The 60,948-nt window shown below is 39.3% G+C and overlaps 1 protein-coding gene and 1 non-coding gene across 2 annotated transcripts; both read left to right on the forward strand.

The window, feature by feature from the left end:
- The first annotated feature begins 34,894 nt into the window (after window positions 1-34,894).
- Window positions 34,895-34,976, forward strand: trnas-aga (transfer RNA serine (anticodon AGA)). The gene has a single exon. It is a non-coding gene; the product is annotated as a tRNA-Ser (tRNA).
- Window positions 34,977-35,317: 341 nt separating this feature from the next.
- On the forward strand, window positions 35,318-60,644 carry cfap418 (cilia and flagella associated protein 418). Its single transcript, XM_028817249.2, has 6 exons — window positions 35,318-35,555; window positions 39,872-39,953; window positions 53,638-53,696; window positions 56,746-56,811; window positions 58,849-58,944; window positions 60,103-60,644. The coding sequence occupies exons 1-6, from the start codon at window positions 35,404-35,406 to the stop codon at window positions 60,260-60,262; spliced, it is 615 nt and encodes a 204-aa protein (XP_028673082.1). The 5' UTR covers window positions 35,318-35,403; the 3' UTR covers window positions 60,263-60,644.
- The last annotated feature ends 304 nt before the right edge of the window (window positions 60,645-60,948 follow it).

The raw sequence follows: 60,948 nt of genomic DNA on the forward strand, positions 1-60,948 counted from the left end.
GAGTAAGGCGTGGAGGGCACATGGTTTCAAACCGTGCCTTAACGTGCTCAGTTGTACGGCAGTACTGTGGGTTTAGACCAGGGGTCCTCAATCACAGTCCTGGAGGGCTGCAGTGGCTGCAGGTTTTTGTTCTAACCCGGTTGCTTACTTAGAAAGCAATTCTTGCCAATAATTTAATTTCATGGCTTGTTGGTGCTTTAACTCTGCTATGTCAGGTTATTCTCATTTCCTAGATTTTGTTCCCCTTCCTAATGATTTGAAGGCTAAAATGGAGGAGTAATTCTCAGTCCTTCACTTTTTTCTCTTCACTTTCCTTCCAAGTATTTAATTAAACTCAGTAGTGCATGATAAATACACACTGAGGTGTAAATGGTAACAAGCTAAATGGAGAAATGCTGGTCTCTTTTGTCATTTGCATGTTATTGCTAATTAGGAGCAGTTAAAAACCAAGAATACAGCTGTTTAAGAATGAAATAAGCACTAAGGGTTCAAAATCTTATGAAGCAGAAGTGTTACTTGAGCAGTAAGTGCTTCTTATGAAGCAATTGGGTTGGTGCAAAAACCTGCAGCCACTGCGGCCCTCCAGGACTGTGATTGAAGACCCCTGGTTTAGAATGTTCTGATCTTTAAGTATGGAAAATAACTGAAGTTTAAGGAGAAAAAGAAGAAACATGTTTCCTCTTTTGCCTTTTATTCTACACTAGACAGCCCATTTCGACAGCGTAAGATGAAACAGGCACGAGTTTGTGTCAGTAGTGTATGAAGAACAAATGATAAGTAAGAAATAAATAAAAAAGTGATGTAAGTAATGATAATTAACTAAGAGGTTTGGGATATGTATGACTTTATCACGGAAAAAAATAATGTACACTTAAAAAAGACATGCTATCTATGACAACGTTTTTTGTTTGTATACTGGAGGCCTGTCAGTATACAACTAAAGTTGTAAAATCTCTCTGTAGACTACATTTTTTGTGAAGACACTCTCACTGTTTGGTAGTAATTTCCCTTGATGTGACCCATCTTTAACTTGCACCTTCACATCACTCGCCCGCTGAAAGTACTTAATAATAATATGTTCTTACGTATTATTCTGAGTGTGAGGGTTGGCTGTGATCGGGGCTAATATCCTACGCCTGGGTGGAATGATTTGGGATTTCAGAATAATAATCCCGAAATGCGTAGGCTAAATCCGCCGCCTGCCGCGATGAAGCAAATTTTCTCTTTAGAGGCATTTGTATAAGTTGGAAGTGAGAAAAACTTTGAAATGTTTAAGTCATGAATGTACCTGTTGAAGACAGTTGTATAATGCGTAGGCTAAATCCGCCGCCTGCTGCGATGTTGGGGCTGGATGCGCAGAAGGCGACTGCGCATTTGGCTTCGGACGAATGTTTGTTGGATAAACAAATTTTCTCTTTGGAGGCATTTGTATAAGTTGGAAGTGAGACGAACTTTTAAATGTTTAAGTCATGAATGTACCTGTTGAAGACAGTTGTATAATGCGTAGGCTAAATCCGCCGCCTGCCGCGATGTTGGGGTTGGATTTCGGTCTCGTAAGGTTTTTTGGGCAGCGGCGCAGAAGAAGGCTTCGGACTGACGTTAGTGAGTGCGCAGAAGGCGACTGCGCATTCGGCTTCGGACGGACATGAGTGAGTGAGTGCGTGAGTGAGGAGGCATGCGAATTATGTATTAAAATGTGTAACAACTTTACTTTATTCTTGTGTGGACTGTTTGCTTCAAAATTTCGCTAAACCTTTTGACACATTTGACTCTTGCTTGATCCTTCTTTACCTACCAGCAGCTACAATTTATATAATAATTAATACATTCCTAGACCACTGTGGCAGACAGCTGGTGCCCGTACCAGGCTGGGACACCATGAGTATGGAAGGACCGGGGGAGAGAGTATCTTCAAGACTATGTCTCCCCCAGACGGATTGAGGGCAGCCCCCTTGGCTTGAAGCGGGGCCACGGGTTATGAGCATGGAACTTGCTGGGACCCGTGGCCACCGCCAGGGGGCGCCTGGACATTTACAGAGCCCTATTTGGCAGCACTTCCACCACACCTAGAAAGTGCTTCCGGAAGTAGCTCTTTGGGCACCTGGACTCCTTCTGGTGCCAGCCACCACCACTCAATGGCCAGAGGGAGGAGAAAGCGGACAAAGCTCTTGACTGGCGGCAAAAGGGACTGTGTTGTGCTCTGTGAGCATTGTGTGTTGAACTGTGTAAGTAAACCGTGTGCTGTGCGGACTAAAACCAGTTTTCTGCCTGTCTGTGTTGGGGTTAGGATTTTATTTTTTTCTCCAGCCGTCTGGAGTTTTCTTTGTGTTTTCTGTCCTCTCAGGCCATCGGACCTTACTTTTATTTTATGTTAATTAGTGTTCCCTAATTTTAATTCTTATTTATTTTGTCTTTTTTCTCTTTCTTCATCATGTAAAGCACTTTGAGCTACATTTTTTGTATGTAAATGTGCTAAAGAAATAAATGTTGTTGTTGTTAGGGCGGCCGTACGAGTCCGGGCTTTCACAACACATGAAGACCTGCCATAAAGCTTGTTATTTAAGCTAATTTCACATATTAACACGTCCACGTTAACGTTTTTCAACACACACTTGCATGTGCAACTTTTTCATCCATACTTGCAAGCCACTGAAAGCATCATTTTTACACTTCTTGACTGGTAGTTTGGCCCACTGTTGATCAGTTCTCTCAGGTTTGATGGACGACTCTTTTAGTTCTTTCTTGGATTCCGATCAGGACTCTTCAAAATGGTTCAAGGGTTTCTTCTTCATTCTAAGGTATGTTTGGGGTCATTATAAAGCTGGAGGACCCATGACATGTAACTAAGTGTAGGCAAAGGTTTTAAGTGTATGAGATTTATTACAAACACATTATTTTATAAAAGATTATTCTTTTATTCCAAAGAATAGACACACAAAGCAGCTGACAGGGTGAAACTGGTTAGGAATATGGATAGAAACATGTGAAACACAATCCAGCTGACGTTTGCTGAAACAATATATGGCCCAAGTGACCAACGGCTACTGTCCTTAGAAGCCTTGAGAACAGGGGAAGGTGTTGCTTGGGCACAGTCCAAAAAATAACATGGACGGCTCTGCTGGCAGTTGCCCATACCTGACAAGAATTCTATGCATATGTAGATATGTGAGTGGTTATAATAAAGTGGGTCCATCACGAAGCCAGAAGTCAACCAATGCTGCCCCCCACCTTGCTGGACCGATACTGTCAGTGTCCCCTGCTGAAGACTAACTGTATGTTTTATTGGCTTCTCTCCAGCCTGGATATGTATGTATGAATGAATTATGCATTGTATTCTTTGGGGCAGAAAAGTACGTAAGAGTTGTACAGGATATGTACGAGGGAAGTGTGACAGTGGTGAGGTCTGCGGTAGGAGTGATGGATGCATTCAAGGTGGAGGTGGGATTACATCAGGGATCGGCTCTGAGCCCTTTCTTATTTGAAATGGTGATGGACAGGTTGACAGACGAGATTAGACAAGAGTCCCCGTGGACTATGATGTTTGCTGATGACATTGTGATCTGTAGCGATAGTAGGGAGCAGGTTGAGGAGACCCTGGAGAGGTGGAGATATGCTCTAGAGAGGAGAGGAATGAAGGTCAGTAGGAACAAGAGAGAATATATGTGTGTAAATGAGAGGGAGGTCAGTGGAATGGTGAGGATGAGGGAGTAGAGTTGGTGAAGATGGATGAATTTAAATACTTGGGATCAACAGTACAGAGTAATGGGGAGTGTGGAAGAAAAGTGAAAAAGAGAGTGCAGGCAGAGTGGAATGGGTGGAGAAGAGTGTCAGGAGTGATTTGTGACAAACGGATATCAGCAAGAGTGAAAGGGAAGGTCTACAGGACGGTAGTGAGACCAGCTATGTTATATGGGTTGGAGACGGTGGCACTGACCAGAAAGCAGGAGACAGAGCTGGAGGTGGCAGAGTTAAAGATGCTAAGATTTGCACTGGGTGTGACGAGGATGGACAGGATTAGAAGCGAGGACGTTAGAGAGTTAGAGAGTCATAAAGTCAGAGAGTCGAGATTGTATTGGTTTGGACATGTGCAGAGGAGAGATTCTGGGTATATTGGGAGAAGAATGCTAAGGATAGAGCTGCCAGGCAAGACGAAAAGAGGAAGGCCTAAGAGGAGGTTTATGGATGTGGTGAGAGAGGACATGCAGGTGATGGGTGTAACAGAACAAGATGACGAGGACAGAAAGATATGGAAGAAGATGATCCGCAGTGGCAACCCCTAACGGGAGCAGCCAGAAGAAGAAGAAGATTCTTTGGGGCAGAAATTACATTTTAAAGCGAGTTAAATACATATATCTCTTTTTGTGCTTTATTTCTCTCTTCCGATTATTTCCGCCATGGTTACAACAGGGATGGGTATTGGCTCTAGTCTGTTCTGCATCAAGAAAGGACACAATCCAGGGGGTGAACTAGAACCCCCTGCTGGATACACTAAGACACAGCTTTTATGACACCGGGCTGTACATTTCACCCGTGATGGCGTGATGGTCTTCTGATGTTATTGTGTCCCGCACAGATTCAAACAGACAGTAGAGTAACCTCAAAACATCCCTTAGTCTCCTCCATGTTTGTGCTCTTTTCTTTGAAAGCTTTATTTCTTTCACTGTGATCACAGAATTGGCGGGACTTACCAAAAAGCTCTCGGTTTGTTTCATCCAACCAAAGGAAATTGTCTCAGAAAGGCCATGGCTTATCAATGTGTCAACTGCAGAGCTTGTTTGCATTTCTGCCTCAGATGTGGGGTCTTCTACCATGGAGGTGCTTTCATCCAGAAACCAGCGGATGTTGCGACTTGATCCTGATGCACCTTAAGGTAGAAAGACAGCTTGGACCTGTTTTGAAGTTTTCCTTGGTTCTTTCTCCACCTTTCAAACAGTCTTCCTCTTCAATCTTGAGTGGACTTTCCATGTGCAGTCAAGTCCACGGATGTTGGCCATAGTTGCATGGGCATAAAACTTCTTGACAATACTGACAACTGTGGTCACAGGCAGAAGTTCTTGATGCCTTTAAGTTGACCATGCTTGGCAGTGCCACCTGCCTTGCCACTGCCTATCCTTCTCTTTTCCTAGGTTTGACTCTTTTAGGGCGGATATCAACTTTTGTCAGAAGGAGGGGTTGACAGTGGTAATCAACTGTAAACAGTGACAAAACCCGCTATTATGTTTTAGTTGGACTTTCTTTGCGAGGAGGAAAGTTAGCTTCACTGGTTTGACCCAGATTCCCTGTGCTTGCGTGAGTAGCGAGGAGCAAACAACAGCAAAAACAGCATCAACATCTGACGAGAGATCAACGCAAATGCGCAAAGCAAAATACTCTGTGGAAGGCGTTTTGCATTTTATGGACTCTGACTTGTTTGACTCTGATTTTGATACAAGTGATTGGAAACAAGAAGTACCAGTATCATCTGATGGGTCCCTGGCTGATCGTGGTGCTGAACAGGTTTGTGTAGCTCACGCGCCTACAGCAGCATTCGTCTGGGAGGACTGGCACTTATGAAGACAAGACGTACAAATCAGATTGTGATGCACGGCGACCACGACCACTACTACTGCTGCCCCCTGCCACGTGAAGACAAGCCTGGCAGTCAGCCTGCCGCACATTCCTAGCAAACAGCGTGCAGCAATAGATGTTTTATGTTGAATTCATTACTTTGTGTGCTTTTCAGAAAACCATGTTTAATGTAACCCAAACGAGTTGAGGGAGTTCCTTTCTCCATTTAAACTAGATAACTGTGTGATTGCAAGATCGAAGACACCTCTGGAGATCATTAAAACACATTGGTCTGCTTGAGGGATCACTACAAGGCAGGTATGTCTTCTAACTCCTACAGGGTTCCAATAATTTTGTGTTGGCCATTTTGGAATGTCTTTGTAGAATGAGAGGAGTTGACTTCTTCTCACGGCTTTTTTGTTTTGTTGCACTGCAAACCAAAGAAATGCATGTATGGAGGACAGATGATCTTTTTTAGGAAGAAGGGTGGATTATTTGAATGAGATATTATTTGGCCACATCTCTGTCATGATATTCTATATAATACACTAAAGTCAAAAGTAACCAGTAGTGGTTGGAGAGGCCAGCACCTTACGACAGGGTAACATGGAGGAGTTACATCTATGCATCGTCCATATCCATTTTTCCTGTGAAGAACTACATGGAGCCAGATATTAATAAGATTATAGCATATTACAATAAATTTTGCCTAAAACGTACATTCTTCTTTCCAATTGTATCTTTCTGACACCGTCAGATTTGTGCAAACTAAACAAGAATAATGTGAAATCATGCTCTATGAAATTTTATACACATTTGCTGGTTATTGCTTAAGATGGCTTTGTGTTAACTTTGGCAGACCTGGGCTTGGCTCTGAAATTAAAAGGCATGATGTATTTCCTCTTATTTATTATTTGCACTGGGCTACTGAAGAAAAAAAAATGGAGCTGTGAATATATGAGTGAATTGTTAATGCCAGGAATAACAGTGCAGAACTTGCTCTGGTACCTCATTAGCTTATGGAAAACAGTCCCCCAGGGACGGTGCAGGGCATAAATAAATGTAAAACATTTCAGACCTGCGGCCTGCATATGTGCCAAATTTGTAAGGTAATAAAGGCCAACAGTAGAGCTCAATAATGCTGTAACCTCATGTTGCACGTCTCATAAATTTGGAGAAAGAATTCAAAGTGATTTTCACAGCTTCACGAAAAACATCTATGATCACCTTAAAGAGTACCAAACCACAAATACCGTACCCAGAGTTATAGTGCTGACTTATTCGGATCTAGCATTGTGTCCGTTTCCTGACCCTGCTTATTCAATAATGGATTAGAAGGGGGTCAGAGTCTACTGTATATATACCAGAGCAGCACTGGGCCTAAGTTAGGGTCTTAGATGGGACGCAAGTCTATTGCCGGGCATCCGCACTCTCCATAACACCTACTTTAGAATCAACAATTCTCAAATTTTATGTATGTCGGTATGTGGGAGAAATGTGAATTTACAAGAGGAAACTCGTATGAACAAGGAGGGAAGGTACCCACAAAATGAACTTCACAGCTTCGCAAAAACTTCTACAAAATGTTAAAGGGTCAATAAACAACAAAACAACCCCCTTCCCCAAATGACTTTTCTTCAGGAGTCTTTCATGGATGTTTTCTGCTCCATCCATCCATCTCTTGATCTTACTTGTTCCAAACCAGAACACGAGGAGTCTATACCAGCAGAATTGGGCTTAAGGTAGGGACCAATCTTGGATGGGATGTCAGTCCATCAAGAGGCACATATACCTTGTGACCAGAGAGCCCCACAGCACAGACACAGTAAAAAGCCACACTTAAAATGAATAAAATAAAGGATTTTTATACTTAACAAACCCCTCTTCACTACTCTCCCAGTAATAAGTCACAATTACACAATTAATGATTAATAAACCAACGAATCTTTCCTCCTTCTGTCCTTCAGCTGAGTGTTGCCCACCTCCTCCCATCTCTGACTCCAAGAGCTATGAAAGCACCGGTGTACTTCTGGTGACATTATGTGGCCAAGTGTAAGCACTTCCAGGCTACAAGAAAGCCATGGAGACCCGCAGGCAGCACCATCTTCTGTCCTCCCAGGAAACCTACAGGACTGTATTACTTCAGGACTCCAACTCCCATGCAGCTCTGCAGGTATCCAGACTGGGACTCTACATGAGGGACAGTGCCACCTAGATTGGTGGAGGATGAATTGCTCCCCTGCTGGCTCCTGACATCTTTGGGCATCCCAATCAGGACGGAAATCATAAGGCATCCTGGCCGGGTATTGCCCCCACTTATTCCCTCCTTCAAGTTATGGCATCCCGGCTGGGTAAGGAATTCGCCTCCATCCTGTATGGGATGCCCATTTGTTCTCTGGGGGATCTACAACCTAAACTCCCACTTTGATTCAAAAGGGTAGTTTAGGTGGCCAATTCACCTACTTAACATGATTTTAAAATGTGAATATAAGAAATTTGACAAACATGAGGTCACCATTCAGTCCTTCAAGCCCGTTTCTTTAGCTAATCGCTAAGCTGTCCCAATGTCTCAAACCAGATTCTTCATAAAGGTTGTCAAGGTTTCTCCTTGAATGCCATGTCCTGGTGGTTTGTTTCAGATTCCCACAACTCTTTGAGTGAAAAAGTTCTTCCTGCCTTCAGTCCTGAATGCACTTACCCTTAATTTCCACTGGGGTCCTTGAGTACACGGTTCACCATAATGTTGAAAGAATTCTGTTGGATCTCCTTTATCAATGTCTTTGATGATTTTGAAGACCTGGATGAGGTCCCCACACAGTCTCCTCTGCTCGAGACTAAACAGGTTTAATTCTCTGATTCTGTCAGAGTAGGACATGTCCTTAAATCCTGCAATGGACCTTCAAGTGTTGCTAAGTCAACTGCTGCTAAGTCACTATGAATTACTGTGAGAAAAAGGAAAGAAATAAAAATGTGTAGAAAAAAGAGGAATGAACAACCAAAACCAAAGGACTGACCAACAACGGTAGCTCAAATGGGAGTTTAAAAACCTGATGATGGGGCCTACTTGCAAATAAACGAATTATCGCTAACAGAGATTGTATGTGCATCCACCGAGGGATAGTGATTGATGTGACAGCCGCCATATTTAAATAGTCATTTCAGAAGTGCGACAGAATTAGGAACTTGAGCTCTGGCTCACTTCTTAGATGAGATATTGTCTTTGTGTGACCTGAATCTGCAATAAACTGATGCTAGAGTTTGTTGGCTGGGCTATTTCTTTTTCTATTACTAAGGGGCTCTGCCTCCTGCTCACTTCACTCGCAGACCCCCGGGTGGGCGCCACGCGCTAGCTACTCTGTGGCTCTGCCGCTTGCATAAGGGGAAGAGTACGTACAATTTAAACAGATTGTTATTTTCATGGGAATTGTTACATATGCGTAATAGACCTAACTATTTTACATTACAGCGAGTAATTAACCATAGTAAAAAATAGTAAAACGTAATACATTGAAAGAAAACTATGTTTCATTTTGCGTTAGAGGTTTTTGTTGTGTTATACGATTTCGTTCTGTTTGGCTTTGAAATTAACACGCAAATACTTTTTAAACTTTCACTTTACTACAAACAATATTTGGAATTAAGTTTTCGTCAGTATTGCATTGAATTTTGTTTGGACTTACCTCGTGACAATGCAACATATACAGTTAGGTCCATAAATATTTGGACAGAGACACCCATCCATCCATCCACCCATCCATTTTCCAACCCGCTGAATCCGAACACAGGGTCACGGGGGTCTGCTGGACACCTTTTTTCTAATTTTGGTTCTGTACATTACCACAATGAATTTTAAATGAAACAACTCAGATGTAGCTGAAATGCAGACTTTCAGCTTTAATTCAGTGGGGTGAACAAAACGATTGCATAAAAATGTGAGGCAACTAAAGCATTTTTTGAACACAATCCCTTCATTTCAGGGGCTCAAAAGTAATTGGACAATTGACTCAAAGGCTATTTCATGGGCAGGTGTGGTCAAGTCTGTCGTTAAGTCATTATCAATTAGGCAGATAAAAGGCCTGGAGTTGATTTGAGGTGTGCTGCTTGCATGTGGAAGATTGTGCTGTGAACAGACAACATGCGGTCAAAGGAGCTCTCCATGCAGGTGAAAGAAGCCATCCTTAAGCTGCGAAAACAGAAAAAACCCATCTGAGAAATTGCTCCAATATTACGTGTGGCAAAATCTACAGTTTGGTACATTCTGAGAAAGAAAGCAAGCACTGGTGAACTCAGCAACGCAAAAAGACCTGGACGTCCATGGAAGACAACAGTGGTGGATGATCGCAGAATCATTTCCAAGGTGAAGAGAAACCCCTTCACAACAGCCAACCAAGTGAACAACACTCTCCAGGGGGCAGGCGTATCGATATCCAAGTCTACCATAAAGAGAAGACTGCATGAAAGTAAATACAGAGGGTGCACTGCAAGGTGCAAGCCACTCATAAGCCTCAAGAATAGAAAGGCTAGATTGGACTTTGCTAAAGAACATCTAAAAAAGCCAGCACAGTTCTGGAAAAACATTCTTTGGACAGATGAAACCAAGATCAACCTCTACCAGAATGATGGCAAGAAAAAAGTATGGAGAAGGCGTGGAACAGTTCATTATCCAAAGCATACCACATCATCTGTAAAACACGGTGGAGGCAGTGTGATGGCTTGGGCATGCATGGCTGCCAGTGGCACTGGGACACTAGTGTTTATTGATGATATGACACAGGACAGAAGCAGCCGAATGAATTCTGAGGTGTTCAGAGACATACTGTCTGCTCAAATCCAGCTAAATACATCAGTCAAATTGATTGGGCAGCGTTTCATGATACAGATGGACAATGACCCAAAACATACAGCCAAAGCAACCCAGGAGTTTATTAAAGCAAAGAAGTGGAAAATTCTTGAATGGCCAAGTCAGTCACCTGATCTTAACCCAACTGAGCAGGCATTTCACTTGTTGAAGACTAAACTTCAGACAGAAAGGCCCACAAACAAACAGCAACTGAAAGCCGCTGCAGTAAAGGCCTGGCAGAGCATTAAAAGGAGGAAACCCAGCATCTGGTGATGTCCAGGAGTTCAAGACTTCAGGCTGTCATTGCCAGCAAAGGGTTTTCAACCAAGTATTAGAAATGAACATTTCATTTCCAGTTATTTAATTTGTCCAATTACTTTTGAGCCCCTGAAATGAAGGGATTGTGTTCAAAAAATGCTTTAGTTGCCTCACATTTTTATGCAATCGTTTTGTTCACCCCACTGAATTAAAGCTGAAAGTCTGCACTTCAACTGCATCTGAGTTGTTTCATTTAAAATTCATTGTGGTAATGTACAGAACCAAAATTAGAAAAACGTTGTCTCTGTCCAAATATTTATGGACCTAACTGTAGCTGCCCGTGAGTGAATATCGTTTCTTTCTCTCTAATAAAAGACTTTTTCGAATGTTTGTCCCTGTGATTTGTTAATTGTCATAGCAAAAGCTATTCAAACAGGAAACTGTAAACGTTTTAATATGAATGGCATATCAAGATCTCCTTCGGTGTCTAATGTTAGCCACGGAAGATGTACCACATTACCTTTCTTGTTGCCTGTTAAAATTTTACGTCAGAATTGTGCAACCAATTTTGAATACAACTAATCTTGTCCTATTGCATAGCCCATCACTCATACATAAATTACACAAAAACATTACGATACATCCTTCTTTCAACAGTAATTGTAAATGGTTGTAGATATTCTTCAGGATATTGTAAGTTGATGTTTTCATCTTCCGCAACATCACCACCAACTGTTTCAGCAGAGTCTATTGATACACATTCAACCAATTTGCCATGTAACCGATCGACAATTTTCACGTAAATTCATTTGAATTCATTCGTTTCTCAGTGCTAGGATTGCCCGTGTACTCATTTCTTCTGTTGATAACCCTTCAAGATGAAATTCTTCAATAAGATTTGGACATAATAAGTCTTCTTTTATTGGGAACTTAAAGTTAAGAAAACGTAAACATTTCTAAAAGTTAAGAGCTCAGGAACTGTGTCTGACAAAAGCATTCACACGAATGAGAGGTGAGAGGGCCGTGGGTGTGGGCTGTTATCCGGAAATGGTGGAGAGGAGGGCGGGACTTGAAAAAATCTCTTGGCAATAGTCTCGTCTCGTCTCAAGATTTTCTTTTATAATAGAGAGATCTTTATTTTAGCTAATTACATCAAGCAATCAAAACAACTCCATCACAGAATGTTTAACAAAACATACAAGTATACAGGGCTGGAATAGTCTAAGTAGGCACCAGCCTAGCGGCGCCATACCAAAGGGGGTGCCAAAAACTCATTTAATATTGGATCGCAATGGCGGCAACCTCCCCCCACTCGTTGTTATTATATGCGATTGCAAGTGCATTGATTTCCCAGAAGGATTCCCCCCTTGTTCTTCGGCGATTTCGGTTACAGATCCGACCACATGAATCTAAAATAGGGACACTATTTTGGATGTCTCTTTCTGGGCAAACTTCCCCAAGTCCGTCTAGGGGCACAATGTTCCCTTAAGCCGACTCATAACATGTCTCTTGTAAGTTTGGGAGTAGATGGACTGACATCCCTACTGGGACTGAGGAGAATTCCTTGCCTCCTGTAGCTGTAATGTAAGACCAACAAGCCTCATGCTGCAGCCTTGTTCTTCTTTCTTCTTCCGACTCGTTAATTTGGGGCCACCTTGCCGGGTCTTTGAGCTTCATGCTGTAGCCTCGCACTTCCGGGCCGGACAGACAGACACACACACACTTCCACGCATAGACATTTATTTATAAAATAAACGTTATTTTAAGTTGTGTTGTGTCTGGTGATTGGGGCTCCTGGGCGCCCCCTACAGTCCACAATCTATTACTATTTTTTAAGTAAAAAAGTCAAGTCTTTTTTTCAAAGCTCAAAAATCAAGGATATGGTCCAACCTCATATTTCCCCTCATTGCTAACTTGTGGCTTCTTTTAATCATAAAGGTAATCTGCCAAAACTGAAGCGAGTTTTCCAAGGAACGTGCATGTCTCATTCCTGCAAGTAATTAAATCGATGTCTCTTTATGAAGCCAGGCTTGCGGCAGCTGCAGAGCTTCATCCTCTTTTAACCTATCATTTCATCCTCATTTTCAAATGAATCCCCACATTAAAGAGGACAACACAGTAAATCAGCCTCGAAAAGAAAATAAAACAAAACACACACACACACCCGTACCGCAATTAAGATCTGTTTCTGATTCGGTTTTCCCAGGGCTTTCTGGGACCACATGAAACAATTCATTCTGTCCTAATTTGATTTTATTTTATGTATATATATTTTTTTTATATCATGGCCGGCCTTGGAGTAGATCAGAGCAGTTAACTCGTACCTGGGATTTACACTTTAATGTTGCCAGAAGGATAAATGGTCACAGAGAAACTTCCTATTTCCTGTCATTTAAGTGTTTGTGTGTCTACGCAAGCATTTCCTGTTATCCCTGTGGCTTGTATGTTATGAAAGAACTTTGTTGTGGAGATGCAGGAGATGCTTTTAACAATCTGTTCTGTAGAGCCACATAGCTCTTTATTGCCTGCCATGATCATTTTGTTAAATAAAGTGCCCATCCTTGTTCTGTGGATGATTTAAAAGAGTGGTCCTCAACCTTTGCTCCTCCAAGGTTCCACCAGAGAATATGTGAGAGCCCCCCTATACAGGGCAGGATGTTTACCATCTTGTACTTGCTTGTAGTTGCACTCTTTGAAGTTCAACAAAAGCATATTTGTTTGTAGTGCTTGTACACTGCTCATGTTTTTTAAGGCATAATACAAAAGTTTTTGACTATGTCAACACAGAGCAGTCTTAACGTATGGGCACAACTGGACACTGGCCGAGGAGCATAGGGGTCTACGATGTTTCTGTTGCCTATGTATGTTTCTGTTTTGCTGTCAAAATAGGGGCTTCAGAGCACTACTTTGCCCAGATGGCTTACCATGCTGTTAAGACCACCCTGTAAGAACACAACAACTCTACTGTGGATTCAGAAAGTATTCAGACCCCTTTACTGAGTTATAGATTTCATTTCAAACAGATAAATCAGCCATTCTTGCCCCTTATTCTATACTCAATAACCCATAACGACAAAGTGAAAACGTGTTCAGAAAGTTTTGCAAATTTACTAAAAATCAAAAACTGAAATCTCTCATTCATAGAAGTATTGAAACCCTTTGCTTTGGCCCTCCAGATTGTGCTCAGGAGCCTCCAGTGTGCTTTAATTGTCCTTGAGATTCATCTAGAACTTGATTGGAGTCCACCTGGGGCAAACTGAATTGATTAGATGTCATTTAGAAAGACACACAGCTGTGTATGGACGTTCCCACAATTCACCCTGCATGTCAGGAGCAAAATCAAGTCAGGAAGTCCAAGCAACTTTCTGTAGACCTCCGTGATCAAATTGCAGTGAGGCATAGATCATGGCAAGGGGATAAAACCATTTCTAACACTTTAAGTGCCCCCATAGAGCACAGTGGCCTCAAAATTATGAAATGGAAGAAGTTCAGAACCAATGGGACTCTTACTGACACTGAGTAATCTGTGTGAAAGATGGCTGGCACTGGATGCCCTCAACACAGACAGACAGGGGGAGACAGAATGCACAGAGCATTGTCTTCCCCAGACTGCTAGATGGCAGAGGGGTTGTGACAGCCCCATAGTTTCCTTGAGGGCATCATGAGAAATTGAGTTCCTGGACTCAGCCCTGTTGGATTCTGCGGGGACTAACAAACCCCACATTGTTGGGCCCCAGCCTAACCCAGAAGAGCTCCTGGACAACAATTATGGGCTAGTGGAAGTACTCCCAGGTTTCACATAAAAGGAGCTGCCTGCCACTGGTCAAGGAGCCAGAGTTGGGAGGAAGGAGGACAGCACTTGTGTGGAGGTGTGGAGGCAGTGACTGAGAAAAAGAGTGAGAGGCAGAGAAGAAGGCAAAGAGTTGCTGTGTGCTGCTTGTGCTTTATACTGTATTGTGGCTGTTGTGGGAAACGCTTATAAAGGAACAGTTTCCCACAATACACTGTAATAAAAACAGAGATAATCGTGAAGGTTTGGGGTTTATTAGGCCCAGTATACTGTAAATCAAAAGAAAATCCGTCAGTGTTTTCAACTCCGTACAACGGACGGAAAAAAAATGGCTGTGCGGACAATTTATAATGAAGGACAGGAAGTGATGAAATGATGGGGAAGCCGTGGTGATCGATGGGTAATGACGTCATCAGGAGGGGACCAGAGGTAAGAAGGGAACCCGGAAGTGGGTGGAATCAACAGTCTTCCGGGAATAGTTATGGCGGCGGTGCTTCGTTCTTTCTGGAGAAACAGAAAAAGAAAGGTTAGTACCCCACCATTGTCCCCTGGCACGGCTTGTCGCGGCGCCCATTGGGTCCTTAAGCCGCTCCCCATACGCTCGTGCATGACAACACTTATAAAGGAACAGTTTCCCACAATAAACACTCTTTTGTTCTTTTTATACTTGTGTCCAAGCCTTTGTGTCTGGTCTTGGGACTGCTGGAATGCCCCCTGGTGACCACACTGGACAAAAAGAATCTTGTTTAAGAAGGTTACCTAGAACCCAATGGCCACTTGAACAGAGCTCCGAAAGTCCTTTGCTGTGATGGGAGAACCTGTTGGGAGGATAACCATCTTAGCATCACTCCATCACAGATGTGCTTAGATGGAAATCACTCTCGAGTGAAAGGCATTAGACAGCTTAGAGGACTTTATGAGTGTTGGGATAAAGATTCTGTGTTCTGATGAGACAAAAGCTAAACTCATTAGGCAGAACTCTGTGCACTGTCTGGCAAAGATCAAGCACTACTCATCACCTGCCTAATCCCATCCCTATGGTGACACCAGGTCAGAATTGAGAGAAAGATGAATGCAGCCACATACAGAGAGGACCTGCTGCAGAGTGCACACATCCTGAGACTGGGGTGATGTTTCACGTTAAAGGACGTCAATGACCTGAAGGATACAGCCAAGTCAATGCTGGAGTGCCTTAGGGACAAGTCCCTGAGTGTCCTTGAGCGGCCCAGGCAAAGTACAGGCTTCAACAAATTACTGAATTGAAGATCCGAATGCTTACATGAATGATAGATTTAGAACATAAGAAATGTGACAAACAAGAGCAGACCAGTCTGTCCATCAAAACTCGTTTGTTAAGCTAATAGCTAAACTGTCCTGATATCTCATCCTGATTCTTCTTAAAGGCTGTGGAGGTTTCTGCTTCAACTCCATGTCTCAGTAGTTTGTTCCAGACTCCCATAACTCTTTGAGTAAAGAAGTGCTTCCTGGCTTCAGTCTTAAATGCACCTCTCCTTAATTTCCACTGGTGTCCTTGATTGTGTGATCCACCTGAAAGAGTTCTTCTGGATCTCCCTTATCACTGCCTTTAAGGATTTTAAACACCTGGATTAGGTCCCCACACAGTCTCCTCTTCTTGAGATTAAGCAGGTTTAATTCTCTGATTCTGTCAGAGTAGGACATGTCCTTAAGTCCCGTGATGCACTTGGTTGATCTCCTCTTCACAGCTTCAAGTGCTGTTATGTCTTTCTTGTACAGTTGTGACTAGATCTGCACACTGTACTCCAGATGTGGTCTCACCAGTGCATTATATATGGTAGTCTGAGCATAACATCCCTTGATTTAAATTCAACAGTTTTAACGATATAACCTAACATTCTATTTCCTTTGTAACTGCTTTGACACATTTGCTTATCAGGGGTTCTTAACCTGAGGTCCGTGGATGGGTTTCAGGGGATCTGTAAGGGTCAGATAAAAATTAACATTTATATCCACTATACAGCATGGCACATGTCGAAAATTCTAGTGTGAACTTTCTCACGTGATTTTTCTCACACGTTACATCTCTCGCCGTTATTTTTCTTGCGTGTTAATTTTTTCTCGCAAGTAAGCCTCATGCATGAGTTACATACTCATGGGAAAAATGACATGCAAGAAAAATAACGGTGAGAAAAATGTGGCATGAGAAAAATCACGCGAGAACAATAGTGGTCACCATACAGTCCATGCATACAAGTTACTATACAAGTTTACTTTAAAGTCTAATAATACTTTGTGCATGTCATATATGTATGAGACAATCAAATTTCGACAAATAAAGTACATTATATTCATTGCAGGCAAAGGGGGTCAATAGCTTTCATCAGATTCTTAAAGGGGTCTGTGACTACAAAAAGGTTTAAGAATCACTGGCTTGGATGATGAAAATGTGACATCAACAAAAACCTTAAATCCTTTTCAGAGGTTGCTTCCTGTAGCTCAGTGTCTCCCATCTCGTATTTCTAATTGACGTTCCCATTGCCCACGTGTAGCACTTTGCACTTTCCTCCATTAAACTGAATTTTCCAGGTGGTCACCCAGTTCTAAAGCTTGCTCAGGTCTTTTTAAATTCTTTTTGTTGCCTCCTCTGTGTCTGCAATTCCTTCAATTGTAGTGTTGTCTGTGAATTTCACAAGATTACTAAACTATAATGTTTTTAATATAAATCAGAAAAAGTACTGAGGGTCCAAGGACAGACCCCCACGGATGACCTCTCCTCCATGTGGATCCAGCATTCTCTTCTTATCTGTACTCTGTGTCTCCTGCCGGTTAACCAACAACAGATCCAGTTTTGTAGGTCACCTCTGATGCCTACGACTTTTTGACTTTCAGCTTTTGACTTTTAATAAATTCGCAAAACCTTTCTGAAAACATGTTGTCACTTTGTCCTTATAGGTTTTTGAGTGGCAAACATGCAAATGGGATGCATTTAAAATAAAATCTACAACACAATAAAGGGTGCAGAAAGTGAAGCGGTCCGAATACATTCTGAATCCACAGAAAATTGAATGAATGAGGCGTTTTGTGCCGGTGAAGCATATGAAGGACAACATAAAAAAAATATTTGGACATGAGTGTCAGTAGGCTTTGCGCCCTTGGAACCAAGTTACCCAAACTATAACATTTCAGTAATTATTTACCACTCTGATGCTGACCTTTCTGATCATATAATAATAGGTCATTATGATAGCAATTGACGAGAAGAAATTATAATTAATTGCAGAATTACGGTATTTGAGGGTCCTCTAGATTTGCACGATTTGGCTCAAAAACGAATTAGCACATCGTCATCTCATAACAGGCTCAAGTTTCGAGTTTGGTATTTTTCCGTCCAGCCATTTTAGCTCGAGACCATATTTTTGGGTCAGAGCCCACTTTTTCAAAGAGTATTCTGATAGCTCCCCTCTTGGGTGAACTATACTATACTATATATTGAAAAACAAGGACAGATTTTTATAAGAAGATATTAACAATATTGGTGTATTTCTCAAAGTATGATTAATAAAATATACATTATTATAAAAATGAATATAATATTATTAATGAGAGAGCTGAGCTTGGTGTGATGACACTAATTTTTCGATGTTTGGTGCCATTTTTGTCATCAGCAATCTTAAATTGCCGCATTCCACTATTGACAATCTGTTTCTTTTCTTTGTTAACAGATTGTTGACCATGCTAAATCCTCTTTTGGCTAAATATGATGATGGGAGACTTGTAGATCATCTAGTTTGTGTTGCCATCAGGGAAAAATAGTGTTTCTTCCAAAAGAAGAGGCGTATCCGCGAGATTTGTTGTTTGGTGAACGTGAAATCCACATACGCGAGCGGCAGAGACGCAAAGTGGATGGGCCAGGGGGTTGGCGAGCGAAACGAGGCAAAGCCCCCAAGTTTTTAGTAAGTAGGTCCACGTAAGTTTTCCTTTGAATGTGATCTGTAGGTATCGCACTGTAATTTTAGGTTTACACTTGCTCTGAAGGAATTCTGAAACAATCTAGTGTTGATAAAAAAACTTCTCACGTATTTATAGTAATGTTCAAAGAACCTGTCAAAACATTCATAAATTTGCATTGTAAGGACTTGCATGATCTAAGAATGCATGACTTGTGCAAAATTGTAAATATAATGTACTGTCACACACGTACGCATGGGAGGCAGCTAAAGGGCTTGAGTAAGGGCAGTTCCAAGGCACACCAGGATGTGGCAGAGTGCACCGACTCTTTCTCTCCCTTTCCTGTAGATCAAGCACGAGAGATTCCACCTGGCTCTCTTGACGTCACTTCTGGGAACGAGCCTATGGAAAGAGACCTTGCCGGCTCCAGCCTCTGTGATGTCACGTACAGGCTCACACCAATGGCTGAAGACCTTCATGAGCCCGACCCCTATGATCTCACTTCCTGTCTTCCCCTTTAAAAGCCTGCACCCTTCCCCTATTCCCTCAGTTCTGTTTTGGACTCGGTTTTGTGCACAGCAGTGCTGTATTTATTTACGCAACTTTGCAGCCAGGAAACCAATTATACGGGTGGCTGCCCCAAACCTTTTCATGACTCTGAGTCGAGTTTCTGACAGTACCAATACCTACTATTAAATACGGATGGATCTTTCTTAATAGACATTTAGAATAATTGGATAAAGCATACGTTCAATGATTTTTAATATTAATCAAACTTTTCAGCATGTTCTTGCGAGTATTGCCCAAAGGGGCGGCGGCTGGTCCTCAATGCCCCCTTAATATGTCTTGGACCAGAAATGCCCCCTTAGATTTCTTCAGCGCCCACTGGTGGGTGGTACCGCCCATCCTCAAGAAACCGTGACACACACACACAGAGCCATCATCGAGATATTGCTGTCTTTGGTATCAGGGGACCCTAAAACTTTGAGATCCGTTGAAAACCGGAGATTTAAATTTTTGATGAATCTAAATAAAGCTTTTGATCCTCTCCCATAGACGATAGGTTGGAGGGGTGCAAAACAAAACAGACGGTGATGGCTGGAACCCCATCCAAGGATGCTATAACCCGTAACCTCAATTTGAATCAGACCAGCTTGAGAAAGCTGTGCTATACAGTATATTAAATGGTAGTGTTACCTATGGACAGTTCTATGCTAAATGCCGAATTCAAGCATTAAAATCTAAATTATATAATACAGAATGCATAAACGTTTGAATATTTTTACAGTCCTCCTCTCCAGAAAATACCACGTCTGACTTTCATGTCAACTTAATGAGAGAAAACATAAAACTTAATGAGAATTATCTGTGGAAAATGCTGTTTATGCAATGTGTACCTCCTAATAAAAAAGAGTGATTAAGTAACTGCTAATAGGCATCCAGTGAATTTTACTGTGTGCATCAATTTTACAGTAAAATACTTGGATGCTGACATTTGCTGTGAGTTATGAGCACGAGAGGATCCAAGACTGTGTGCTCACTTCCAGGTGTTGCTTATTCATTTGTTCAAATTAATTTCCCCAAAATGAATGTTCCTCATTAGTAGCTGATACAGGAAACCTTCACTATTAACCTTTTTTATGTCAGGCTAATTGCAAATTACGACTGGGGGGCAGAATGTAGTGCTGATGCATTGTCTAAACATTTTAAAGATGCTATAATTGTGTCACATATTTCAATGCCTGTATGTTTAAATAAAGCAGATGACACTTGAGCTCCAGTTCAATGAGTCACTGAACCCTGCCTGGTCAACAGGAACCTTCATATAGGCTGATGATTATTACAGAAGAAAATGATGTAGCTAGAAATTCCTATCTGGAAGTTTAATCCTAAATTTATTTGGCTTGATGATCAGATTATCAATAGAAAGAAATTCTGCAGCCTTTCACACATTTATATTTTGTCACGTATGCTCGTCAAAGGAACACCTTCCGTGCTCCTCACAGGTACGCAATACCCAGCCGGTGAGCAAGGGGGCGCTGCTGCTAATAGTCTCACCTTTTCTTTACCCTGGCGCAGAAAGAAGACGCCCCTTGAGTTCAATTGATCCAGCCCCCTTCAATCCGGAGGGCTATAAAAACCCGACATTTTAAGATGTTGGCGACTTGTTTGAGCCCAGACTTGTCAAAGAATGGGGGTCCCTCTTAAGAACCACTGGTCTTAGGAAGCAAAGAAGGCTGTGCTCTTCTTATTTCTGTTTGTGCCTTCGACTGATTATTTTGATTTGCAATCGTTTGGAACTAAAGGGGTGTCCAGGTTGGCACCCCAAGACATTTTTGGGACTCATCATATACTCTTTCACTCATCCACAATTTATATTGTCTAGAGTTTTAATTATTTCTTCTACAAGACTAGTAAATGTTTCAAATACTGTTTTTATACTTTGAAAAAAATAAATATAACAACATTTACCGTACATTCACTGAGCTAATTATTAGACCCGCTACACTATTATGAATTTGTGAATTTCCCCTTGGGATTAATAAAGTATCTATCTATCTATCTATCTATCTATCTATCTATCTATCTATCTATCTATCTATCTATCTATCTATCTATCTATCTATCTATCTATCTATCTATCTATCTATCTATCTATCTATCTATCTATCTATCTATCTATCTATCTATCTATCTAATACTGGACAGGGACTCCTTTTGTTGTTAGAAGAGCCTCAGTTCTTCATGGCATGGATTCCATAAGATGTTGATCCTTTGAGCTTCTGCATGGTCCAAGCAATTTCAGCAGACTTGCACATTCATTCTCCAAATTTCTGTTTCTAACTCAATCCCAAAGGTGTTCTATTGGATTCAGGTCCAGTGACTGGGAAGGCCACTGAAGAACACTGAGCTCATTGTCATGTTCATGGATAGATAGATAGATAGATAGATAGATAGATAGATAGATAGATAGATAGATAGATAGATAGATAGATAGATAGATAGATAGATAGATAGATAGATAGATAGATAGATAGATAGATAGATAGATAGATACTATATTAATACTGTTATTAGATGAATACAGTCTGAGATGACTTTTGCTTTGTGACATGGCACATTATCATGCTAGAAGTAGCCATCAGAAGATGGGTAAATTGTGCTCATGAAGGGATGCACATGATCAGAAGTGATAGTCAGATAGGTTGTGACATCCAAGAGATGATTGATTGGTATTATCAGGCCCAAAATGTCCTAAGAAAACATTCCCCACACCATTACACCACCACCAACCACAAGCCTGGACTGGTGATGCTCTCAGGAAGCTTGCATGAATTCACGTAAGGATTCAAAGCCTTACAAATTTTAGGTGTTGTGATTCTCAAAATTGGGATACCAGAATAAAAAAAAATGCAAGCTAGACCAGCACTTCACCCAAGTCTGACTTCTCCAGAAGAGGCCTCACCCCATGAAACCTAGCCCAAAAACTTTAAACGCAGGTCAGACTACTGAAGGATACACCCAAACATGGCCATGTAATCACCAGTCCATGTAACCTGAACAGCTTTGGGATGTGCATTTTAACTAAAGGTACTTGTAGAAAGCCCACAAAGGCCAAAAAAGGAACATTCAAACACCATATAGACAGTGATCAGGCTAATTTATCCAGCTACTGTACCTGATCAATATCAGATCTATTGAGAGGTATTGGATGAGATATTGAGACAGCTTAGCTATTGGCTAAACAAATGAGTCTGATGGACTTGTTTGTTCAGTTTCTTAGGTTTCTTATGCTCTTAATTAAGTTCAAGCTAAGCCAATCCCTGCAGCATCCACAGTATGGCAGAAACAAACGTAGATGATGTGCCATCACACCACAATGCCTAATTCTGCATACACCAACAACAACTTGCACTAAGCCAATCGGTCTAACATACACATACACTATATGGCCAGAAGTATGTGGACACCCCTCTAAATTAGTGAGTTTGGGTGTTTCAGCCACATCCATTGTTGTTAACAGGTACATCAAATCAAGCACAAAGCCACACAATCTTCATTGACAAACATTGGCAGGATGATGGTTCATACCAAAGAGCTACTGTAAGTAACTTCAAATGTGGCTTTGTTGCAGGATGCCACGTTTACCACGAGTCAGCACATGAAATGTCTGCTCTGCTACATATGCCCCAGTTGACTGTAAGTGCTGTTATTGTGAAGTGGAAGCATCCAGGAGCAGCAACAGCTCAGCCATGAAGTGGTAGACCACACAAACTCACAGAGTGGGGCTGCCAAGTGCTGAGGTGCATAGCGGTTATCACTCATAACAGAGTTCCAACCAGCCTCTGGAAACAACATCAGCACAAGAACTGTGTGTTGGGAGCTTCATGAGATGGGTTTCCATAGCCAAGCAGCTGCATGGAAGCCAAAGGTCACTGTGAGCAACGTCAAGCATCGGCTGATGTGGTGTAAAGCATGCCGTCATTGGACTCTGGAGCCATGGAGACGTGTTTTCTGGAGTGATGAATCACACTTCTCAATCTGGCAGTCTGCTGCTTTGCAGTAAGGAGATCGAGGGTTCACTTCCCGGGTCGTCCTTGCATGGGGAGTGCTTTGAGCAGTGAAAAAAAGCGCTTTATAAATGTAAAGAATTATTATTGTTATTAATTTAAGGATGAATCTGGGTTAGGTGGATACCCGGAGAACACCAACTTCTGGACTGCATAGTGCCTACTGTAAAGTTTGGTGGAGGATGGATAATGGTCTGGGTCTGCTTGTCAGGGTCTGGACTTGGCCCCTTTGGTTCCAGTTTGCGGAAGGCCCTTTTTGGTTCTGTTCTGTGCACAGATCCAGGCCCATAAAGACATGGAAGAACTTGAGTGGCCTGTACAGAGCACTGACCTCAACCCTACTGAACACCTTTGGGTCTTCTTGTCAAACACCAGTAAGTTGACCTCACAAATGCTCTTTTTAGTCTGAATGGACACAAGTTCCCACAAACACAAATCCTATAGAAACTCTTCTCAGAAGAGCAGTATAGCCACAAAGCCAAAGCTTTGGAATGGGATGTCCAACAAGCTCATATAAGTGTGACAGTCGGGTGTCCAAAAGCTTTTCACCATATAGCGTATTTGGCATAAGTGATTAAATTGGGGTATCTGTTAGAAAGCCCACATTAGTTCATACATGTAAAATCCAGTGCCTGGGCTAATCAACATCTTCGAACAATTAATAAGTTACTTATTTCTTTAAATCCATCGATCCATCTAGCCAGCCATGAACAGAGATGCAAGGGGGCAGAGCCAATTCTGGAGACTGCAGGCACAAAACAGGAAACCAGCTTTGGATAGGGTGGACGGGGTTCACTGCCAGGAACACTCATGAACACACCAACAATCACTCATATCAGGCCAATTGTCAGCTGAAGGAGGTAGCTGGGGTACCTGGAGAAAGACCACCTAGGAACAAATGCAAACTCCACAGAGACTGCGACTGGACTAATGACTTCTAATAATGACCTAATTATGAGCTGGCCTTGTTTGAATGTGAATGAGGGAGTGAGCACTGCAGTGGATTGGTGTCCATGGAGAATTGGTTACTGTGTGATGCGCTCCCGTCCCCCGTGATCGGGAATTGGATTAGGCGGGTTTGAGATTATGGCATTACGGTAGTTACTTTAAGTGCAAATCTATATTTTAATAATACTATTAGTTATGATTCTTATTAATCACATAATATATGTAGTGCCTATAAAAAGTATTCACCTCCTTGGACATTTTCATATCTTATTGTTATTCAATGGTGAAAGACGGTGGATTAAATTGGGTTTTCTGACACTGATCCATAGAAAAACAGTGATTTAAATCAATTGTAAATATAAAACACTAAATAATCGATCACATAAGTATTCAACCCCTTCAAGATGGCATTAGTGTGGTGTACTGGTTAAGGCTTTGGACTTCACACCCTGAGGTTGTGAGTTCAAATCCCACTACTGACACCAGTATCACCCATAGCAGGTCACTTGACCTGCCTGGGCTCCAATTGTTAAACTTAAAGAAATGTAACCAATTGTATCATAAATGTTGTAAGTCACCTTGGATGAAGGTGTCAGCCAAATAAGTAAATGTAAGCTTTGGTAGCCATGACTGCCTTGAGACAAGTGTGCACAGGTCTCTCTCTATCAGCTCTGCCATTTTTCCCCATTCTTCTTGGCAAAAGTGCTCAAGCTCTGTCGCTCTGTGTGGTGATCGTGAGTCAACAGTCTTTATCAAGTCTCATCACAAATTCTCAACTGGGTTGAGATCTGGACTCTGATTCAGCCACTCCAGGACATTAACACTGAAACCATTCTTTTATAACTTTGCATTTCCACTTCAGGTCTCTGTATTGCAGGAGACAAATCAAAATCCTCTGCCAAGGTGCAGGTTTCTTGCAAACTTCATTTAGATTTTCTTCCAGGATTTTCCTGTATTTTTGCTGCATTCCTTTTACCCTCACAAGCCTTCCGGGATGTGCGGTAGAAATGTGTGCCCACAGCCCGATACTGCCCACTGCTATGCTTCATGGTAGGGAATGGTGTGTTTTTGGTAAAATGCAGTGTTTGGATTATGCCAAACATAGGTTAGGTGGATTGGCGATTCTAAATTGTCCCTAGTGTGTGCTTGGTGTGTGGTTGTGTTTGTGTGTGTCCCGCGGTGGGTTGGCACCCTGCCCGGGATTGGTTCCTGCCTTGTACCCTGTGTTGGCTGGGATTGGCTCCAGCAGACCCCCGTGACCCTGTGTTCGGATTCACCGAGTTGGAAAATGGATGGATGGATATATAGCATTTAATCTGACAGCCAAAAAAAAAAGCTAAAGTTTGGTTTCAAAGGACCATAGAACCTTCTTTCAGCTGACTTCAGAGTCTCCCATGTGCCTTCTGGCTTTATTTTAACCTCTCCCCCAGTGCAGGCTCCCTGGCAGCAGTTATTGTTGTGGAAGAATAATTTTAGGGTAACATAACTTTCATCATAAAGAAATAGAATAAAGGGTTAATTAATGTCAGAAAACTTTGCAGGCCTATCAGGAAACTAGGTAAAGATCAAGTGAACAACAAAATGTACAGAAAGATGACTAAGAAGTCAGCAGATGTCCTGTAAAGCAACCAGAACGAACAGTTGTTACATGCACAGAAATTTCAAGGGTGGTTGCTCAATGCAAAGGTATAAGGAGAACCAGAATATAATATAATAGACTTTTATTTTATAATAACTGTGTAAGCCCGTGCAAACTATTGCAATCATCAGAAAAAAAATTGAAATTCAGTCGGTGGTTTTGTTTTGCTGACGTGTTCGCCCCGCCTTGTCTATCAGCAGCTAAGCGAGTTTCTCCTCTCCTCAGAGGTTTCGTTTTGCCGATGTGCTCGCCTCGCTTGTGTATTAGCGGCTGAGCAAGTTTGTCTTTCCTTTGTGATCTCACTTTGGCGATGGAGTCGCTTTCTTTCAGCTTCATGCTGCACCCTCATACTTCTTTCTTCTTCCGACTCGTTAACTTGGGGCCTTCTTTGTTTCTCTAATCATTCAGACCAGGCTGTAACAGACTGCTTTTCAAGAATGCTCCCTCAAAGGCATTTTGCCGAGGAGTAATTAAAAGATACCACAGACAGCTTTTCTCCTGTCTGATTGCTGACTTGTCCTGTTAGAGGATGTTTCTTTCTTTAATAAGATGTTAAATTTCTACCATATTGTTCGCACAGTCTCTTCAGTCTTAGGCACTGTAGCCTTTACCTTCTTCAGATTAATCATGGACCTCCTTCACTAGCCTCTTCTTTTGTGGATGGCCTACTCTAGGACAATATACAGTTCTGTCATACTCTTCCCAGTTCTTACTGGTTGATTTAACTGGACTCCAAGGAGTATTCAATGACTTGGATATTTTGTTGTCTCCATCACCTGACTGGTGTTTTTCCATTAACCTATTCTTGGAGTTGCTAGGAGTGTTCTTTTGACATCGTTTTGTAGGTTAGGCCTGTATCCACCAGGGGGCACTAGCTCCCTTGTTGGAATGAGTTCTTTTGTAATTGCGGCGTTACATAACCTGAAACTACAGTATATAGATATAATATAAAAAGGTGATACCCCTCCCTTAGTGATACAGCAGTAAGAAATCACATAGGAGAAATAACTTTGCTTTCTTTAATGACGATTTACGCGGCACAACAGACAAGGAAGCCATGACAAGACCGTCACCAGAGTGGGAGCCCGATGTATGCAGTCTGCCATTTTCATTGCTGCGTTGGAAGGATTTTCCGGATCGGATGACGGCATCTCCCAATCTGTCTGTCGGCTTCAAAGGTGTGCCAGGCAATGTTCCAAGGCTTTACAGTAGATAGATAGATAGATAGATAGATAGATAGATAGATAGATAGATAGATAGATAGATAACTTTATTAATCCCAATGGGAAATTCACATTCTCCAGCAGCAGTATAATGATACAATAAATAATATTAAATTAAAGAATGATAATAATGCAGGTGAAAAACAGACAATAACTTTGTATAATGTTAAATGTTAAGGTTTACACCCCCAGGTGGAATTGAAGAGTCGCATAGTTTGGGGGAGGAACGATCTCCTCAATCTGTCAGTGGAGCAGGACATTGACAGCAGTCTGTCGCTGAAGCTGCTCTTCTGTCTGGAGATGATACTATTTAGTGGATGCAATGGATTCTCCATAATTTATAGGAGCCTGCTGAGCGCCCTTCGCTCTGCCACAGATGTTGAACTGTTCAGCTCCATGCCAACAATAGAGCCTGCCTTCCTCACCAGTTTGTCCAGGCGTGAGGCGTCTTTCCTCTTAATGCTGCACACCACCGCGTAGAAGAGGGCGCTCACCACAACTGTCTGATAGAACATCTGCAACATCTTATTGCAGATGTTGAAGGACGCCAGCCTTCTAAGGAAGTATAGTCGGCTCTGTCCTTTCTTGCACCGCGCATCAGTATTGGCAGTCCAGTCTAATTTATCATTATACTCTTTATATTATCAGTATACTCTTTCTTCATGTGCAGACCCCCACTTAGGTGAATCATGCCATTCCAAACAAGGAAAAGAAAGTCCAATGTCCAATGAAATAGTACAATGCCCATTTCGCAGTTGTCCCTGTCTTGTCTTCTAATGCTTGTCTAGCAGTTTTAAATGATGAGCCCCAGTGTGTTAAATATGGCTTTGTGAGTAGAAAGAAAAGCAGATTTAAAATATCTGCACACAGTAAAGTGACATATAAAACTTATATTCTGATTACAAGGCCACCAGACTGACTCACCAGAACTTGGCCCTTCCACATTGAAGTGAATTTATACTACAATCAAGTGAAAACCCCAGACAGATGATCTCCATTGAACTAATTATGGGATTTATAAAACCAGTTGGCTGCACTGGTGATGATTTAGATCAGGGGTCACCAAGTCTGGTCCTAGAGGACCACTGTAGCTGCAGGATTTCATTCTAACCCTTTATAATTGTTTGTGCTGTTAATTTACTTCTTGTGAATTCATTTTAATTGAATTGCCTTTTTAAGATTTGTTCTCCTGAATTTCTTCATCGTTCCTCTGAATTGCTTCATTTCTTTCCTTAAATGACACCTAAACAGAAATGAAATGTGAAGTGAGGGAGCCAAGAGAAGACCAGCTACGTCAGGGCCGCAAATTCCAACCAATTTCACTCCAAGTTGCTTAATGAGGTGCCGACTGTTGTTAATTAAACCCGTTCTTTAATTTTGTGGCTTGTTGCTGCTCTCATGGTTCAATAGCAGACATTTCCGAAATTGTTGATTTTCTCTTTCTAAGAGTGCTGTTAAAATGTTTTGGGGTCCTGAGCAAATCGACATTCCTGAGACCTTCACCTTTGTTTATTTTCAGATATTGTATGATGGACCCCAGTTGTTTTGGCTCATTTTGTATCTCATTATTGTTTGGCTGCTAATTAAGGAAAAAGAAACAATTAAGGGGTCTGAGTCTTCAAGAACATCCATCCATCCATCCATTTTCCAACCTGCTGAATCCGAACACAGCGTCACGGGGGTCTGGTCTTCAAGAACAAGTAAATTAAAATTAGTTTAAAAGAAGTTAATTAGCAGCAAAAACAGGTCACTCATTAAGAAAAGGGTTAGAAGGAAAACCTGCAGCCACTGGGGCCCTCCAGGACTAGATTTGGCGACCCCTGATTTAGATGGGTCATATTAAAGGGGGTGAATGCCTATGCAATAAATTGTTTTGATTTTATATATTTGTAATTAATTTTAATATATTTAGTAAATTTGTAATTAATTTAGATCACTTTTCAGAGATCTGTTTTCACTTTGATATTAAAAAGATTTTTTTGGTTGATCAGTGTCAAAAAAGCCAAATTAAATCAAAGTTGCATAACAATACAATGTGAAAACTTCCAAGGGGGTGAATATTCTTTTTTTTTGTTTGTTTTTAACTGACAGTGTAATAATGCCCAGTACGTTGCTCACTCCTCTGAAGCCCCGTTTCTTGATCGGAAGGTTCAGTGCCTTGTCTTCCTTTGTGTGTCTGTTAATGATGGCCCTGGCAGCTTCCAAAGACATGATGTAGCATGAAGAGCAATGCCAGGGCGTGTGTGTATGTGTGTGCCCTGAGACAGACTGGCGTCAGGATGTAGTGTAATTTTGCCTTGTGCCTATTGCCACCAGGGGAAGCTTCATGCTTCCAGAATTCTTTGAGTTGGAAAAACAATTTAAGAAGATAATGAGAGTCTTATTTATTTATTTTTAAAACTTAAAACAAAGGCCACTGAGATGTGCCCTCAAGTCTACAGTGACAGACAGTGATAGATGGGAAGACTTACGAACATATAAAAGTCTACTATTAGACACTGGATATATAACGTAATGAAATGAAATAGGCTTTGCATGGTTTTGTTATTTCAGAATAATTGTGTTTAAAATAACAGAAGCTACACACACAGGACAGCTTAGGGGCTGTGATAGAAAACATGTCTGTTTCTTGCTCTCTCATCCAGTTCTCCATTGCCACTCAAACCATACTGAATGAAACTGTGGTAATGTACTTTTTTTTTTTTTTAACTTTGTCTGCTTATGTAGCTCAGGGCAACCTTTTGGAATGCTTATAAAAACCCACTAACCCCAACCATTAAAAAAAGAAGGAGCTCATGTGGGAGACAGAGATTCCGGGGAAAAATAATGAGAAAAGTTTTAACAACAAATTAACTGTGAATCAGATTTAGTGACAATACTACTTTTCTTTACTTAGTCCATCTGATTCTTATTACTTACTAAAAGAAGCACTTTCATGTTGATGTGTTCCATATTCTAAGTATCCTTTGATATTTCAAGACCAGAGCTCCCTCTGCTGACCAAAGTTATTAATCAGAACAGCTCCTAAAATTTTCTTTTTGCAAATAATATCAGATTTGCTTATTATAAAGTTGCTTTTACAAGAACTACTGAGTTCTACCACAGAAGTGCATACACTTGGTGAAATAAACAGCTGCCATTGAAAAATGTTTAAAGTGAATCAAAGACTTGCTTATCCACATAGATAGCACTAGATTGCATATTGTAATCTTTTTAGTTAGCCAATAAAATGTGTCATTTTGCTTGACATTTTAATACAATGAAAAAGGTTTGGGGCAGCCACCCGTATATTGTTCCTGGCTGCAAAACATTTAAATTGAACACAACAATGTTGCTAGTTTGAGTTCCCAGAATGAACTCAATTAGTTTGACAAGATGGAGATTTTATAGTCTATAAACTGGAAGTGACGTCAGTCTGGGTGCCGGAACCGGAAGTGACATCAGTCTGGGTGCCGGAAACGGAAGTGACCAGATCAGGCAGGTTTCTTGTCTGTATCATGTCTGCAGAAATAACAGAAATAGGTTTAGAGCACCCCGCCACCCCCTGGCCCAGCAGGTAATCACCTCCACTTGGTCCACTCAACTCGCTCCTTGTTGCACGTGTGTGACAACACATAGATAGATAGATAGATAGATAGATAGATAGATAGATAGATAGATAGATAGATAGATAGATTTTAATTTTAGCACAGTAGGCAGGATTAGATAGACAGATTTTAATTTTAGCGTAGTAGGCAGGATAAGATAGATAGATAGATAGATAGATAGATAGATAGATAGATAGATAGATAGATAGATAGATAGATAGATAGATAGATTTTAATTTTAGCGTAGTAGGCAGGATAAGATAGATAGAGATTTTAATTTTAGCGTAGTAGGCAGGATAAGATAGAGATTTTAATTTTAGCGTAGTAGGCAGGATAAGATAGATAGATAGATAGATAGACTTTAATTTTAGTACAGTTAGAAGGATCGATCGACAGATAGATAGATAGATAGATAGATAGATAGATAGATAGATAGATAGATAGATAGATAGATAGATAGATAGATAGATAGATAGATAGATAGATAGATAGATAGATAGATATCTGTGTTATTATCACGGCATCATTGTTGCAAAGCGGCCTTTGCTCCACTCAGGTCTTTCATAGTGAGAAGTGAGATGCATGCATATGCCATCTAGTGGCTGGGGTTGAGCAGAAGCAGAGCAGATTGCTCCATACACACACACAGGTCTTTCAGTTATATATGTCTAATTGTTAAGATTTTCATCATCCTCATCATCATATTCCTAAATTCCATGTCAGCAGCCAAACCATATGCATTTCAGAACAGGTAATCCACCTGAAGCTAAGCCTGTTTGTGCCGTGCCAGTACTTGGATCAGAGACCCTCTAGGAAAAGCTTGGGTTGCTGCTGGTAGAGGTATCGGTGAGGCCAACAGGGTGCGCTTATTCTGTGGTCCATGTGTGGATCCCAATGTCCCAGTGTAGTGATGTGGACACTGTGCTGTAAAAATGGAAATAGATCCTGACTCTCTGCAGTCATTAGAGATCCCTGGGTATTCTTTTTTGAGCACGATGTATCCCAATGCCCAGGCTAAATTTCTCTTCATGGCCTGGTCATTCTGGGCCACTAATCACCCATTGTCCCTAACTGTCTCTCTCTCTCAGCCATTACCCACCTAACAGCTAATGTGTGGTGAGCACACTGGCGCAAAATGGCTGCCGTCACATGCTCCAGGTGGGTGCTGCACATTGTTGAAGGTGCTGCAGCCTTTCAGTATACACTGCCTTTTGCTCCCATGTCTACTCTTCTTGTCAGTAATTGTCATTATAAGGCGGGCAAACTTTACAGAAAAGGTGAATTTATAGGAAAATGACAAGAGATTTAATACAAATATTTCAATTTTTTTTTATAAATGTAAATATCAAAGTACTGTACTTTGCTGAATTCAGAATAAGAAGAAAAATATCAATGAATATAAATAAAACCATAATAATTTCTATCTGTTTTTTGATTTTTTTTTTCATGTAGCTTGATATTGGTGGAACTTAAAATATCAGTTATATGGCATTTTCAAAAGTTCATCAGGGTGGAACATCGTAATGAGGGGATGCAATAAAAAAATGTGCATTATTTCAAAACAACAACATTTATTTCTATGGCACATTTTCATACAAGCAATGTAGGTCAAAGTGCTTTACAAGATTTCAAAGGAGTACATGCAAAATAAAACAAATTCAAATTAGATAAGAGAAATAAGGTAGAAGGAGTATACTGTAAATAGTATAAAACAGCTGTGGTGATCTGAATGGAATTTTAACTTAAAATACAGGCTACATGGATTTCATTCCAACCCGCTGAATCCGAACACAGGGTCACGGGGGTCTGCTGGAGCCAATCCCAGCCAACACAGGGCACAAGGCAGGAACCAATCCCGGGCAGGGTGCCAACCCACCGCAATAAATAATAATACACAATAATAATAATAATAATAATAATAATAATAATAATAAGAAGAAGAAGAAGAAGAAGAAGAAGAAGAAGAAGAAGAAGAAATTACATTTATATAGTGCCTTTCACTTAGACAAGGAGGAAGCACTAATGTGTACCACATACCTGGATGATGCGACGGCAGCCATTTTTGTGCCAGTGTATTCACCACACATTAGCTGTTAGGCACTGAAGTGGTCAGCAAGATAAAATGCTTATGAAGGGGGTATACATCCCTCCAAAGCGACTGAATTGAAGTTCATAACATTTTGCATGCATATTATTGTTGTTACAACTTCATATCTAGACTTTAAGGCCTTTCAAAAGTTCTATCGAGAAATAACTTCTTTCGAGAGTAAGTTCTATCAGGTTAGAACTTGGGGAGGGAGAGAGGTTGGGAGTATGTGCTGATTTTACAGTGTGTTGCAGCACCCACCACACGACGAATCACCCAGATTGAAACCTGAGTGCAACTGTGCAGCGGGTGACACCTCAGTACCACACCGGAACAGTGCCAGGTTTTCTTTACAGTGGCTGGAATGCCAATCCTGGCACCAACCCCCAGGTTTTCCCTGTAAATTGGAAGACCAACTTGCAGGGTTGGTGCACATTAACGTCATACGCAGGACGAAGCAATTGCAGGATAAGGGCCCAATAATAATAATAATAATACATTTTATTTATATAGCGCCTTTCCCATGCTCAAGGCACTTAAGTAGAGTCACTTCTGGCTTTTACGGGATTCGAACTGGCAACCTTCCGATTGCTGGTACATATCTTCTATCAGGTTATAACTTGGGGAGGGAGTGGGGGGCAAAACCAAACTTGCATTATTACCTCAAAACAGTTTGGCTGATGGTAATGAATTTGGCATATCATTTAGGTTTGAATTTACTAAGACTGAAAGCTACACTCCAAGACAGTGTAGCTGTTCAATGGAAACAACAGCAACTTTGGTGTGGTGGGGGACCAACACAAAATTTATGCCTCATGTTAAAATGGCTTTGTAAAATGTAGGCGGTTTGGGGTTTCAAGAATTTCTTTGAGAATGCATAATCAGAGGGCAAACACCACAAAAAACATGCGTTACTCCAACACAGCGGACTAGAAGTTCACAAAATCATGTGTGTATATTACATGTAACCTAACTTAACATACAGACTTTATGGAGTTTCAAAGGTTTCCTCATGAATAAAAGTTTTTTTCTGAGGGAACAACACAAATAATGGAAGATTTGCACAGCTTACATGCCACACAGATGAATCAATTATTCAAGCAGTAATCCGGCAGATTAATGCAGGCTTAAACATCTATTCGTGAGACCACAGTAAACCAAGAAATACAAAGAATTCATTGTTACAACTCAGCAAAGGAGTTACCACAACTATGGAATCCAATCAGATATTAAAAAAGAGCAAATTCTGGACTCATGACAGGAGGGGAATTAATAAAGAGATAGTGAAGATGATGGATGGGACACTAGCACTTCAGCCAGTAAACATTTATAAAACACATACTGTAAATATTTCTTTTTTTTTTATCTTAACCTATGATAAAAATATACTTGGGCAAGGATGGGCACTTTGGTTATTCAAACAATAAGATCAACTGAAGGTAAAATGACTCACTAATTGGGATTTCAGAACAAAAACTTGCAAACACAGGCTTCCCCAGGATTAAAGTATTGAAAATGACTGACAGTTGAGCGAACCAATTAATGTTGACTTTATGGCACACAGATATTCTTTAGAACCACCGCAACCTATCGAAATGTGCTTCTGCGTATGTGCAGTATACATCCATCCATCCATTATCCAACCCGCTATATCCTAACTACAGGGTCACGGGGGTCTGCTGAAGCCAATCCCAGCCAACACAGGGCGCAAGGCAGGAAACAAACCCCGGGCAGGGCGCCAGCCCACCGCAGTGTGCAGTATACATTTATTCTAAAACAACCGTTAATAAATACGTTTACCATAAATAAATACATAAAAACAGACCCTACTAAAATTATTGTTTGTCATTTAAGCCATTAGGAGCAAACGTATCCAATGTCTTTCCCATTTTAGTCTCGTTTTTTTTTGGTCCAGCATTGTTGTGATTGTAAGCCGAACATGATTGGCATGTGCAACCTTAAAAAACAAAATCGGCTGATGGTGAGTAATATAAAATGTTATGTTCATTTCGACGATGTCATTTTTAAATGTGTAAATTATTTGCATGTGTAGCTTACTTCGGCAAGGCAACACAAATCTACAGAACACCGGCCAAGAGCCCAGAGCGCGACACACGTGCAATACACAGAGACACCGACTAAGAAGGATGTACAAATGTTGACCTGTTCTTGAGTGTGTTAATGGGAATAAATATTTTAAAATCACACTGGAATACGTCTGCATCCATTTCATATGTAAGCAGCGCCTATGACACTCCAGAGTAAACTTAGGAATCGCTGACCTATTTTAATACGAGTGCGCTCCTTAATATAGTTGATGGAATATTCACAGACGTGTCAGATGATTTTAAAGTGCGTTTCATAAGGTGCTTATATTTGTGTATTTTAGTATTCTATCAGTTAACATAAACAATCTATTACAAAAAATAATAATAACATATATACTACAAAGGTCTACAAATTACAAAGTTTACGGAAGTAGTCGTGGCCGAGTGGTTAAGGCGATGGACTAGAAATCCATTGGGGTATCCCCGCGCAGGTTCGAATCCTGCCGACTACGGGTAGTTTATTTTCCATAAAAAGGTATAACAAACTAAAATGTATTTAATTTAATCTGAGATGAACAAATTATGCTTAACTGGTTTTTGTTTTACTTTTATCTACATTCAGAATATATGATCATGTTATGTTTGACCTAACATAAGTGAAAGCATTTGCCTTTGTCCATTTAAAAGGACACACTGGAATAACATAAGTGCAAGCATTTGTCTTTGTCCATTTAAAAGGACACACTGGAATACGTCTGCCTGTAAATATTAACGGAGTGTTGTTTCATACGTACGGTTAATTGCAGGCTTTCTTCGTTGCGTTTAACACGCTTAAAATCTGCGACTGTCCGACGCGTACGTATCCCATGCTTTACGTGCGCGTTCTCGTGGACTCCAGGCAACGGCGACCCGTGGCTCGCCCGCGCACTCAGCGCAGTTATGGCCGACGACTTGGATGATTTGCTAGATGAGGTGGAAAGGAAATTCTGCAAAAATGTTCTGCTGACGTCTCCCTGCGATAGGAAGGACGATGCCAACAACCTGGCAAAGGTGAAAGAGACCAAACGTGAGCGGGGAAAAGAAACATCCAGGTGGCCCTTTTTTTCTGTTTCATTACCTAAACCAAAGTTGTCTTTTATCAAAAATATCGTAGTGGAGTAGACGCTTGGTACTGGACGTTTGCCCGCGTGTCTGCTTTAATACTCAAGAACATTTAGCTCAACGTTGTTGTCATTTGTTATTCCGTGGTTTAGAGCCCATTTTTAATTTGTTTTTATTGGTGCTATTAAGCAATCGCGTGTATCTAAAAGTTAAAATGTGTTTACGCTCCGTTGGCTTTACGTTTAACACTTGAAAACGCGATTTATATTTTTGCAGCCACTGTGTCCAGCTTTAATTTAGCAGAAACTGCCCAGTCCGACTCGCCTTTGTGCGGTTGGAGTCATTAGCAGGATTAGAAGAATTAGCACAGGGCACCCGACGTCACCTAAAAAATAGACTGATTATTTCCATGCAGTTTTTTTTTTTACACTGCTCTTTTTATTTTCTTTAAAAAATCTTTTTATATGAAATCATTGAGCTTAGATTTACTGAGCCGGTCAAAATTAGCATCATTAAAGTTTAGTGAAAAGAGCTTTTCAGTATTGTATTCAACTTTATTATAATGGCAGAGAAGTGTAATACCAAAGTAAAACAACAAAAGTAGCATTTTAAAATAAGTCATTCGTATAATTTTAGAAAAAGTGTAAACCTGTATTTGAATTTTGTAGGTGAATTCACTTGACTTTGGGGTCACCCAGAAAGTGTAACGTTTTTGGTAAAATTATTATCATGATACCGTTAAATTTTTTTAAAAATATAGCCAAGGCTTTATTAGTGTTTATAATGGCAATTGCTGCTTGAAATGAGTGATTTTATTTTATTATTCGCATAAAGTATGACTGATAAATGGGGGAGAGTTACGTCAGGAAGGGCATCCGGTGTAAAATTTTGACAGATCAACAAGACAGATTTCCATACCGGATCGGTCGAGCTCCGGGTTAACAACGACCACCACTAGTACTGTTACTCAACAGGGTGCTGGCGGGAATTGGGCTACTGTTGGCCAAAGAAGGAGAAGAAGAGGGGGGAGACGTGTCTGGAGGAAAGAAGGAAGATAAAAGAGAGTGGAACTATGGGTTGGAGACGGTGCCACTGACCAGAAAGCAGGAGACAGAGCTGGAGGTGGCAGAGTTAAAGATGCTAAGATTTGCATTGGGTGTGAGGAGGATGGACAGGATTAGAAATGAGGACATTAAAGGGTCAGCTCAAGTTGGACGGTTGGGAGACAAAGTCAGACAGGTGAGATTGTGTTGGTTTGGACATGTCCAGAGGAGAGATGCTGGGTATATTGAGAGAATATAAGGATAGAGCTGCAGGGAAGAGGAAAAGAGGAAGGCCTAAGAGAAGGTTTATGGATGTGATGAGAGAGGACATGCAGGTGATGGGTGTTAAAGAACAAGATTATCCACTGTGGCGACCACTAACGGGTCAGCCAAAAGAAGAAGATTCACATAAAGTATGACTGCAAAGCCCCATTTTCAGCAGCAATTCCTTGAGAGTCCTAATGATTAAACTCCCTTAGCTTATCCTTAATTGGTCATGCTTATGTGCTAATTTGTTGTTACAGAAACCTTTGAAATTACATTAGCACTGCTGAAACCTCATATTCAATTCACTTGGGTTGTAAGGTACTGGCTTTCCTGAAGTTCTGTTCCTGGTTCAGAAAATGGTTAAACATGCCACTCTGTTGTTGTTTTTGTTTTTTTTTTTGTAGAATGAAGGTTATTCCATGTGACAGATTTCCAAGAAACTGAAGATTTCATGTAAAGGCGTCTGCTACTGTCTTTGAGATATGAGAGCAAAGTGGATCTAACCAGGATAGGCAAAGAAGGGGAAGGCCCAGGTGGGAAACTGCATACAGGGATAAGGACACCAGAGTGAGTAGCTTGAGAAACCGATGCCTTACTGATCTTCGGTTATCTCCTTCACTAAATGCACAACAAATCCCAGTGTCATGTGCAACAGAGGGGAAAAAAAATGACTCCAGGATGAGGAGGATATTACACTTTTGCAGTCATCTTCTGCCCAATGTCAGTGTTCTTTTGCCCATTTTAACCCTTTCTTTTAATTTATCAGGTTCACATATAGCTTCTACTTTGAAACCCATCCTCTAAGGCCAACATCCCAGAATTGTCTTTTCTCAGTTGTAGATGACACTGGTATTTGGAGTGTATTCAAAGAAGTCAACTGAGGACCAGTAAGGCGTTTTGTTTCTCAAACTGTAGATTTTGACGCATTTCTCCTTTTATGCAGTTGTGCATCTGGGCCTTCCCCTCTTTTTCCCCAATGCCCGTTAGATCCATTTCGCCCGTTTCCTTGAAAACCGTATCCGACACCATTGTATGAAATGTTCAGTTACTTGGCAATCGGTAACATAGAATAGCCTTTATTCTGCAAAAAACAACAAACTGACATGCTTCTTGAGAAAGCTCTTTTGTTCTGGCCATTTTTGATCCCAGAACTGAACTTTACGAATGTCAGTACCCTGCAACTAAAATGAAGAGAGTAACAGATTTCAATGATGCTAATGCAATTACAAAGGTTTCTGTAATAACCAATTAGCGGGTAAACATGACTAATTAAGGATAACACTGGTCTACAAAAAAATATTTTTTGTTTGCTTCTGGCACTTCAGAGGATCTCTTTATTAAGTTTTTCACACTGATTTCATCTGAAATCGCAATTAAGCTAGCATGTCAGGTTTTTGAAACACACATCATTGACGTTTTAACAGTTTTGAATATCAATATAATATATCAACACAATATCTGGAGTTTGGACTCTGTCACACCAAAATTGTTTTGATGTGTTTATTCCGAAAACAAACCAGAAGACAATACCAGAGACACGTTAAAGTATATTTATGTCAATTTACCTCAATATAAAAGTGAGGTCAGTGTGCCCAAAAATGTCGAAGGCACTCGCTTTTGCGCTTGTACTGCACATCCGTCTCTCTTTGCAAGAATCAACAGTAGTCACCCATCATGCTCGGAGTGAATTTTTCCCTGATATCAGTTTTCCATCACCTTTATATCTTGATGAAATCTTTCCCCATGCTCATCTCTGACATCGCTTAGATTTGGTGGAAAAAAGTCGAGATGAGAATGTAAAAAATGCGTCTTCAGTGATATTCTGGCTCCCGTAAGCTAATATACTTTCAGCTGATTCTTCACAAGCTCAGTATAATTCTCTGCTCTGTGACTGTCAAGAAAACTCTGGACAACCTGCACAAATGAGGGTGCTGATTCAGTGGGCTTCAGTTTCCTTTTGAAATGCATCAGTTCACGGATTTCAGGGCCAATAAAGACACCTTCCTTAATTTTGGCTTCACTTTTCTCGAGACCAAACTTATTTCTTAAGTGCTGAAACGCATTACCTTTACTGTCCAGTCACCCTAGTTGTCCAAGACCTGGAACATCATAACTAAAAAATGGGACGTGCTGAACGAAAATGGTTTTCAGATTTGGAGTCAGCAAGAGAAATTTGTTAAAGTACAGATGAAAGAATCCCAGTAGCAAAATGCTTGTTGACCAGTGTTAAGGGAGTTGGCCATTAGGGCACTGAAGGGATTGCTGCTGAAAATGGAGCTTTGCATCCAAATGTGAATAATAAATTAAAGAAAAAACATTAATTTCAAGCAGTAATAGCTGTTATGAACACTAGCAATATCTTGGCTATACTGTATTTTAAAATCAATTTAATGGTATCTTGATATTAAAAGATATCAAGGTGTATCAAAAACATGACACTTTTTAGGTGACCCCAAACTTGTGAACAGTACTGAGTATCTATATAGTGAGGTGAGGAAAAGTTCAACTTTAAAGTTCCTGTTAAAAGCTATATTTGCCATTAATATCATCATCGCAGAATCTCAATAGCAGGTTAAAGTAACTTAATCTGACAACATACACAAATTCAGTGTTTTCATTGTGCTGGTGAAAAGGGGCAAAAAAAATAACAAAAATGTAAACAAGGTTTGGTTTATAAGAAGCTGCTTGTTTTCTGCGGAGAGGGCAAGTGTGGCCTTTTTTGGAGGCCCGCTCCGCTTTTTGTGCTTTGTGGTGTCAGAAATTGGTAACATTTTTCAGTTCAACTGTTGGTGTCGCATCTGCATTTTGTCTCGATATCTGCATGGGTGTTCCCTCTGCTTCAACCAAAAGCACGAGTGTCAGGTTGAGTAGCAATTCTGTGTCAACTCCGTGTGTGTGTGTGTGGGTGCAAGATATTAACATGTCTCCTAAATAGGAAATGTGGACCAAAGGGTAAGGACTGCAGGATAAGTGTAGTCTCCTTTTGTCTCTTCTAGAGTAACTCAAGAAAATGACTACGGCGATATTGATGATTTCATTGAAGAAATATTTGCAGACTGTGATGAGGTTCAAATATCTGTAAGTATTTTGTTTGTGTTACAGTAGTGCTGAGTGTATTTTTTATTTTCCTGTACAGCTTATTTAATGTACACATTTATAGCATAGTATGATAAATAATTTCTAATTTGATGAAGAATTAGAGCTAAATTCAACTTCATACAAGAATTTTAGTATACGAGGTGAGACATGAAAATAACCGGATTGGTAAAAAAAAAATATATATTTATTGATGAATTACAGCATTCTAAACATTGTCACCTTCTATATACTCCCCCTCTCACATAACAATTGTTATGACATAAACCAATTTCCCCTTTATGAAATTTGTGAATTTCCCTTTGGGATTAATAAAGTATCTATCTATCTATCTATCTATCTACAGTGGTGTGAAAAACTATTTGCCCCCTTCCTGATTTCTTATTCTTTTGCATGTTTGTCACACAAAATGTTTCTGATCATCAAACACATTTAACCATTAGTCAAATATAACACAAGTAAACACAAAATGCAGTTTTTAAATGATGGTTTTTATTATTTAGGGAGAAAAAAAATCCAAACCTACATGGCCCTGTGTGAAAAAGTAATTGCCCCCTTGTTAAAAAAAAAAAAAACCTAACTGTGGTGTATCACACCTGAGTTCAATTTCCGTAGCCACCCCCAGGCCTGATTACTGCCACACCTGTTTCAATCAAGAAATCACTTAAATAGGAGCTGCCTGACACAGAGAAGTAGACCAAAAGCACCTCAAAAGCTAGACATCATGCCAAGATCCAAAGAAATTCAGGAACAAATGAGAACAGAAGTAATTGAGATCTATCAGTCTGGTAAAGGTTATAAAGCCATTTCTAAAGCTTTGGGACTCCAGCGAACCACAGTGAGAGCCATTATCCACAAATGGTAAAAACATGGAACAGTGGTGAACCTTCCCAGGAGTGGCCGGCCGACCAAAATTACCCCAAGAGGATTGGTTTCGTCCGTTTATAGGAGATGGACGTCTGAAGCAGAGCTCCGCTAGCAGCGGCTTTATTTTCCCACGTATTTCATATTATTTAGAGGTATCCTGTATTTAACCCGACCAAGGAACTTCCACTACAATATACAAGCATGAGTAACAAGAAGAAAAGTCAGAAAGAACCGGAAAAGAAACTTAAAGCTGCATCAAAGTCCGGACAGACTTCCGGCCTGAGTGCAAGTGTAAGGTATGGCCTCACGGAGACTGACCTGGAACAGGCAGAAGAGTGCGCAGAATTCCTGGGACCCCCGCTCCATTGTATCGCCTCCAGTCGAGAGTGAAAATGGGAGCGAAGGCGCAAGTGATACAGGACGCGAGGGATCGCCGATTTTTGAGGATCATTCGAGACTAGAAAGGGCTCTGCAGGATGTGCTCTCATCTACTCATCGCGAGCCTGTAACAGGAGCTGCATTTTCACTTGCGGAGCACGAAAGCCGAAGCGAACTGTCCGAACTGAAAGAGATGATCGCTACACAGAAAGAGATGATCGCTACACTGGCCACTGCCATGGTTACGGCCATGAATGAGCTTAAGAAAGATAACACAAATGATCTTAAGAAGGTGGCCATTGAGCTCAAGAAGGATAACAAAGATAAGGAAACGCGTCTATTTAAACGTTTCGACGTGAACTTTAAAGGCATGTTGGAGAAATTAGTGGAACACATTGAAGAAACTAACTCCAAACTGAAAAGGCTTGATGATCATATTAATGACGTTTCAGATCAGTTGGAAGACGTTAAGCAGGGACTCACGGCTCGAGTGGAAACAGCGGAACAACTGGCATCTAACGCCGATGAAAAAACCACAGCTGCGAACTCGGAATGCAAAAAAACTTGGAGACAGACTTGCAGCCCTGGAGGATGGGTGCAGAAGAAATAATATAAGAATTGAGGGTATACCTGAGAAACGAGAAAGCTCAATCAAGCCCAGTGAAATTTGCAGTAGAATTACTGTCTAAAATAATTGGAGATGACTTTAAACTCGACAATGAGATAGCCACGGCTTATCGCACAAAGATACCAAGCGCCTTTAAACCTAGGTCTTTTATTGTCCGCTTCGAACGACTAAGATGTAAGCTTGATGTGATGGCACTTCTCAGACACAAGCAAGAGATTATATTCGAAAATAATCTTATTCGTATTTTTCCCGATTTCTCACCATCAACAGCTGCAAAACGCAGATCCTACATCGACATTAAAAGGATGCTACGGGAAGCCGATATCAAATACAGCCTTTTGTATCCTGCCAAACTGAAAGTGGAAGTTCAAGATCGACATTATATTTTCTTCAGCAAAGAAGAAGCTGGAAAAGAATTAAAGAAGCTGTTTCCGACACTTTTTTGAAAGTTAATTAAAATTAAAGAGCCGTATTCTATCAAGGCATGGGAAGGACCTATGATCTGATCGCTGGATCCATGTTTAAAGAGACTGGTATTATAATTAAACATCCCTTATTTTCTTTTTTTTTTTTTTTTTTTTTTTATCTGGACGTTATATGTTATATGTTTATGTTTTAATCGGAGTTATAGAGTTATAGACGTGAGTGTGAAAATGTGGAAGTGATTAAAGTAGGATTCGTTTTATTTTTTTTTATTTTATTTATTTTTTTTTATTTATTTATTTATTTTTTATTTTACTATACCTTAAAGTAGACTGTTTAACTTCATACCCTTGGTTTATTGCTTGTTCTACTATTTATATAATTACCATTATACTATTACAGTAGGAATTACCAGGTTTATCCTAGACTAGTTAAAATCATTCCCAGGGTTTTTTTTTTTTTTTTTTTTTTTTTTAAATCTTAATATCTTAACTTAAAAGCGCTGAAGATTATTTCAAGCTTAAATATTGTTAATGAGAACGTTTTCGGCAGATAGTATTAAGGATTTAACTGTAAAAGATATCTCTGTTTTAATTCTGTAACGCCGCTGCAGGGTGGGGTTTGTTTTGTTTTGGACGTGCTCTGTCTCTTCGTATGTCAGAGGACTGGAACATCGCGAAGTGGGATCTAGCCTCATGTGGGGAGGCAAAATGGGGGGGGGGGGGGGGGGGGGATAAAGGGGGGAGAGAAGGAGAGCAGGTTATATCTAATCTATTCTTGTAATCCTTATAATTATAAATATCAATGCAACAACAGGCTAAAATGCAACAACTCATGGGGAATCTTGAAACTAAGATTAAAACTGCCATATTACCAATTAAAACTATAAATGACATTAAAAACTCAGAATCAATGTCTCCATGATGGGACAGTTAACTTTGTGAGCTGGAATGTTAAAGGCCTGAATCACGAATTAAAGAGAAAGAAAGTATGCTCTCACCTAACAGGCTTAAACGCTAAAATAGTATTTCTACAGGAGACCCACTTACTAACCAAGGATCAGTTCAGATTACAAAAAGGCTGGACTGGCCAAATGTTCCATTCTAGCTTTATAAAGAAAACTAGAGGGGTGGGAATACTCATACATAGAACAGTTCCATTTGTAGCATCAGAGGTAGTGTCGGACCCTGAAGGGAGATATGTGATGGTCATGGGCAACTTATATAACAGTAAAGTGATTTTGATAAATGTTTATGCACCCAATGTTGATGATAAGGAATTCATGCAAAATCTATTGGCATCCATTCCCAATGTGAACACTCATAAAATTATAATGGCTGGGGGCTTTAATTGTGTTTTAAATCCACTCTTAGATAGGACTCCTGTGACAGGGGGGACGACATCTAATACTGCAAAGATAATTACACAGTTTTTAAATGATCACAACTTATCAGACCCCTGGAGGTTTCTTAACCCAAACTCAAGAACATATTCGTTCTACTCACCAGTGCATTATAGCTACTCAAGAATTGATTGTTTTTTTATAGATAATAATTTCCTGCCTACAATTAAATCATGCAAATATGACACAATTGTTATCTCTGACCATGCCCCTCTAGTCTTGGAGCTAAAATCAATAAGCCCCTCATACTCACCTCGCAGATGGCGTCTTAACCCTCTTTTATTGGCAGACGAGAACTGTACAGAATTTATATCCAAACAAATCAGCTTCTTCCTAGAGACAAACACGTCCACAGAGGTTTCTGCAGGAACACTCTGGGAAACTCTAAAGGCCTTCTTAAGAGGCCAGATTATTTCATATCTTTCCCATAGAAATAAATTAGAAACCAAGAAAGTGTCAGAGCTAAGAAATGAAATTACTAGAATAGATGAAGAACAAGCCAGGCGTCCAAGTGAAGCTCTTCACAGGAAAAGGCAGGCCCTGCATACAGAACTTAACATCTTAACAACTAAAGAAACTGAACAACTTATTTATAAGTCTAGACAGCATTACTATGAACACAGAGAAAAAGCTAATAAGCTTTTAGCTCAACAAATTCATAAACAAGAAGTTCACAATGTAATACCAGTAATCACCAACAAGAATGGAGAAGAAATCATCGACCATAATAAAATAATGCACACATTTAGAGATTACTATAAGTCTTTATATTCCACTGAGCCCAAAGAAGACAACACGCAATCTAATGCATTTCTGGATAATTCACAAATACCACAAATAGATGCTTTAAGTGCTGAGGAACTGGATAAACCTCTAACGCTAACAGAATTACTAGACGCTATAAAGTCACTACAAAGCGGGAAATCATCAGGCCCTGATGGTTACCCCGTAGAGTTTTATAAGAAATTCTCCACTCAGCTAGCTCCACTCTTATTGGTAACATTTACAGAAGCTAAAGACCACCAAATACTACCTCAAACATTTCGACAAGCATTAATCACCGTCTTTCCTAAACAAAATAAGGACTTGTTACAATGTGCATCATATAGACCAATTTCACTCCTGAATAATGATGTTAAGATACTCTCAAAAATCCTAGATAGAAGGATGGAGAAAGTGCTGCCCTCGGTAATATCACAAGATCAAACTGGATTTATTAAAGGCCGACATCTATCTTCAAATCTCCGACGCTTGTTTAATGTTATATATTCACCAGCAAAATCAAACACCCTAGAGATATTACTATCATTAGACGCAGAAAAGGCATTTGACATGATCGAATGGAATTACCTTTTCACTGCATTGGAGAAATTTGGGTTTGGCCTGAATATTTGTGCTTGGATCAAACTACTGTATACCAGTCCAGAAGCTTCAGTTTGTATTAATAAAATTTGCTCGGACTACTTTAAACTAGAACGTGGTACCAGACAAGGATGTCCCTTGTCGCCACTGTTGTTTGCAATCGCTATTGAACCACTGGCGGTTCACTGCCGAAATTCTTATCAGATAAAGGGGATTGTCAGAGAAGGACTGGAACAGAAAATTTCTCTATATGCAGATGATATGGTCTTATATATATCGGACCCAGAAAACACTGTCCCTGCTGTTTTAACAGCACTAACAGAATTTCAAAAGATATCTGGTCTTAGAATTAATCTAAATAAAAGTATACTCTTTCCAGTGAACTCACAAGCATATAATATTATATTAGACACCCTACCTTTTACCATAGCAGATCAGTTTAAATACCTAGGGGTAAATATCACAAGTAAACATAAAGCTCTTTATCAACAAAATTTTGGCGTCTGTATGGAAAAAATTAAGCAAGACTTGCATAGATGGTCAACCCTTCATCTCACTCTAGCCGGAAGAATTAACACTGTTAAGATGAATATCCTTCCTAAACTTCTCTTTTTATTTTAAAACATTTCAATATATATCAATAAATCGTTTTTTATAATACCTGGAAAAGTTTTGGGATTAAAATGCTCAGAGATCTTTATATAGACAACATATTTACATCTTTTGAACAATTACGTTCAAAATTTAACCTCCCAGCTACACATTTCTTTTACTATCTTCAAATTAGAAATTTTGTTAAACAGAAATTGCCCGATTTCCCCCACCTTGCACCCTCCACAATGCTGGAAAAAATACTGCTCAATTCCGAGGAAACAAACACTATTTCCGCAATATATAAAATCTTATTAGAGTCCCTACCTTTCAAAGATCCAAGAGGACATTGGGAAGAAGATCTCTTAATCAATATATCAGAAAAGGAGTGGAAGGTATCAAAGCAGAGAATTCACTCGAGTTCTATATGCGCAAAGCATAGAATTATTCAACTAAAAATTATATATCGAGCTCATCTGTCTCGCTTAAAACTGTCCAAAATGTTTCCAGGCCAGGATCCAACCTGCGAGCGCTGCAACCAAGCTCCTGCCTCACTGGGTCACATGTTCTGGGCCTGCACCAAACTAACATCATTTTGGACAAAAATTTTTAAGTGCCTCTCAGACAGCCTTAGTATCACAATCCCTCCTAACCCACTAACAGCTGTGTTTGGTGTCCTTCCAGATGGACTGGAATTGGAGAAGGACAAGCAAACGGTGATTGCATTCACTACACTCTTGGCACGCAGACTTATTTTGTTAAATTGGAAGAATCCTAATTCTCCTCTTATAAGTCAGTGGGAAACCGATGTTTTATATTATTTGAAATTGGAAAAAATCAAATTTTCAGTTAGAGGATCTGTACAAAATTTTTTCAAAACATGGCAGGATTTAATCAATATTATTTCAGAATAAGAGAAATAACTATTATTGCATTTAACTCCCTTCTCCATCTCTTATTTATATAGATATTTACTTCTCCCCTTCTTTTGTCTAATGTTGCCTTATTAAAAAGCTTAAAGAAATTTTCCTTTAGCTAAGCTCTCCTTCTCAGGGGTGGGGTTTGATTTGTTTTCAAATTTGTTGGGTTATAAATTGATCTGTTTGTATGGAATGATTACAATGAAAATTAATAAAATAAAAATATTTAAAAAAAAAATTACCCCAAGAGCGCAGAGACGACTCATCCGAGAGGTCACAAAAGACCCCAGGACAACGTCTAAAGAACTGCAGGCCTCACTTGCCTCAATTAAGGTCAGTGTTCACGACTCCACCATAAGAAAGAGACTGGGCAAAAACGGCCTGCATGGCAGATTTCCAAGACGCAAACCACTGTTTAAGCAAAAAGAACATTAGGGCTCGTCTCAATTTTGCTAAGAAACATCTCAATGATTGCCAAGACTTTTGGGAAAATACCTTGTGGACTGATGAGACAAAAGTTGAACTTTTTGGAAGGCAAATGTCCCGTTACATCTGGCGTAAAAGGAACACAGCATTTCAGAAAAAGAACATCATACCAACAGTAAAATATGGTGGTGGTAGTGTGATGGTCTGGGGTTGTTTTGCTGCTTCAGGACCTGGAAGGCTTGCTGTGATAGATGGAACCATGAATTCTACTGTCTACCAAAAAATCCTGAAGGAGAATGTCCGGCCATCTGTTCGAGCTGAAGCGATCTTGGGTGCTGCAACAGGACAATGACCCAAAACACACTAGCAAATCCACCTCTGAATGGCTGAAGAAAAACAAAATGAAGACTTTGGAGTGGCCTAGTCAAAGTCCTGACCTGAATCCAATTGAGATGCTATGGCATGACCTTAAAAAGGCGGTTCATGCTAGAAAACCCTCAAATAAAGCTGAATTACAACAATTTTGCAAAGATGAGTGGGCCAAAATTCCTCCAGAGCGCTGTAACAGACTCATTGCAAGTTATCGCAAACGCTTGATTGCAGTTATTGCTGCTAAGGGTGGCCCAACCAGTTATTAGGTTCAGGGGGCAATTACTTTTTCACACAGGGCCATGTAGGTTTGGATTTTTTTTTCTCCCTAAATAATAAAAACCACCATTTACAAACTGCATTTTGTGTTTACTTGTGTTATATTTGACTAATGGTTAAATGTGTTTGATGATCAGAAACATTTTGTGTGACAAACATGCAAAAGAATAAGAAATCAGGAAGGGGGCAAATAGTTTTTCACACCACTGTATCTATCTATCTATCTATCTAGAGGCACAAGTATTGTCGCTGTCAGGAAGAAAAGTTAAAACAGTGAAAAAAATTAACAAATATTCTTCAAAGCCAACTTGCATATGCAGAAGGTGTCTTCAGTTAAATATTTATTCTTCTTCCTAGAAAAGGAACAACCCATTTCTTTACAGTGTCCCAACAGCTTTTCAAACAACGTTGTATGTGGCAACTCATTTTTTGCCAACCAATACTGTACATGGATCTTAAAGCTCCCACAAAGGCTTCTCTCTGTAAGTTATTTAACACAGATACAGATCTTTCAATTTGACCGATTTCAGTTTGCTCTAGTACACACTTTCCTAAAAGGTCAGCAGAAGACTCGATGTGCGTTTTACTTTTTTCATGGTCCAGCAAGCTTTCTTTTTGAATTCTTGTGCATGGCACATTTACCCAAGGTAACTCCCTCCTTGGAGGATGTTTGTTTGAATATTTCATGCACAATGAGCACCATATACCATTTTCTTTGACCATTAGCCAATCAAAATCTTTAAACTATTGTTTGTTTATGCCAGATAAGCGGTGCTTTGATTTATCAATTGGCAGAGTGTGTGCTGAAAAGATTTCCCCTGATGGACCATCTTCTGCAATGTCTTTGTCTGAAATTGCCAGATGAGGAGTTGACGCTGCACCTTCATTAGTTTGTGGCGTCTCTTTTCTGAAATAACTGAGCAGTGTTGTTTTCTGAACACTTTTTTTTTTTTGCTCATGTTGGTAAAACGTTTGGAAAAAATTAAAAGTACCTATGAATAAGACTTTTGAGTGAGGAAAGTGAGAGCCTTTTGGATATTCAGTGCACACTTGCACTACGGCAGGGCAAGATATGAACAAAAAAGGAATGGCAGATGGGTCACTTTAACAAAACTACGGAAGCGTATTGGGGCCACGGTGAAGAAAAAAAAATACAGGCACATTGAAGAAAAAAAAACTATATGTCGAGAATAAAGTCCACATGTAGACTTTATTCTTGACATTTCCACTTTATTCTCGCCGTTTATGTCGAGATTAAAGCCAACATTTCCATTTTATTCTCGTAGTTTATTTTGTCATTAAAGTAGAATGTTGTAAACTAAACTTCATCTTAAAATCAATGTTTAATTTACTAGATTTTCTCAAACCCCGCCATAAGGTAGTGTGCATTAAATGCTTTGTGTTGTGTTCCCCGACCGAGTTGTTAATCACTACGCGCTTCTTAAATGGACTTCCTCTTGCACTGACGAGGCACTGGGAGGGATCACCGCACAGAATCCATTCACTTCATGTATTCCTGCTCTCTTAACATTTACAATGCTAAGATAAATACTTGATACCATTTTCAGGATGAAATACATTAAAGCATGTATTAAACATGCACGGTAGTGTGGTGGTAGTGCTGCTCCCTCGTAGTAAGGGGTCCCCAGGTGTACGTTCAGTGTAGAGAACTTTATGGCAGGTGTGACGAGGCTCCAAAAACTGGATGTATGAATAGGTATCGCACAGGTTTAACTTAAATATTGTGTAAATGTTGGGTTTGTGATCTGGTGTTCGGAGACACGTACACAGAATTCAATGGATGTTCTTCTGAGTGGGCTTTCTTTATTCTTTATATGCTGTCTCTATCTGACGTACCAAAACCCCAATTCTTATCCTTCCTTTTTCTTTCTCCACATAACGAATCACCTCACGATAACACAAAGCATTTCATGCGCTACATCATTTATTACGGGGTTTGAGAAAATCTAGTAAATTAAATATTCATTTTAAGATGAAGTTTAGTTTAGTTTACGATGTTCTACTTTAATGACAAACTACGAGAATAAAGTCAACATGTCGACTTTAATCTCGAGATAAATGGCGAGAATAAAGTGGAAATGTCAACTTTATTCTCGACATAAGCTTAGCAGCACTACACAGACTGCACTGACACTGAGAACAGAACGTCACTTCCTGACGCCCTTTTTCTGATATCTGATTGGCTGGTTCCACGAGTCTTTTTTTTTATCAGTCCTCCTCTCGCCCGCCCACCTCCACATCCTCTTTGTTTGTGAAGTGCCGCTACGCTCCCGCTATTAGCATGTACATCCTCCTCTCACCTGCCCACCTCTCCATACTCCTTGCTACTGTAATTAAACTGCTCCGCCCCCGCTATTACCATGTACACCCCCCTCTCGAAAGCCCACCTCCCGATACTCTTTGCTTGTGAACTCTGCTCCGCCTCGTCCCCGCTATTAGCTTTAGCACCTCGCAACTTGCGATCCTACTTCTAAAATATTTGCCCACCCGCCTGCTCGTCCCTTGCCATCTCTGTCATCTCGCAGTGTCATGCAAGATGACAGCCGGGCGGTCAACTAAATTAACCCGGCTAAAAGACACTAGGGAGAACACTGGATATACTGTAGTTGTATGATTCATGTCCGGCTGACCTCCAGATTGTTTTCCAGGAAATCCCCAAGCCCAGTCCAGTTATTTTTGTGTCTCACCTCGTACATTTGTATATTGTAAGGATATCATGTAGCAGTGGTTGCTTGTGATGATTATAGAAGGTGGTTTTGCATTGCTGGATTTTTGGATTTTCCCCCATACCTCCTTAGGAATTGTTTTGTCCAACTCCAGACTTCTCATTCTGGTTTGAAATTTCTGGGCTCGTTTTAAATAGCACAATTCCATTGAAATATTTTAATTAGAGTTTTCCATTTAACAAAATGTGGATGATTTTTGTTTTCCATCAATAAATTAGTAGTTTAATTTGGCTCGATTTCACAATTGCCAAAATGTAAAGTCATTGCTTAAACTGAAATGAGCGATTTTAAAAATGTAAAATGAACAGGATGTCCTTTACAGATTTCTTTAGTCAAATCAGCAGATCTGGAGGATCCTAAAAAGTAATATCTAGAAAATTAGTACTACAGCCATTATAAGCTGATCCTCTTCATGACTGATTTCACAATTTTGTCAAAAATTCCCTGTAATTTCTATTGGCAGTTCTTCATTTTCTGAAAAAATAACCACAGTGTTGAATTCCTTGTTTAATGTATCATTTGTGAATTTCTCTGAGTTTATTTTTATAAGTGAATATTGGCACTTCAGTGTTCTTAAACAGTCATGGTCCCTGAAGAGATTTTATTTTATGTCCAATTTATTGTCTTCAGTCTACATTTGGAATTTCTCTCTTATTCCTCTCACACTTTGAGAATGTTGTATTACTTGTATTGTTATATCTTGGATGATTTGTCTGGAGTTGCCTTTTTGGGTGATGTGTCCAGCACGACATTTTTAATTACAGTCGACCCCTGTGAAGTCGCGGTTCAGAGTTCGCGGCCTCAGTCGTTCGCGGATTTTTCCTTAGAGCCTAACTAATAATTGTTTGCGGAAACCACAAATATCCTCCGCAATTTTTTTATGGCTTTTTTCGCTGCAATATATAATTTTACATGCGTTTTTAACGCTAAATTATTAAGAACAATATAATTTACTAATTTTGTAATGTACTGTAGATATCAAAGTCAAAATCAAAGTGAGCTTTATTGTCATCTGAACCATATACAAGTATACAGACAGACGAAATTGCGAAGCTCAGGGTCCACAAAGTAACAACATGAAGTGCAAATAAAAAAAATGTAAATTAAATTAAGATTAGAATTAAAATTACAAAATAAAATTTAAAATTAAAAATTAACATTAAAATTAAAACAAACAATACAAGACTTTGTGGAAAGACAAGACAAAGAAGTAGCAGCAGTTTTGACATGTAATAAGCAATATGAACATTGATGCAATGTATGGAATTATGCAATCTAGATACATAATATAATAAATAAATAATAGATATAGATAATATAGCACAGTGTGAGGTAGTATAGAAATGACAGCATGGCTCAGTGTATTATGATAGTTGTTTAAGACGTGTAAACGACAGGTCAGAATGTTTCACAGCAGAAGGATATCAAAGAATGTCAAAGTGCATTTATCTAAATTTCCATATAAAATCTAATACTGTATAAATTTTTTAGTCCTGTAGAGAGAACACAAAACAACCGTAGAGGAAAACACGGCTTGGGATGGTGAAATACCCCTGTATTCAGAGGCGGGAGGTTTGAAAGTAGCCAATCCGAGAGCGTTATTCATTTCTCCTTGCTGCTGATTGGCTGCTGCCCTGTGACGCATCTCCGGCCGATGCAGCCTAGCATTCCCCGCATCATAATGGTTTACCGCGTGTAACTATCTCAAGTGTTTCGCTGAGCATTCTCGTGTTTTTCGTTTTGTTCTTTTTAAAGCCCTAATATGCCGCCCAAACACCCTGCACCTTCTAATGCTTCTGGCAATGAACCTAAGCGGCAGAAGAAGATTAAGACTGTCCAGGAGAAGGTTGAACTACTGGATTTGCTCCGGGAACTAAAACGTTATGCCGCAGTAGTGCGCCATTATGGCATCAACAAAAGCAGCATACGCTACATAAAGAAGAACAAGGCAGCGATCAAGAGTACCGTATCAGTAAGTTTCTGTGATAGTGCCAAAAAGGTAACAACCGTAAGAAATAAGAATATCGTCAGGATATACATATTTTTAGGGTAATGTATTAAGCTGAGTTTGAAATGACATCAAAGTGTTTTGGGGCATATTTAGGGTTTAAACTATAAAACATTTTTTTGACTACATCCAAAATTCTCAGGTGCTCTAGGAACGTAACCCCCATGAATTTCGGGAGTCGACTGTAATGTGCAATTGGTATTTATCAAGCAAGTTTAAATTTTTTTGCTGTGCCTTAGTCATTGCTCAGTTTTGTAGCTGGCTTGAAGACTAAACTACTGTTTTATTGCTGCTGTCTTTTATACTTATTATGTTTGTTTTATTATTTATAGTGTGTAAGAGCCATTTCCTAGTTATATAAGATTCATAAATATTTTACTAGATGACAACGCATAATCTATAGGAGGTTCCTATAACCCCCGTAAGTTGAGTAAAATTGGTATATTGTAGCTATTTCTATCGGCTCTGACTAAATATTATTCTCAGTTGGTGACCAGCCTTGCCATCTGTAACGTATAGAGGGCATATGGTTTTAAACTGTGTCAACGGGCCCACATGCCTTTTGAGTGTGTGAAATAACTCTTAAGAAAACAGTGCTTATTTAAGTACTGTGCCGTACGTATAAATCGTACAGAAGAAGCAGCTAAGAATTCTTAAGTATAGAAAGAACTAAAGTTTCTCAAGAAAAGCTAAGTTTAGAGAAGATGCATTTTTCCTTTTCTTTGCCTTTTATTCTACGTGTGTAACTACTTTTTCTTTATTCTTGTGTGGATTATTTGCTTTTAACTTTCACTAAATATTTTTAAAACAAACGTTTGGACTGAGAGATTTCTTTCGGCACACGTTTTACCCGTGCTTGATCTCGCCTCATACTTCAGCGGCTATGTAGTGTATTGTGTATTTTAAGTATTCTGCTTTGAAGAATCCTACCAACAACAAAATTTTGTTATGTGTATGCATAATGACAATAAAGAATTCTATCTATCTATATGCAGCAGGCATACACTGGTGTAAGTGCATTTGAGCATTTGACTACAGCCATGTATGATATAAAAAATACTTTCCCCAGAAATGGCCAGGGGTATCAGATGGATTCTATCAAGTTTAAATTATATTTTATTCTTCTTCTGCTAGGACAACAGAAACAATGATAACAGTAATTCTTTGTATTGAAAATGGGAAACCAATATTAAAAAATGATAATGTGAATTAGTTGTGTTTAAGACAATAATATAATAATTAAAGCTATATGTTCTTCTTTTTCAGAAAGTCAAAACAACAAGCAGTTCAAATAGCAAGGTACCTTGTCCTGCAGTTGGCAGAAAGTAAGTTTAAGCAAATAGTTAACCACTTAGTAAATGAACCACCATCAGTGAATGTAAGAACACCTTTGTCTATTTTCATATCCTAGATTTTGAAATATTATGAACTTTACTCTTTAGTACATTGTGGGTTTTCCAGACTGTACTATTATCCTTAAATCACAGGGCGGTGCAAATGACAGTAGAATTCATCTTTGTTTACGCTTGGACCTCAAGTGTAAATAGTGAAGGAATTTGGTCTTGAGAGTCAGATGCAGTGTACTTCTTGATTTTTGAATCCAGGGCTCAGTGCAGCTGTCAACAGACCTGAAAACACAGACCTGTACCAACAAAAGAAAGAGAGGGTATAAAAAGAAAATGTCAGATATTTGGACGACACTTTCATCAAAAATGCGAACAGAAATCCCTGTATTAGGGTTATTTGTGGCAGAGAAGTATTTCTGAAAGCAAACTAATATTTAATTATAACATACAGGCTACATACAGTTTTACGTTAAAACTTTGTAGAAAATGTGATTCAGCAACTAATACTCAAAGTTGGAAGATTTATTATAAACGCTTAATTCACTGTGTATTTCATCTACAGATATAGAAACAATTATATTTTGAATATATAACACTTGCCTAAAAGCCTTGCAACACATCAACAGTTCTTTATGTATTTTACATCTGGAATTTGCCCAACTGTCCTGTATAAGAGCTTGGGTATTTTAAAAGGACATTAAAATTGTTGATTGTTTATTTTGTGTTTTTAAGATTCTTGAAATTATTCATTTTAATAATAAGGCTAACAGTCCTTTTGTATTACTTAAATGAGAAAAGATGAATAGGTCCAAATTCTTAAATGTGACTATTGTCTATTTTTTGTTTAATGATCAAAGTCAAGTCAGTGGACATTCACTGCATGGTAACCAACATTGAAACTGGGCTACGGTTGTAATTAAAAATAATGGATTTTAATGGGGGAAAGAATTGGTAGGGACCCACAATATGATATTCTGTGTCACTATCTGATACTTGGTCCACAATACGAAACTATGGCAATTTTTTTTTCTCTCTCTCTCTGATTTTTATTACGTGACGTGTTTCACTGCTGTTATTCAGTAAATTGCAACTCTTTTTTTTTATATGTCTGAAGTTAAAACTGAAGTCCTATTCCTGCAAGCAATAGTTACTGTACATTTAAACTTACTTTATGCTTTGCCAGTTGGCATTTTCTGTATTTGTGAAAAAATTTGTTGAAAATATAAATATTTAGAAAAACAGTCAAATATATGAAAAACGTTTTGTGAAAAGTTTTTTTTTTTTTTTTTTTTTTTTGCTTATTCAAGTATTTTTCTTCCAGTGGAGTTTATTTTTTTCCCCCAAGTACCCTTCTGTAAGTAAGCCTTGAACACACGTTTGCCTGCCAGATGCACTTTTTTTTTCCTCACAACACCAAGGCTAAATTCATTTTATAGTTACGTTCTCCTGTGATGCAGAAGAGCATATTTGCTTGCTGCTTGTAGTGAAGGCCCATATCCACATGCATTTTAGAAATTGTTACGCTCCTTTAATGCACATTTACCTTTTCCAAAATTATCAACTTGCAGTATAGTATATATATATATATATATATATATATATATATATATATATATATATATATATATATATATATATTGTGAATTTCCCATTGGGATTAATAAAGTATCTATCTATCTATCTATCTATCTATCTATCTATCTATCTATCTATCTATCTATCTATCTATCTATCTATCTATCTATCTATCTATCTATCTATCTATCTATCTATCTATCTATCTATCTATCTATCTATCTATCTATCTATCTATCTATCTATCTATCTATCTATCTATCTATCTATCTATCTATCTATCTATCTATCTATCTATCTATCTATCTATCTATCTATCTATCTATCTATCTATCTATCTATCTATCTATCTATCTATCTATCTATCTATCTATCTATCTATCTATCTATCTATCTATCTATCTATCTATCTATCTATCTATCTATCTATCTATCTATCTATCTATCTATCTATCTATCTATCTATCTATCTATCTATCTATCTATCTATCTATCTATCTATCTATCTATCTATCTATCTATCTATCTATCTATCTATCTATCTATCTATCTATCTATCTATCTATCTATCTATCTATCTATCTATCTATCTATCTATCTATCTATCTATCTATCTATCTATCTATCTATCTATCTATCTATCTATCTATCTATCTATCTATCTATCTATCTATCGCAGAAGAAACTTCTTCTTTCGTCTGCTTCCGTTAGAGGTTGCCATAGCGGATCATCTTCTTAAATTTGTATTGTTGTCCGCATATTGATTTGTCAAAATTTTACACCGGATGCCCTTCCTGACGTAACCCTCCCCATTTATCTGACTGGTTTGTGCATCCCCTGTGGCTGGGTTAGTATAGCAGAAGAAACAAAAGGTATAAATGTTCATTTAATGTATGCCAAGAATATGTTGCTTTTCTGTTACTTCTCAAATTGCAATTTAAATAAAAGTTTATTAGAATTTATAATGAGCATTGAGCAAACGTTAATGTCAGTGTTATAATATTGGTAAAAAATCTCCCTGACCTACAAAAAGAGGAAAAATTATCAATATATAAAACAGAGCTTAGTTGTAGGCCACTGTTGTGTTAATGTCTCTTTAAAGCTCTTACCATGGCATCTCATTAGCCTAATTTTGTAAATGTTTACTTGGAAATGCTCTTAAAATGCCAAATGTTGGTGCATGAGCAAAAGTGAAGATCTGGCACATTTTGACAAAATGATTCTGCAACTCCACTCACTTTCATAACACGTAGGGTTGCAGGCCCAAGTCAGATTTAAAAGTACTTTATAATCTGGAATGGAGTACTTCTGGGAAAGGGAAACACTTAGTTGTCTCATCTTTTCAGAAGTATGTTTCCTGTATAGCATCTTTATTTAATGAAACATTTTCTAAACACTTTTTTAGATTTTTAAATGGATATATATTTTAATATACTTTATCTTTCATTTATAGGTGTTCTCCAGTGTTCTTGGGTGGGAGTGCTATGCCATGTGGAATAGCAACAAGCATTTCTCAAAGGTGAGGCTTAAGTTTCATTATGTATCTTTACTTACGCTTTATGGCAGGGGTGGGCAAAGTCATTCCTGGAGGGCCGCAGTGGCTGCAGGTTTTTGTTCCAACCCAGTTGCTTAATAAAAAGCACTTATTGCTCTAGAAACATCTTCTGCTTCATTTTAGTTATCTCCCTCATTAAGATTTTGAACCCTTATTGCTTATTTAAGTCTTAAACAGCTGCATTCTCAGTTTTTAATTGCTCCTTATTAGCAATAAGATGCAAATGACAAAAGAAACCAGTAGTTATCCATTTTGCTTGTTACCCTTTACACCTGTGTGTATTTATCGTGCACTATTTGGTTTAATTAAATACTTGGAAGGAAAGAGAAGAGAAAAAAGGAAAGGATTGAGAATTACCCATCCGTTTTACACTTCAAAGTATTTGGATGATATCCTTAGAATGGAAAACAAAATCTAGGATATGAGAATGACTTGACATGGCAGAGTGAAAGCACTAACAAGCCATGAAATGTAATTATTGGCAAGGATTGTTTTCTAATTAAGCAACTGGGTTGGAACAAAAACCCGCGGCCACTGTGGCCCTCCAGGAATGACTTTGCCCACCCCTGCTTTATGGTCATAAGGTTATACACACAAATGTATTCCATTTTCCTTTTGATATAAAAAAACTTGGTTTATTCATTTTTGTTAGTTAATGTATAAATAAACATACACACATTGGTGGCTGAAAGTTTGTAAATCCCTGTTTAATTCGTTTCTTGTTGTTTGTTTCTAGAATCAGAATTAAATAATTTTTTCTTAACTGATTCTTGTGGATTTGTGTGTGTAAATGTGTTTTATATCTGATTTTTCAAGAATAAATGTACAGTAATCCCTCCTCCTTCGCGGGGGTTGCGTTCCAGAGCCACCCGCGAAATAAGAAAATCCGCGAAGTAGAAACCATATGTTTATATGGTTATTTTTATATTGTCATGCTTGGCTCACAGATTTGCGCAGAAACACAGGAGGTTGTAGAGAGACAGGAACGTTATTCAAACACTGCAAACAAACATTTGTCTCTTTTTCAAAAGTTTAAACTGTGCTCCATGACAAGACAGAGATCACAGTTCCGTCTCACAAATAAAAGAATGCAAACATATCTTACTCTTCAAAGGAGTGCGTGTCAGGAGCAGATCATGTCACAGAGATAGAGAGACACAAAAGCAAACAAATCAATAGGGCTGTTTGCCTTTTAAGTATGCGAAGCACCGCGGCACAAAGCTGTTGAAGGCAGCCGCTCACACCCCCTCCGTCAGGAGCAGAGAGAGAGAGAGAGAGAGTTTGTTTTTCAAGCAAAAATCAATACGTGCCCTTCGAGCTGACATGCAGCTGCACAAAAGATAGCAACGTGAAGATAATCTTTCAGCATTTTTAGACGAGCGTCCGTATCGTCTAGGTGTGCGAACAGCCCCCTTGCTCACACCCCCTACGTCAGGATCAGAGAAAGTCAGTGCAAGAGAGACAGAGAAAAGTAAGCTGGGTAGCTTCTCAGCCATCTGCCAATAGCGTCCCTTGTATGAAATCAACTGGGCAAACCAACTGAGGAAGCATGTACCAGAAATTAAAAGACCCATTGTCCGCAGAAACCCGCGAAGCAGCGAAAAATCCGCGATATATATTTAAATATGCTTACATATAAAATCCGCGATGGAGTGAAGCCGCGAAAGGCGAAGCGCGATATAGCGAGGGATTACTGTATTTAGTTTTCTTTGTCTTTCTTAGTAATTTAATGTAAAACCTTTTGAGTATCCTGCTGCATATAAAACACAATATAAAATGTTGATTTGTCAAGTACTGCACAACAAAGGAGACAAAAGCTAATTTTACCTAATTAAATGAAAAATAGGTCCGTCTTTATCTTAGAAAGGAATGTTTTAATCCTGTTAAATTATTTTTGAACTATTACATAATTTAACTGTTTTGTTACATTGAGCAACGTTTTCAAGTTGTGCAGTCTGGAAAAAACAGATTACTTTTTACGAAGATATTATTCCTCCGCAGGTCTTGTAATCGCTTACGATGCACTGCCTGTGACTTCCGTGTAACATTGTTTGATGATTTTGAATGGCATCCATCCTGTGACTCCTTATTTTTCAGGTAAGTGTAAATACTTTAAATATAAATCCTATTACATGTAACCAATAAAAACGGAACTAAACAGACAGGTAAAGGAAATAAACTTCATTACATACACAAGTTTGTAGCCCTAGGGTGTTGTACCGTGTTAGCCATTATGAATGTAGTGAAATGTCAAGCAAAATGACCCCTTTTATTGGCTGACTAAAAAGATTACAATATGCAAGCTTTCGAGGCAACTCGGGGCCCTTCTTCAGGTGAGATGTAATACAGAAACTGGAGTTCCCTGTGTTTAGATAGACACCAGGACAAGTAACAACACTAGTAAATCTTCAGGTGAGACATCTTAAATGTAAAAAATTAATAGACATCTTCAGGCTGAGATTCATTTAGCAAGACAGGAGAACAATGTATGGTCCAGATCTTAGGATAAGATAACTGTCCAATAAAGTATTTCTGATGAGTTTTCCAATACTATGTAGGTCTGTAGACGGGTTGTCTGTGTCACTCCGAGAGATGTAAACAATCCTCATATCTGGCCATAAAACTTGTGTCTCTATTCAATCCATGTTGTAATGTATTAAATTTTAACATGAGTTTAACTTCCCGTTCTTTTCCCTCTTGCTGTGTTCTGAAGTTGCCCACAAGCCCTGTGATTTTAAAGTCCCTCTCACAGCCTCCATGGCTGTTGACGTGGGCCGCTACAGGAACATCTGTGTTGCCATACTTGATGTGTAACCTGTGTAAATTTATTCTGTGGGAGAAACTGGACAAACACTCTGCCAAAGAATGAATTTACACAGCTTCCACATCAAGCAGTTTCTGTATTACATCCTGCTTGGAGAAGGGGCCTGAGTTGCCTCGAAAGCTTGCATATTGTAATCTTCTTAGTTAGCCAATAAAAGGGGTAATTTTGCTTGACTTTTCACTAAATACACAAGGTTAAAATCCATTGCTCAAAACTGTAGAGTGAACACACAAAATAGCTGCTGCCTGTAATGTTATATTTTCATGTGCCGCCTTCTGTACAAAATCTAGTGAGGTGTGGGTTTATATTTCAGACATTTTTCTTTGAAAATATTATGTTGGCAATACTTTGAGAAATCTTTTAAAGTAGGAACATTTTGCCTGTAGATAATTTCATGTAACGTTTGATATTGTTGTCTCATTTCTCTTCAGGAACAACATGCCAGATCCTAATAAGCTAAAAGCTAAACTAATGAAAAAAAGAGGTGCACGAGCCTACTCTTGTCAGTGTAGTTGGCGAACAATAGTGAATATGACAGACCTGAGAACAGAACAGGAGCTTAGGTGGGTTTGTGGTAAACATGAAACATAGTTGTTTTTTTCCCTAAATAATTACTGTCTATTAATCTGTTTTTATATAGACCTGCATTAAGAGTATCACTTTATATTTTTAAACGACTACCCCAAGTGCATACTGTATATGTGTATATAGAGTCTACAATACCTAGTAATGATTCTTCCAGTGATTTGAATGAAGTAATCAGCAAAATGTAATAAATGGCAAAACACTTTGTATGTGCATATTTTGTAAGTATTTGTATAATTATATTTAAAGTTTATATTTAATGATTTGTTACATAATTTTTTTTTTTGAGATATTAGATCAGTTATTGAGAATTACTTCTGTTGGGATTTTTCTGAAAAATTATGTATTGGGGAAGGTATCACTGTAAATAAACACATTTTAAAATCTGCATTTTTTTTTTAACCTTTCTTAGCATTTGGATACGTGGTAAAGGAGAGTTCAATTTAAATTTTGAGATGACGGTGGCTTTTTGAAATGAAAATAAGATTGAAGTCCCTTATCTAATGCTGCAGAGTGTAACTTAATGAAAATTTCATATTTCTAGATGTCATTGTTACTTCCCAAGAGCTACCATAAATGTGTAATATGTTACTAAAATGTGAGTCTTTGAAACCGGGTATTAAGAAACCAAATGCTTTTACATTGGCATTGCACAACATGAGAAGGTAGCAAGTAAGATGGTGCGTATGAAA

Source organism: Erpetoichthys calabaricus, chromosome 13, assembly GCF_900747795.2.
Source record: "Erpetoichthys calabaricus chromosome 13, fErpCal1.3, whole genome shotgun sequence".
NCBI lineage: Eukaryota > Metazoa > Chordata > Cladistia > Polypteriformes > Polypteridae > Erpetoichthys > Erpetoichthys calabaricus.

What these genes read in the sequence shown, in the direction of transcription:
- cfap418 (XM_028817249.2), top strand. Translation starts at nt 35,404, where the DNA reads ATGGCCGACGACTTGGATGATTTGCTAGATGAGGTGGAAAGGAAATTC. An exon ending in CGGGGAAAAGAAACATCCAG is followed by an intron (nt 35,556 to 39,871) that starts GTGGCCCTTTTT and finishes TGTCTCTTCTAG; the next exon opens with AGTAACTCAAGAAAATGACT. An exon ending in TGTCCTGCAGTTGGCAGAAA is followed by an intron (nt 53,697 to 56,745) that starts GTAAGTTTAAGC and finishes TTTCATTTATAG; the next exon opens with GTGTTCTCCAGTGTTCTTGG.